This window comes from Phragmites australis, chromosome 20 (assembly GCF_958298935.1).
Source record: "Phragmites australis chromosome 20, lpPhrAust1.1, whole genome shotgun sequence".
Classification (NCBI taxonomy): Eukaryota; Viridiplantae; Streptophyta; class Magnoliopsida; order Poales; family Poaceae; genus Phragmites; species Phragmites australis.
In genome coordinates this window covers 24,383,662-24,444,823 of record NC_084940.1, presented here as the reverse complement: position 1 = coordinate 24,444,823, position 61,162 = coordinate 24,383,662, and the positions used below count along the sequence as shown (strand labels likewise).

The 61,162-nt window shown below is 43.6% G+C and overlaps 2 protein-coding genes and 1 pseudogene across 2 annotated transcripts; 1 reads left to right on the top strand and 2 right to left on the bottom strand.

Moving 5' to 3' along the window:
• Positions 1-9,427: 9,427 nt before the first annotated feature.
• LOC133901542 (peptidyl-prolyl cis-trans isomerase FKBP53-like) lies at positions 9,428-18,257 on the bottom strand. Its single transcript, XM_062342887.1, has 11 exons — positions 18,177-18,257; positions 12,004-12,365; positions 11,692-11,838; positions 11,250-11,594; positions 11,013-11,108; positions 10,730-10,849; positions 10,456-10,633; positions 10,201-10,276; positions 10,071-10,112; positions 9,942-9,990; positions 9,428-9,837 (listed from the first exon to the last, which is right to left on the bottom strand). Exons 1-11 carry the CDS (start codon positions 18,255-18,257, stop codon positions 9,759-9,761), a joined length of 1,575 nt encoding a protein of 524 aa, XP_062198871.1. The 3' UTR covers positions 9,428-9,758.
• A 1,002-nt stretch (positions 18,258-19,259) lies between these two features.
• On the top strand, positions 19,260-21,256 carry LOC133901541 (uncharacterized; annotated as a pseudogene).
• A 26,306-nt stretch (positions 21,257-47,562) lies between these two features.
• LOC133901540 (uncharacterized) lies at positions 47,563-48,271 on the bottom strand. The gene has a single exon (XM_062342886.1). The coding sequence runs from the start codon at positions 48,205-48,207 to the stop codon at positions 47,563-47,565; it is 645 nt and encodes a 214-aa protein (XP_062198870.1). The 5' UTR covers positions 48,208-48,271.
• Between the last annotated feature and the right edge of the window lie 12,891 nt (positions 48,272-61,162).

The window sequence follows — 61,162 nt, the reverse complement described above, 5'->3', positions numbered from 1 at the left end:
TCTAACAAAGTTCACATGTCACATCATTGAGCACAAACTAAGACATACTAACTGAGTTTTTACATCTCAAACAACTCAAAATAACTGAGTTTTCACATCTCAAACAACACAAATGTACCAAAATAATTGAGTTCATAGCTGATAAGTAGTTACCAAAAGACACATTTCAAGTCTTCTTGTTCTTCTTAGGAGTCAGCTTTTTGGCAGCCCTCTTGTCTAGAGAAGATGAAGGTGCTTGGGTCTTAGATGGAGATGTTAAAGTGGTTACCAATGTGGAACTATATGGCCCACCTCCAAGCAACATTGCAAGTTGTCTGCACATAACAAGATAAATTAGCTATAAAATAGACAGCTCCAAAACTTGACCAACATTGCAATGAATGCTAGTGGCTACCTTCTTGTAACAACTCCAGGACTATCATGCACTTGAGCAGGTGTGGTTGTTGTGGCCTTTTTTGGAGTTGAAGTGTTTGGTTCTCCATACTTACACTTGGTGTGCCTTGGCTTCATTTTCCTACAGGATGTAAACAAATATTACAATAGTAATATATGAATATAGTTGGGTGGATGATTACAGAAATAGTAAGCTTGCCTTTTCTTAGTCTTATTCAGTGGGCATTTAGGTGGATGATGCCCCAAATCTCCACACCTGCTGCATTTGTGTTGGCTTCTAATTTGTATTTTCTTCTTCTCCTTGCCCTTACCTCCCTTTTCAAGGCAGCCTTTGATCCTAAGTTTCCTTTGCCTTCCAATTGTTCTTTTTGCAAGTGGTGCACCCAACACATAACATAGGTCTACTTTAGGCTATTGTGACTTATCAGTCATTGGTTCTATGACCCCCTCATATGCTGACCTAAACCTTTCCAATGGGTAATACTTATGTGCATAGGGATCCAACTTGATATTTCTTTGTGTGCTAAGAAAGGCCAAAGTATGCTCACATGGCTTCCCTGTGTGCTGCCATTCCATACAAGAGCACTCATGGGTTTTAGTCTTCACCACATGTCTCACATGGTAATTGTTGTTGTCCCAAACTTCAGCACTCCAGTCAGCAACAAACATGTCAAATGTGTACCCAGACAAACCAACATCCCATTCCAGATCTTGATGCACAATTTCCAGAACACCATCAAGTTTTGCAATATATTGAGGGATTATAACAGCTACTTTAAAACAGCGTTTAGGTCCATTCCTACTCGACAAACAAAATGACCAAGAAGAAAAAAATAGTTAGGGTTTGGGTACAATGCGTTTCTACTCAGATCCCGGTCAAATGGAACTATTCTATACCCCTTGGGGACGTTGTCCATGGTCATGGCAGCTGCAACCAAACTCCTCAGCCGAAGCTCTCAGCCATACAAACTCTAGGGTTCCACAAACCTTACCGGCTTCTCAACAAAAATGGGGGAAACCTGTCAAGACTGGTCTAAGTAAAAGACCAATCTCATCTATGTGCCGAGCCCAAGAATCAATCCCAACACATATTGACTTCATAGATGAATATCATTACAATATCACACTTAGTGTGGTGGAGATGAATTGCATCATGAGATGTACACAGAAGTTGTACAATCTATGGTGTGGGTGATCAAAGTGTCATGTGGAGTATGGCACATAAAGATTATTCTATAGGCATGCATGCGTGTATGCTATGGAATAAAGAGTTGAATGCATGTGGTTGCATGCATATTGAATAGTACAGGAGTGTGCTGGTGGAGTTGGTTAGGTTGTACAGGTGACTAGTTGGCACATGCATGATGGCATGGTGCATAGAACAACGAAGGTTCATGCATGATGGACTACAATAGTGGTGATCGGTCAAATGGAGATATTTTTTTATTTTTTATATTTTCAAAATTCAAATTAGCAATTTTAGGCATCCATTTCAAAAATCTGCATTTATAGGCGTTTGTCACCCGTTGAAAGGGCCCATCCAATGGATGATAGGTTGAGGTGGCATGCCAACATGGCAATGGCCTAACGTGGCGCAACACCTATCGCCTATTGGTTGGGCAATAGGTGTTGTCGTTCGATTATGCATTACGCCACCTTCCTTGTGCCCTGTTGCGCCACCTTCCTTTGCCCAATCAGAGGGTGAGACCTTCCTTGTGCCCTGTTAGATGAGCAACATGCCATTGTCACCCAACCAACATGCGACAGGTTGGGCTATGGTTTGTGTCGTTCGATTATGCTTTGCGCCAGGGTTTGCATCGTCCATCACCATTCATTGTTTTCAAATTTGTTTAATTTAAGAATGTATTGTTTTTGAGATAATTTAATATGCGGAATTGTCGGACAAGAATGGTTGAATATGGCAATTTTAATCACACAACCAACATACATGATGGCATGTACGGTACACTTTCCTACTAACCTAGCCATATACCACTTGTAAACCTAACATGCCTTAGGGAATGTAAACAACCTGACTGCAACCACGACTCTACTGAGTGCAATGTGGGTGCTTTCCCTTCCACACAGCATCTGGTCTTGCCTCACACGCCCGATGTGCCCTCTCGCGCTTTCTCTCCCTCTCTACCTCACGGGGTTCCTCCTTCTTGCAGGTCTGCTTCTCCCTCAGCTTCTGTTGCTCCTCCTACATGCGTTTGCACTTAGACTCCCTCCTCTCATCCATTTCCTTTTGATGGAATAGTCTCCATGCTACCCGATGCGCCTCGTGTAGGAGGAACACATCTATTGGCAACTGTTCAGTATCGAGCCATTGTACGAAGTCACAGAGTGGTGGCGGTGACTACCAACGGAGACCAAAATGATTAGTGGTAAATGACAGATAGATGTGATGTAGTTTGGCTATAAGTGTTTACCTGACAGTAGCCACTATGGATGCTGCCCTCAGGTGGATCGTACTCGTAGTTTGGACATATGAAGAACCTCTTTTTGTAGGTGTCAGAGAAGTCATTGGACTTCTTCAGCCTACGAAGGTCTCCACATCAGCACATCGGCACTTCAACCCAGCATGCATAGTAGCCGACATGTATTTCTTGGGGAGAGGATCTGATGCCATTTTAGTAGGAGTTTAAGAGGTTAAGGCAATTGGTTTCGTTCTACTGGTGGCCATCAAATCTTCTATTTTACTGAAATTTCATGCCGGTTAATGGATAGGAAAAGCAATTAATTCCTCTGTATGGAGTGGTCATGTTAACTGAAAAGGCTAGGTCTAAAAAAAGCTACATCTAAAAAGGCTACATCTTAAAAGGTTACGTCTAAAAAGGCTACGCCTAAAAAGGCTATGTCTGAAACGGGTACAAGTGTATTAATAGGACAAGTATAGTACAAGCCAGTAATTTTATTAGCAAAGTTGGACGTCTAAGATTAAAACAAAGTTCACAATATTATTACAATGCTGGGGATTGAAAATGGATTCTACTGGGTGGACCGGGGATACTTCCCTCTTTTTTTTGATGTGCCACTTCATGCTCAGCTTCTACATGCTAACACAGAAGCGCTTCACGCTTTTGTGGTAGTTCCTCATGCATTTGAAGTTCGGCCTCCTACCTCTTTAAAATGTCCTCTCGAAGATGTTGTTCCTCTTCCCCCTTTGAAGTTCCTCGGCTCATTCTCAATCCACTCGATGAATGACTTGATAGATGACCCGATCCTCCTCATCATTTCTTCATGGTCCATTGGCAAGGCTCCAAGAGAAATAGTTAAATCCTCATGTCCCCACACTGACATCTATGCATACTCTTGTGTTTGCTTCTTGGTCAACTCATTTAGTGTCTTCCACAGGGCATCAAACTTTTGATGTTGGTTCTGACAATATAGCCTCTTAAACATGTTTATGAGGTTCTTGTTCTTGAATTATCGGAAGAAGTTAGCACCTAAATACCTCATGCACCATCTACTCTACAAATCTGGCCACACAGGATCCATTGAGCCATCCTCCATACCATTCTGTAGTTCTTGAATTGCCTTAAGCATTCTAGCATGCCGGTCATGTATAATGCACACATCCGCCCGAGCACCCACAAATATCATCCTCACATGGTACAGGAATCAATATAACTATTGGTGTTCTTACTCTCTATAAATACAAAGGCCAATGGTAACAATTGGTTGTTTCCATTAACCCCAATAGCAGTTAGTATCTAACCCTTATACAAGTCGGTAAGGAAGGTCCTGTTGATGCAAAGGATAGTGCGATATTAATAAAAAGTTTTAATACATGATCCGAAGGAAAAGAATGTGCGCTTCAAGACCAACTTGCCAAGTTTAGCCACCGATGGGTAGTGATCAATCTCATAATAAGTCTCAGGGTTCCCGTGAGCAATGGTCCGAAGCAACTGAGGGAGATTATCATAGGATGCTTTTTGTAGGTCCCGAACTTCATCACAATTGTCTTCTTCTTCTCTCTCCAAGCTTTATTGTAGCTGATAGTATACTGGTACTGCCCCTCAATTGCCCCGATTATGGATCTTGATTCATAGTTGAGGTTGTTCATAATATGTGCATACATGACATTGGCAACAATGCTTGATGAAAGGTTTTTTGGCTTGTCTCAAGTTCGTCAAGCATACAATTATGGTCCACCACAATCAACACTTACCAATAGTCAACCAGTTTCCATTGAAAGCGTGCACCTTTCAGCGGCAACCATCTTTCAAGCATTTCACATCATACTCCTTCTTGCTGGTAGAAGAGCAGCAAATGAGCACACCACACTGGGGGAAGGCTAGGCCGCGCTTATATAGGAAAAGGTGTCACCCTTCCAACGGGCGACACCTTTTCCAGTGGGCTTGGGCATGCGCAGATGCTCCTGTCACCATTGAAAGGGCGACAGTTAAGCTGTCGCCCTTCCAATGGGCGACATGTTGACATGGGAGCCACGATGTTGCGACTATTTAATATTTTGCCGTTGCACCATGGGGCCCACCACCTGTTGCCCTTCCAACAGGCGACAGACGCCTATTAATGTTTTTTTTTTCAAATGGGCACCTTGAGAGGAACCGTCCAAATAATATTCTAATTAATCACCAGGAGGATCATTATTTATAATCACAACCTCGATGATTAACCAGAATATCATCCCGGTAGTCCCGGCACGTGTTTTGTGCTCAAGATCAGAACACATGCCTTTTCAACATGTACATCACAACAAAGCTTAAGAAAGAGCGAGTAATTAAAATTATATTACAAGTTCTTAAGCATGCAACAAGTTATCACAATTTACAGCAAAAAAAGCTAGGAGGAGACTAAAACCTGCTCAACTCCTAACCAGTAAAAGAACTAAGCAGCGGAAGACTAAAAGCTATACAACAAAAGGGGGATGGAGCCATATGCCCTTAAGCTCCATTACAAAAGTACGACCACCCAGAGTAGGATGCACTACTCTTACCCACCACATGTATCGGCAGGCACGAAGTAGCCAAACACCGCCTCCTCCTCAGCGACAGGAGTACCTAAAAGCGCAGGCATGAGTACGAAGGTACTCGCAAGATTTAAACCATATAGAGCACATATACATAGCTCTACTCCAAGGATTATGCATTGGTTATTAGCAAGGATGAACCACAGGTTAAGTAAAACAATGCACTAAGCCTCCTTGACATATGTGTGAGCGACTGAACTTAACCAAAACATATGATAACTACCCTGCAACTAACAATTGAACAAGTGTAACTGTAAATAGCAAGTATATCAATAAGTAACAAGTGCCCACATCACCATCTCCCACATACCGAACCACAAACATACTCGAAACTCTACGATCAGGTGCAAATAAAACAATAGCATGCTCATGACCGAGAGCACAGGAGTTCGAACTGTTTATACACCCTGCAAGGGGATACTCCTGGACCCACACGACACGAGGACCATACGGCTTGTGCCACCCGCTAAAGTGCACACAAGGGGTACTCATGACAACCTTTCTCAACCAGCCCCAACTGTGTGGGGCATGCATTGCTCAGTGCGGTGATACTAGAACTACTCTTGGAGCAAACTAGTACCGCTTACAAGCCCACCCGCTCACACCGTCGTTGTCCACGCCCACAAAGCCACAACTGCGAAGGTATTCGGCTCGCCTTACCATTAGATCAGCATATGGTGCGTAAGGTAAGTGCTAAAGCCAACTACCCCGATGATCGGCCTTAAACGATACAAGCGGTCTACGGTGTCGCGGTTTTCCTCTACCGACCTACCCAGGGGAACTCCACATCCAGGCAAGACAAAACACCATCCTAGCACCGCCCACACCTCGTCTCATTCTCACCACTCATACAACCATCTCAACCTAAACAAGTGTATCTAATCATAAGAAAGTCCTATGCTCGCGAACAACAGGATGCGCCGTCGTTCGACTTCTACCGAATGACCCAAGCATGGCTAAGCATAAAAGTCAAACTCATACCTAGACATTGACAACACCTCAAGGCTACAAGGAATGTAAATACACAAGTATTCAAAGTAGAAAAATGCAATCGGCATAGGTTCTACCCATTGGTACCCGACACTGACTCACTAAACATGCATACATACATAAGCATATTTCATCAATTTTAGACTTATCCAATTATACAAGAGAGATCAATATGCTTAGTTGCTTGCCTTGATGCACTGGATCAGAAAGGTGGGGCGCGTCGGGATCGAACTCGGCCTCCAGGATCGTTAGATCGGCGTAAAAAGAAAAACGCGTGCAATACCATGAGTATGGATGAAATGCAACAATGCATGCCATAAGATGCGCAAAACATGTTAAAAGTGCAAACATGCGAGCTAGAACAAAATTGGAACTCAAATAAATTTGAAAAGTTGCCGAAGTGCAGAACCTCCGGACATATGCGGACTATCCGCAAAATTATGCGAAACATCCGGACATTACGCGACTCAGGCAAACCCCGGACTATCCGAAGAATTCTCTGGATACTCCGGACATGTGCGGACCCTCCAGACTTTTGTCTAGACACTCCGGACCTGGGCTCAAAATGTGTTTTTCGATGATTCGTCAATCGATTTAACTCTAAACTTAAATCTATACTACATACACCTGCGCATATACCATACCAAAGGTTCTAGACTAACTTTGTAGCTTAACTCTAAGAAAACCTTGAATACAATTCAAATTACCATTTTTGTAGAAAGTGTGGACCCTCCACACCTTGGTGCGGAACCTCCGTACTTTTGCGGACTATCCGCACTTTTATGCGGATACTCCGCACTGCCCAAAACTTCTCTGATTTTGGGGAAAAATTGCCAAATCGAATTGCGATCTTTTCCAAACTAAAGAGGAACATGTTTGAGATGGTTTATGGAGTCTATAATTCACTCATCAACCTAGCAACTCGATTCCTAGCTCAAATCTCATCTAAATCCTCATTTTGATCCAAAACCTCAAAAACTCATGAACTTTACTAAAACTCGAAATCGATCAACCAAATCACGAATTCTTGTCATGGGGAGTCTAAGAGACTTATTCAAGATGCTTGTGGAGTTGGGTGACCGTCAGGAAGTGGAGGAAATGGAGGAAAATCGAAGAACTCTAGTGTTCCTTGTGCTTCAACCAAGAACACCAAAAGACATCAAATCCGGCTCGAATCTTTCGAGAAAATGAAAATGAATTGGATGTATGAGTAGCTTATGAGCTCTAGAATGCAATGGTAACATGCATACCTCCAATCCTTCACTTGAGCTCGGATTTGGATGAAATGGAAGGAGGGAGTGAGAGCTTGAGTGGGAGGGGGAGCTGCAGCTGCTGCTGCACGGGTGGGAGTGAGGGAGAGTGAGGAGGAGAGAGAGAGAGAGAGCAGGTGGGCCGCCCTTTTGGAGTGGTTGGAGGGTGGGGTCACATGTGGGGCCCACAGGTAAGTGAAAAGGGTCCATTTTCACTACGAATTCAATCATTTTCTCTCCCGAATTTCTTCCTTTCATTCAATTGATTTCAAACAGATTGCTCTAGCGCGCCAAAATAATTTACCTTGAAAATAATTATAACGCTAATGATGCATGATTAAGCTCAATTACGCGATTATGGAATTTGGGACGTGACACACCTAAAATAGCTAAATGTGAATTTTAAAAATATAAAAATAAAAAGAATTCTATAAGACAGGAGGCCTAGCAAGCTGATGGAGCAGGTGTGCTAGGCCCATGAGTGGCAGGTGGCCCACGTGGACATTGGTGCGGCCAGGAGTGATGGCTCATGGGCCAATGATCTGCAGGTGGGCGGTGCGCGTTGGAGGTTGCTGTGTTGGACGAGAAGTAGAGTCGGACTTGAACAAGACTCTACTGTGCCGGCAAATAAATAGAGACGAGATCCGACAGATGGGAATAGAGAGAAAAATAAATGAAAAATAGGGTTCCGTAAGAAACTTTTTATGGATGCAATGAAAATCGAATTTTGTATGTGTTTCTCTGTGTTCTTCGTGCTCGTCGAAACCAGCAAGCAGCAAGCGTAGGCAGTGTTGCCTAGGGTGGGTAGGAGCAGGTCGAGTCCATATCACCGTGGAACAACTGCTGCGTTGGATCATTTGATCATTGCGATTTGTGTTGATTTGATCCATTTAAAATCATCGTATAGCATCAAGGTAATCTTTTGAAAATTTTGGATAATTAAATTTTTGTAATTCTTGAGATATTCAAGGTTGATATGTTTTCGTCACAGTCTACTTGCGAATTTTATATCATTAGATCTAGAGATCCGTTTGATTTTTGGTGGAATAGCTTCCATTGGGTCTAGTTTCTATAGTATAAATTTAAGGGCAATTCAATGATTGGATCTTTCTAGATATCGTTTTTAGTGACATGACAGTGAACTGTCCCGAACTGATTTTGCGATTAAATTGAATATTTAATCAGGATGATTTAAAATTTGAGTTTAGCTTCCACAATCATTCATCCCTTTAATTGGCTGTTTTGCACATAATGATCCTACGTGTATCTCCTAATCCAAGATCTCAGGATGCTGAGACGGAGATTCCTCATTTTGCTTATGGTGACCCTCGAAGTCATTCGACATGCAATTGGACACATAAAGTATTGATAACAAGTTTATATCAGAAATAATCTGCCTTAATAAGACATCAGTTTTCCTCTCCAACCAGGAATTCGTTTGATTATTTCATCAAGACATCAACTACAGGTTGAAGGTACACCCTTCTCAACTTTGTATAGCACAGCCGATTGTACTGCATGAAGGGACGGACTGAACACGTGAGCAAACATGATACTGAGTCTGAATCACGAACTAATGGAAAATTTAACATCATCACCCACTCAAGTTTCCAAAGTCAGGCTCATGAAAATTGCAATGCGCCGCTATGACAATACATCAAAACAAGCTACTCAGAGCATGCATACTTCCATAAAAAATAGACATCCTCGAGACCTCTTATATAAGTAGGCCAAGCAGTTTCGCACACGCAAATGGCTGATAAAACGAAGGGATCAACACAAGTTACAGATTGACCAGACAAGAACACAGTTTATATTTGCAAATAGCGGACTTGATACATGAAACAACAAAAGGCTGAAACGACATCGGCTAAAGTTCGAGCACTATGCTTAGTGGTGATGCTATGCACATGCAACCTAGTCACAGAGAACCACAGTCTCTCCACCTACATAAAACTATATATAAGGATGGTTGCCACTAAGTTAACCATCCACAGAGTACCAGCCATGACAGAGGACCACGTAATAGGCGCAAAAGATTGCTAATTTCTTGTCCAAAAGCGAAAAAATATGTCATAGGCTGCCTTCATCTAGGATGGGTGCACCGAAGCCTGCGAGGCATGTTTACATCACTCCACTTCCATTAACTCAACTTCATAGACGAGCCATGAGTGTGATGGTATATTTTCTTGTGCTTTGTTCCCATAGCTGAAAAAGAAGAGCAATTAAGTTCAATCCTCCAAGAAATGAGCACAAAAAGTGATCATGCATATGCTAATGAAAGATGCATGGAAAGGGAATCAGACACTCACCCGAGAGCAGGAGGAATAGTAAGTCTTCTTTTACCACCAACAGACATACCTACGATACAGAGGAAAGCTTCATTTCAACCAAATCATTTCAAAAGGATGAGAATTGAGCTTTAGAGTAAAGATGATAACCAGGAATACCGAGGTCCCATCCAAGAATTACATGTCCAGCACCTGGCACCAATCAACCAACAGATATATGGTGTAACCATCCAAGGATTTCAACATGAAACAAAAATGAGAGCTTTTGCCAATCATTTACCGAGCTTGAACTTGTAAACATCCATAGGGTCGATAATTTGCCCATCCAGCAACGTACCAACATATTTCACAGTAACCTGCAAAGTCCATATGGTAGCGCGTTAATTAAGATGGTCAGCAATTCTCCAGAACACACACGAGAGAGAGAGAGAGAGAGAGAGAGAGAGAGAGAGGTGGATGCATAAGATGTAATCATAGACAGAGCACAATAAAGATCCTATAAATTAATAAATTATACAGTAAAGTTGATGATGACCTCGCTGCCATTAGATGCAACTACTCCATTAGCGCTTCCCACATTCAGATCATCTATTATCAGCCCACTATCAAGTGTTATTTTGCGGATGGGACCCTTTCCAGTGTGTACACTTCCACAATGTTCAGCATCTTCATTTTGTAGCTCAGTAGCACCAGCAAAAAGGAAACCTTCAGCCCTAAAAAGATGAAATATTGAAACATATACTCCGTGAGACACATAATTAGGAACTGGGATAATTTAGACAGCTGATGAGACCAGTTTCATTCATTACATGATTGGAGAACCGGTTTGTCCGGTTCTTTGATTTGCAGCACCAGCACTGCATTGGACAACATTGCCTTTGTGATTCTTGTGGTCTTGAGTTGGCACAATATGCACTGCGTTGGAGACTCTATTGAACAAGAGATACATTTTAATTTTTCACGAAAAAAAGTGATACACTGCTCCATGCATCAAATGTATCATTGTATTTGGACAATAGGAAAATTTTGCTCCACCAAGAAGATCAAATGCAAGCGACTCGAATTTTAAATTTTTGTAGAGCATATACTTACATGACTTTTGAATATTTTTTATCATTCACCTGACCCATGGCACTATTTTGATCACTTAGCACATGCTCTTTCCTCGGCATCTTGCACTTCCTCCTGCTACACAAAAATAATGCTTCAGTAATCATACAAAACAAAGAGAACAACATGGATAGAGAGGTGTTCAAGCAACAAGCAAATGCTGGTTCAAATTAAAAAGGATAACTGTTAAATTAAAAAACTGAATTCAACTATATATACTTTTCGGCGGCCCTTCTCTTAAGGTAAGCAACACGGATAGGGAGGTGTTCATCGTCATCATCATCCCCATCTTCAATAAGTATAGGCTCATTCAAAGAATCATAATTCTTGCCATCTGTCTCATCGCCTTGATGCTTTCTCTTGAAGCATATCGGACTTGCATTGTTACTAGTGATCTTTTCACTGTAGTATCCATGATGATCACCACTGAGAGAACTGATAGGACCCTTTTCAGTGTGTACACTTCCACAATTTTTAGCTGGGCTTGGTAGATCCAGTTCATTTTGTTTTTCAACACCTTGTAGATCAGTAGCATCATTAAAAAGGTAGCCTTCATCAGAGATCCTACAAAGATGAAACATATACACGTGACACACACACAAACACACAATTAGGAATCAAGATAATTTAGCTAGGTTAAGCGATTAGTTTCATTGATTACATCATTTGCCCGATTATGTGCTTTTCTACATCATGTTTCCCTTCAGTCTGGAGAGCATTTTGCTCGTGAACAGCAGGCTGAAGAACATTCCCTTTCTGTGTCATCTCATCACCTAGAGTTGGCCCAATGTGCACTGCGTTGGACTCCCTGTTGAACAAGAAAAAGATACTCTACACTAAGCATCAAATGTACCACTATATTTGGGAAATAGGAAAATGTTGCTCCAAAACAAGAACGATCAACCATGTAATTGAAGCGATTTAAAGTATTTCCCTGATTTTAACTTCTAAGAACTTTAGAAAATATACTTACATGATTTTAAAATCTTCTCCTTCACCGGTATTAGGCTTCCTTAGAGAAGCATCATTCTTGCCATCAGCCTCATCGCCTTGATGCTTTCTCATCAAGTCTGTAGGACTTGCAGTTTTACTTGTGAGCTTCTCACTATAGTGGCCATGATCACCAATGTGGGAATGGATGTAGTATCCTGACAAGTGAACAGAGCTATTCCCAAAAACTGAGAAGACAACATTTTCGCTCTCCTCATATTCTAGCTTTAGGTGGCACATGAGAGCATCCATTGGATTCAATGTACAGAGCCTCACAGGCTCCTTATCGCCAACATTGCACTGTAGCATGCTACAGCCAACATCAACATGATTGCCTAACATAGCCTGGAAAAATAAAACATCAAAATGAAATCATTCTTTGATACTGAAGTTGTTTAAATGAGGGTGTCTTCAAATGGAAACACTGAGCTACTGCATCTCCATAAATAATAGAAGGGAGGGAATCGATACGACACAATGTGTGATTGGGTTTATAACAATCAATGGGAAAAGATAAGTAGCCATCCCTTTCGTAATCTTTTATTGGAACTCAAACACTGTTGTATAATGTTAGAACTGAACTACGAACAATAGAAGTGTGAATATCAAATCACCGGATATAGTAGCAGTTCTGCTGCATCAACTCCCAAACACTACAGTTACTTCACTCTATTAAAGATAAAATATGTATGCAACGATAGTGGTCTGCTATACGAGATAGCGGAAATAATGGCCACTGCACTCCATGTACTGTTTTGGCTAGATTCATAAATGGGCAATGCATAACTGAGCTTTTATACACAACAATTAACACATATAATTCATTATTGTTATTGTTATTCGCAAAAAAAATATAATTCATTATTGTTAACAATTATGCTTTTACACCGTTATCTTCTTTTCAATCCCTGGCTAAAAATTTCTAAGAAAAAGGATTGGCATATAGAACATGTCAACTGTCTTTATCGATAAACTACCATTTTTTTGCATTAGTTTGTGTACCAGTTCTAATTTACTGCAAAACTAATTTAGTTGGGATTTCCTTCAGTTCCCGTCTTTTACAAAAAGGTCACAATCATAGGGTGATAAATGTGCATTACTCTAAAAAGATATATCACATAAAAATTTGCCCTCCTTCCCTATATTTGTATATACTCATCAACTTGATTTATTCTTTCAGATTGGTGCAGATTTTCTGCACCTGTTATTAACTACTTTGCTTCAAGATTCATACACTTTTCTAAAAGAGGTAAATGGAAGCAAGGTAAAATTAATAAAGTAGACAAAATATGAAAAAAATAAGTCAATTGGAGACCATGAACATATATCCTTTTTAACTTCGAAGTTAATAATACAAATGTACGCGAATTCATTTCGCACAAAGAAAACGTGAAGTAGATGTTGGAATCATCATGATTTTTTTGCACAAACTTTAATTTTGAGAGCATGCAAGAGAAAGAAGCTGGTTCATGTATCAAGCCTATATAGGATGAAATTAAAAACCAGGATTGCATCCACAAACATAATCAGCTTCAAATTTGAGTTTTGGCCATAAGTACACAATTGAGAGGAGATTAAAAATAATTCTTGTGAAAAAATTGAACAATGGCAAGGGCCAGACTGTGGGTTGCTGTGCTGTATGGAATCCAGTTATATGTGAACCTTTGCTACCCGTAATAAGATTTTGGTATAAAATTATGGCTGAAAAAAATATGCTTTCAAGTTGAAAGTAATTATTTTTAATAAGAACTACTTGATATTTTTCAGTCTGGTTGCGACGTCTAAATAGTGAGTACATCCAAAGTGAATTGTTTCATGGAAATGCTACAGCTCTGATCAGTGAGGCGTGTGCATTCTTACACCCCTGAAGAGGAAATGATGCTGAGGATGCTACTGACTACTGAAGCGAGGGAAGTGTACTTAACGCTACAACAGGCCCTCAATGCATTACAATTTCTTGTCAAGCACAGGCAACATGTTCCTGAAAGAAACTTTGGAGAATTGGTGTGATCTACAGTGTGAGTCTAAGGGGCTACCTTGGATTGGGACCTCACTCTGTCAGTGTATCTGTACATACAATTAGTAGTCAATTACAATATCCGGGAAAGCCTTGGATTAAAGATGTGAGAACATTGTGAAAGAACAACAAGCACTAACTCCGTAGAAAACTGCTGAGACAGAAGATCTGCTCGAGGTGGCTGAGACTGGAGTGACTGGTTCTCCCAAGATGCAGAAATTGTCTGTGTGATGTTAAGAAGGGGAATATGGCTATAGGTGCCGCAAGTGCTTTTGTTCTGCGATGTTTTAATTTGTTCCTTAATGTTATATGGTGATATGTAGCTCTCAATTATCTAGTAGGGTGGTCTATTTCGATATTTTAGGGAAAGTTTTTGTTATGTGGTCACTGAATACTAAGCTGTAAGTAAACTGCAACTACTAACTTCGTAGAGATGGCTTCTTCTAATCCTTTGCTCCAGAGAGAAGGGGAGCTTTTTCTACTGAGTGCTAGTTATGATCAAGTTAATTTTTGGGCAAAATCACATCTATTCTCATGCATGTAGTCCTCTGATTGCTTGATTCCTTAAATAACAATACTAGGAAATGGTTACCTGTTTTCTTGCTTTGCAACAGGATAGACTATCACTGCTCAACCCGAATCTCACTGAAAAGCTATTATCCCTTTGCACTGAACTAACATGTTTTTAGAGAAGGGAAAAAGACACTCCACCTGAGTTAAATGCATGTACTCCATCAACTATGCCTATAACTTTAGTGATGATCAAGGTGCGAACAATGTGGACAGCAACCCAACAGGCACTCACTCTGTAAAAGACTGAGACTGAAGATGGATGTGCTAAAGCTTGGTGCTGAACCACTAAAGGCTTTCGAATTGCTTAAATGGGATTAGTGAAGATCCAGTGAAGGAAGTCTAAAAAGATCGATGGTTTACTAACCATACATGTGATTTGTGAAAGATGTCACTCTTTTTTCTCAAACCGGCAGGAGAGCTGCCCGTCATTATATTACGAAGGAATAAAGGGAGGTATACAAACCAAACGATAACAAAACCCCCGACCAACAAGGTCACGGAGACAGAAGAAAAACTACAGGAAAAAAAGGCACCACAGCACGCCACAGAAACGAGGAGTACGACTCGAACTAGTGCCTTAAACTGTGAGGTCAGACAACCCCTTTGCGCCGGCCACCCGCCAAAGCGCAGCCTCATCCCAAATGGCACACACCAGCCTGTTGTCATCCGGAGAAGCTCCATCAAACACACATTCATTCCGAAGTTTCCAAAGGAGCCAAGCCACAAGGATGAGCAACGAATTGAGACCTTGACACTGTTGTTGATTCACTCTGGATTCAGCCCATCTCCACCGCTCGCTAAAGCACTCATCAGAAGGTTGAGGGGATGTATAAGCGAGCCCGACCCTACTGGGAACGCTGAACCACACCTGCCGCGAGAACACACAAGAGGTGAGCAAGTGTTGCACTGTTTCATCAGCCTGATCACACAGCGGACAGCGAAAAGGATGTGGCAGTCCCCAATGAGCCAAGCGATCGGCCGTCCAACAGCAATTCCGGATGGCTAACCATAGAAAAAACTTGCATCTTGCTGGTGCCCAGGACTTACGCAGCCGTTGCCATGGATCAAAGCCAACACTGCCTAGCAAGAACCTCTGATAAGACGATTGTGCTGTGCACTGTCCTGATGCCGTGCGCACCCATGTGTGAACATCTTGCACACCTTCATGGAGCACTATCCCCTCCAACAAATTCCATGTCTGTAAGTACTCAACAATAGCTTGAACTGAGAGGGCCTCCTTGATGTCTCGAATCCACCTTTGGTCTACCAGAGCCTCAACCATCGTGCGCTGTTTGATGGCCCTCTTGCCGACTGCAGCTAACAAAGTGGGCACAAGATCAGCTATCGCCTGACCATGAAGCCATCGATCCGTCCAAAACAATGTGTGCTGCCCATCACTGACCATACAGGTGATTGAGATTGAGAACATGACCTTGACATTGTCATTCATTTGCAAGCTGAAGGAAGCCCACGGCTTGTCAGGTTGAGTCTTTTGAAACCATAGCCATCTCATTCGGAGAGACCATGACAACAATTCGAGGTTATGAATGCCAAGTCCGCCCAACTCCAAAGGCCAGCAGACCTTGCTCCAAGCCACGGCACAATGGCCGCCATTGACATTAGCCTTCCCTTTCCACAAGAAGGCGCGTCTAATTTTGTCGATGGCCTTGATAACCCATTTGGGTATGTCCAGGGCCATAAAGTGATAAATCGGAATGGCGGTCAAAACCGCGCGCACTAGCTGCAGCCTACTAGCGGGATGCATAAGTGCCGCCTTCCACCTGGGTAGTTTATCCATCAATTTATCCAAGAGAGGCATGAACTGGTCCTTTGTCAATATTTTCAAAGATAAAGGCAACCCCAAATAAGAACAGGGAAACCCCTTCAAAGGACATGGCAAAATCCCCCTCCTGACATTGGATAGGGGAGACAGAGGACTTGAGGATGTTAGTCCTCAAACCAGAGACGTTACCGAACAACCTCAACGAATCCTTAATCAAGACCAAATCAGTTGTCTCCGGTTTTAATAATAAAGCAACGTTATCGGCATAGAGGGAGACCCGGTGATTTATAGGCCGACGAGATAAAGGCTGTAGCAAGCCAGCCTCGATTGCCGGATTAACCAACACTTTAACACGTCCATCACAAGAATAAACAACATCGGGGATAGTGAGTCCCCTTGGCGCAACCCACGTAGATGTGAGATCACCGAACCCGGCTCCCCATTGAGTAACACATGTGTAGATGCAGTGGACAACAAGCCCCATAGGATGGTGTGCATAGGATGGTGTCACTCTCATCTACAGATTGAAATCATATATGTGCATCAGTATAACCCATGCACACAGATTAATATCGGTGGTAACTATCTACCAGTTGTAGGAAAATGAAAGGAAAGTCTGCTGCTCTTGAATGGTTAAGGTGTCACTCTCATCTACAGATGTGTTACAAGAACGACAATGTTTTCTTTCATGTGCCTAAAACTGATAGATGACTGCCATTCTAACAGCTCGTTGTAGAATACGAAATTCGAAGTCACAATCGTGTGACCACTGAATGCTTCTGCTGCCATTTAGAATGACCAAATGAAACTCTGACTGTCCAACAATCAAACACCTGAACAAGAGCAAATAAATCTTGTATGATGCAACCATTATGTACTGCACGCATTAAATGTTAACTAAAAATTATAAAATCACAACTGCTTTTTAGAATTTCCTTGAAGAAGAAAGAAATCCAAATATGCATCAACTATTTGCATCCTCTGTTGACTAGTTGCGTCATCCTGCCTTCTCTCTTTTTTTGTGAAAAAAAAAGAAAAGAAAAAATGACACTAACTAACTCAGTAAGCAGTTTTAATTGAAGGGATCAGCACTTCTTTCCACAACAAATAGACATTGTAGCAGATTTTACAATTAATTGAAACCAAAAGTTACTGAACAATCAAAATTAGTATGCCATCCATATGGCTGTATGTAATTGTGTGAAAATAGAAGTGAGCATTTTGATTAGTTTACTTGGGCAAAACAAAACAACCATGACGTAAAGAACAAATCGAAACTACGGTGAGCACAACTGTAATTGCTAACACACCAGAGATTACTTAATGTAAACTTGCTGCTTTCTCAGTTTATTCTTCTTCTAGTGAGTGTAAAAATATAAGTTTCTTCAGCTGTGAATACAATAGGCCAAGCCAACAATGTACTCTGTCCGGTCATAAATACTTATCATTTTAATCAAGATCCGATCAAATTTTTAAAACTTTGACCGTCAATAACTATTAAAATATTTAGTTTTGAAACGTAAAAATCACACATATAGATTTATCTTTAAAAATATTTTTATTAAATATTATAACTATATTCTAATAGAAAATAATGGTCAATATTGTAAGCGACAAATATTTATGACAAGAGGGAGTAATAATTAAAGTGCTTTTGTTAGCATCATCTAATATAAGGAATGCAAGTGGAGTGAAGAAGGGGCCTCTATATAACTATCACAGTAGCTAGTACACAAAGAAAACGCAAGAAGCAAGATCGGTGAGAGAGAGAGATATGTTGCACCTGGGTGATCTTGAGGCGGCGACCGCGGGAGGGCTGATGGATGTACGGCTCGCCGGGCTTCACTTCCACCCCTGCGACCATTGGACCATGGATGACGGCAGTTCAAATCCAAAGCAAAGATTAACAAGATTGGAAGCAACACAGAGCTAGCCGCAGAAAAAAGAAGGATCGAGAAAAGCTTGAGAGATGAACGAATGGAAGGCCTAATTGCGTACCCCAGAAGGCCATGACCACAGACGAGAAACGAGACGAGTGAGAGAATCGGAAGGAAGGATCGACGTGTTGTGAGCGGGAGTGGTGGGAGGGGAAGCTGCGGAGGAGGGGATCAAGAGTACTACTACTAGCTAGTAGTGGCCTGCTACTGTGTTACGCGGCAGGCAGGGGAGCGGCAGCCAGCAGTGCCAGAACCGGAGAAGACGAGGCGTCTCTCCCTGTTTCTGTTCCCTCCCTCTCTAGGTGAGCCCACGTGGCTTCCGATTCTCCACGCTGCTGGTGTTTCCATCTCCTACCCTTTTTCCGACAATATTACTCCCATGCCACTATTTTTGAACCGTTTTGCTAATGTGCTCCTCTTTATTTGGATCACGGTGCACAACTATTACTATAGAAAAATTATCACCATCGATTTAAAATTAGCACCCCTCTCAGTTTTTAAACTGATAATGATCGATTTGTCTCAAATTTAACTGATAATGATCGATTTGCCTCAAATTAGATTAAATTTGAGACAGAGACCTCATGCTGAAATGTTCAAAGTAGAATATTTTATATAGCAAAATATCTATTTTACATCTTGCGATATCTGAGTGATAATAATACATCAAAATGAATAACAATAATATAATCATCTTGAAGGAAATGTATTTTCTATCACTCATTTAGATATATCTATTACCACAATTTAGTTTGAATGAATGGCAATATCTAAATCTACATTTGCAACAACAATAGTAAATCTAAACGAATAGAAAAAAATACAAATGTGTTTTTACCATTCGTTTAGATCTACCTATTGCTACAATCTTTAACGCTCATACAATATTTGCTTCGAAGCCAGGGAGATGAGCTTGTTTAGATAGGGAGATGGTGACGGGCTCGGGGGAAATGAGGAAGGCCGCAAGGTAGCTCTGGAGATAGTGAGCTAGCTACAGGCTTGGAGACGGCAAGGTGGCTATGTGAAAGACAGGCACAAGAGGTAGAGGTAGCCATAGTGCCGATGGTGACTATCGCACCACTTCGATCGCTACTACCCTTCGGGAGCGACTTCAAGAGATTGGAAGCGAAAGTAGATGAGGGGTGGCTATGGATATTCGTGCTCTATTTATAGAATAATTATCACTACCGGTTTGGAATATAAACCGACATTGATAATAATTAACACCATCAGTTAGTTTTCATCAATTATTGCTCTGTCAGTTTAGAATATGAACCAGCAGTGTTAAACATTATCACTGCCGGTTTAGAATACAAATTGGCAAATATAATCTATTATCACTGCTAGTTATTAAAGACGCGTCTTTTTATGTATTTTTTAACCAGCATTGATGATTTAAATATCACTGCTGGTTTGTGTTAGTAACCGGCAGTGATAATAATTATCATTGTCGTTCTTGCTAGTTCGGTTTTTTATGTGCGCCTTATACTTACGAATTGGTAGTAAAAGAAGAGTATGAATGATCTTTTCTGTAGCGGTGAATATAGAGAGTTGGAAAAACCAAACAAAACAAGGACACTTATCCCACAGTTTGGAATGCAAAATTTCACAAAAAACGGCTCAATGCCTATTTAAATCTATAAGAATCATTGCGCTTTTAAAAGGGCCCACAATTATGTTGTAAAAATTTGTCGGTTTGCGTTCAGATGGCAATGCATTCATCATAATTTACTATTTTACATTCATGGTTACAATGATCTATTTTATCACTATTATATTGTGTGAAACTAAATCACCTAGTTTACCCCCTTGACGTGTGACGTGAATTATCATGAGTCATACTGGACATGCGCAGGTGGCATTCTGCTTGTGAGTGGGTTAGCGTGGTGGTGTGCAATGAGACAGGAGGGCACTTCTATTAACCTCATTTCAAAAGTCTAAAAGAAAGTTATACCTTTAAATTTTTCCTACAGATATTTTTGTGTATTATCATGATAATTCAAAGTATGTTTTTCTCCCTGATTTTCCGATTTCTTTTCTTGAATTTATTGGGGTTTCCTGAGCTTACTCCTCTGGGTAATCTCTATCTGGTGGACCCATGTTCGTAAGTTCTCAAAATGGATAGCCCGACTGGTTGCGCGGAATTGGAGGGTCGGGTAGGTGCGGTAGAGATACACCCCACGCCAGCTTCCCAGTGAAAGAGACGATTTCCCCCAAAACAAAACAAAAAGAACGGAGAGAGAGAGTGAAACAGCTGATAGGAGATGGTGGATCTCTCGACTGCTGAGAGAGGCAGGGGAGTGGCAGCTGCGCATTCTCGTCCTGAGCATCTTCATCTTGCAGTTCGTCCTCTTCGCCGCCTCCATGGTGCGCAACGTCCGCATGCCATGCATCCTTGTTCAGGTCATGCATATGGCTCGCGTACCTTGGAGCCGACGCTCTAGCGATGTATGCCCTGGCCAGTGGCCACCCTTTTCAACCGCCACAAGCTGCCGGGTGCCGATGCGAGCAGCCACGTCCTGGAGGTCATGTGGGCGCCTGTCCTCCTCATCCACCTCGGCGGCGGCCAGCAGCCCAGCACACGTTTTACTGCGTACAGTATCGAGGACAGCGAGCTGTGGAGACGGCACCTCGTGACCCTGGTGTCTCGATCAGGTCACGGTTGCCCTGTACGTGTTCTGCAAGTCGTGGTCGTGGCCCGGCGACGGTGATCAAAGGTTCCTGCAGGCAGCCATCTTGCTCTTCATCGTTGGGATTCTCAAGTTCATCCGGAAGCCATGGGCTCTCAAGAGTGCAAGCATGAACAGCGTAATGACCTCTTCATTGTACCTGCAAGGCGAAAAGGAAGACGGATCCTTATTCTTGCGCTTGATTTCTAACCCTGTAACGTTTGCATCTCTACAAGATGGAGCAGCAACGAAATTAGAGGAAGAACATGATATTTCGCTTAAAGAATACTAGTGGAGACGGCGCGCGAGGGCGCACTGCTAATAGAGAATGGCGCTGATAAAAAGCAGAGTTTATATGCTGTTCATGAGTAAAATGATCTTCTGTTTATCCAAAAATTAATATTCTTTTGTTTTCTAATATTTTTAAAAAAATTTATACGTGTTCCATAATCCATGTGCAACATATTTCAATTGGATTTACTCAAAAAGTCTATGTAGAATTTAAACTAAAATTCTCCAAAAAGACTACTTTTACATCTTCTAACAATTGTTAGTGCCACAAATAAAATCCTAAAAAATATAAAATAATCACTAATATTATTCTTATGTGATGGAATAATTTCTAAAATTATTTGCAGTCCTAATTTCTATGGTAAAAAGTGAGTTCCTTTGTAAAGCTCTATTTATACACAATGATAAAAATGCATGATTATGTGCATGATCAATATGTGTGAGTGATGAACAATTGGCTAGATGTTGCTTTGAACTAGGATATGTGATATAGTATTTGTGGGTGAAATGTCAGGTAATCTAGGAGCTACTCGGGAAGCTAGTGAAATGGTCTTAGAACATGTCTTGGTTAGTCAGAATTAGTCTACAAAGTAGTCTGGGCTGGTTGAAATTGGTATAGAAACTGCTCAGTGAGTGAAGATGTTGAAGACTATCAAGACGAGATTGTGACATTTTAGGCGTGTGTCTCCCGGTCGATTGTCTGCCGTGTTGTTGTGCACCAGTGCTTCTGTTTCGCTACAGATATCTTCATAAAAGATAATATATGTCAATTATTGTTAGAGTTAAACGTTTATTTCTTTAAAGTATTATTTTTACTATTTCACCTGTGACGTCCTTTTATGTGTTAAACATCATGGGCGCATATAAGCCATATCTAGTTTTGTTCGTTTAAACCAGGTATGACAGAGGTGGTATCAAAACCATACTGATCGTAAGGTGCGTGCCTACATAGAATGGTCGTACCATAAGGTCATATTTTTAAAAGGTTATTTTGAAAAACCCATCCCCATGTTTTTTTACCTCTCAGTTTTTCTCTCCACTTATCTACTTCGATCTATTGAGCAAAATAAATTTTCAGCACCCCTTTTTTCAAAACTTTTAGTTGTTGAACAATCCCGATTTTTCCGATTGAGAAGAATGCACTTGAATTATCTCAGTTAACGCTTCTACCTCATATAAAGATTCTGATGATGAAGTTTAAGACCCTTCGCTACACGAAAGTATTATCTACCACAACACTGAGACATGAAGATCCACATCCACGTTTCTATCAGTTTTGATTTTTCAAGTCCTAGGAGGATTTCCCCTAATCTTCAGAAGCGTTAGAACGATGTTAGTAGTGTGTATTTGTGTTGTGTGCCTTGTGTGATTTGGATTTTCTGTTTGAGTGCTGGAGTGCGTTGCAGGATGTTGTAGCATCTGGTAACAGCAACATTCCTTATATATCTCAATATCTAATAGTATATCTGGGTTTCTCCTTCTAGTCTTTTCTCTTCTTGCCCAACCTTCCTCCTCAATCCCGATCAGATAGTGAACTCGGAGGAAGGTTAGCTTGGTAAAGGTAGCAATGACGACGACGACAACTAGCCACTGCCTAAACACTGCCCATCCCAATTCAACATGGACCAACTCTTGGATATACATATCCTTCAAATTATGGCTCAGTCTTTGAAAAGCTTGCAACATGTTAACCAAGCTTCGGATGTGGAACACAAGCATTATAGGATGGAAGATAATAAGAAGATGGAGATGCCCTTCCCATATCAGCAATCAAAAATCAATTATCATCTTTAGACTATAACACCCCGCGATGTCAAGTTCAATCACAATACATTAATGATCAAGGACAAAATTCCAAGGACCAATAGAACACCCAGACGCAAGACAGTCCTTAGGATCTCAACAACAGTGATTGGGTGATTACATACAGGGAATTTCAATCGAACAGAGCCAAACAATTCAAGAAGAGCAAAAATCAAGTTGGATCAGCGCAACAAGGCAATCCTATCAGTCAAGAAAAGGATGATATGGCAGAAAAAGCTCCCCTCCCATGCCCCAATGTTCGGATTCCCCATCCTACAAATCTGAGCGGAAACAAACCCTAGGGTTCTACTAGAAAAAAAGGGAGTATGTTTTTACTATCGAGACCTAATGCAGCAAGTCAAATAATTCCCTAGGAAGTATCCTACTAAAATTCAGCGAGAGGGAGGATGTTACCATTGCGGAGAAGAAGTACATTTTGTGAGATATTGTGCTAAGAAGTATCCCAACTGGAACTGGATCAACCTCGAGCCCTAGACGAAGACCTCAGTTAAGAATCAAGGTTACCATACCTTTCAAGCTGTATCTCAAGATAGACAAGTTCAATAGGATAATGACAAGCCCAAAGAAGCTTAGTAGGGACCAAATTAAAAGTTGGGAGTGATATATCCATGACAAATGTAACCTAGAGATAATATGGATCTGATGTTGGAATCTCATTATGTCATCTCTTCATATCATCAAGTACAATATGTGTCAAGGCTTGAATGGAAGTTTGTTTTCCCTTGTTTTACCTGAGAAATGTTAATGTTTCTCCGCTCTATCTCTAGTATGTCTACATCTCAATAACTGGAAATACATATCAAAGAAGTTCGCTCCTTTAAGGGGGGTAGACTTTCTAACCAACCTCTTGGTTCTAGAATCCAAAGACCCAAATGTTGTTCTTAGAAGTGGCTAGTCAGCAAGGGTAATAGAGCAATAAGGTGTGATAAAGGAAGAACAGTACTCAGAAGCTATACTCCGATCCCCAAAGTGACTGTCAAGAACAAGTACCGTTTCCTCGGAATTAAGATAGGCCTCAGTAAATCTTCAGGGATAAGAAGGTTCTCCAAGGTCAATTAGCAGATAAGAAGATCGAGAAATAAAGGAAATTATCAGGAGCGTTAAAGCTACATGATTCTCAGGAAAAGTTCAAAAAGCACCAAGATGGATCGAGATCTCAAGGATTACTATCGGTGATATGGAAAGAAGAGAGATGTAGCAAAGTATGTGGCCCTATGTGATACATGTCAGAGAAGTTAAAGCAGTACATTAGAGATAACTACATCCGTTAAAGATACCAGGAATGGAATATTCATGAATTTTTTTTACATATTCAGGGTAATCAATCAAGGTTTCTTGAAGATAGATGAGGAGGCCATCAAAAGTAAAGTGATCAGAGTATGTCAGTGCAATGATGTCACCATCAAGAAGAAAAGGCGATATGGAAAAGTGAGAAGAAAATTTTAAGACCAAGTTCTCTTACATCTTTTTCGATTTGCCTGAATCTCGAGGGCGAGATTCCTTTAAGGGGGTAGATTTGTCACACCCTGATTTTCAATTTTCACAAATTTCTAAAATTTTTCAAGATTAGATTATAGGTTTAATAATTATAATAGGAAAAAGCCTATTTTCTAAATTCAAATTTGAATTTGAATTAGGTTATAATTGTTTGTATGCATTCATGCTGATTAATAAGCATCTAGGGTTTTATTTTGAGTTGTTGGGTCTCTTTGGATTTTCTTGGAATTTTATTTGGGCTCACTTGGATTTTATTTGAATTTATTTGAGTTAAATTTTATTTCCAAAATACCAAAATATTTTTGTAAGTTCAAAATATTTTATTTGGCTTCTAAATGTTTTCAAAAGCTTGTCGGAATTTTCTAGAATTTTTAGGCTTTATTTGGTATTTTATTTAGATTTAGATTTTATTTGCCATTCTTCTTTTTTAGAAATTCCTAAATAAAAAGAAAACCCAACCCAACTCCCTCCAGGTCGACCGAAGCCAGCCCAGCCCACCAGCCTGTTTCCTCCCAGCCTCCTCTTCCCTCCCCAGAATTCCTACTCAGAAGGAATACCTTCTCGAGGGCTTGCTTGAGTGCTCGAAGGTGTTTGAAATCCCGAATAGATGACCTGAGGATCCTGAGAACCCGATTAAAAGTGCCATCCTAGTCGAGAATCTGAGTTCTACTCGATGACTCAGTTAGTCAAAATGCTTATGTTTGCTGACCAAGCCTTTGATCTATCGGAGCTTCATTTCACATACTGGTGGGGGGCTTGATGGCGAGTAGTATATAACTACCGTATCCAGATACCCCAAGGTTTTACACTATTCTTGGGGCATATCTCTATTCCCGTAAAGGGAATCCCTAGACGCATGGAAACTACCTGCAGATACCTACGATATCTCATAAACTTGGAAGTTTATCTTCAAGAATAAGAATGGAGGACTCTAAAAGCCATACAATGACCCCCTTTACATACGGAGTTAGGAAACCCTATGGAGGACAAGTCAATACAAGCACATAGAAGTCCATACACGCCATTGAAACCTGCAGAAGCCCTGACCCTCCAAACCTTCTGCAGTTAGATATGTATTAGCATCTCTCCCTAACTATGCGTAAGGGAGTCGTCTGACTAGGTTTAGATCCATCTAGGCTTATCACACACCCCCTTGTAACATCTTAGAGAATAATATAAGACCAATATGATGTAGGATTATTATCTTAAGGGAGGCTTGAACCTGTATAAAAAATCCTCTGTGTGTTCTGTGATTCATCTACTCGAAGCATCCCCTACTATTTCTACAGGTTCGTAAGATCGGTAGTTCACCAATCGTAACACCCACGCATGGCTACCGACCTCATCTCGAAGTAGAATAGGCTCCGCATCGTGCGGGCACTGGCCCAGAAGTTGGGCACCGCCAACCTCCTTCCACTCGAAGTAGGTTGAGGCAACGCAATGATTGTTGCAAGGGTTGCTGCTGGAGTGTCGCTCATAACCACAGGAAAAGTCATCACCATAGAGGAAGCTGCATCACTTCATGTCAAACCATGTTACAATGTAGCTAGCTGATGTGCGGTGTCTAGTGACCACTTGTCAATGACCACTAGCTGCGAAGACATGAAGGTCATCTGGGAGTACATGGTGGCCACCTACTGCGCAAAAGCGCCAATCTATTGTTGCACGCTCTTCTGCAGATCGGCCACCACTTTAGCCAAGGTCTCAGTGGCCTTAGAGGTAGTGCCCTCGCTGGAATTAGAATTTGGCAAGGTTATCGTCGGTGAAGGGGCTGGTGTTGGTTGCATGTGCTAGATATCCAATTGGCAACAGCCATCAGAGATGCAGTGCCCACAGGGTGTTCCGTGAGCTTGACCTGCATCGTGTGCTAACAGGAACCAGACAAGCGCCTCCACATGTGTTTCCACCATAAACAACTGCACCTCCTCAGTGGCATATGGGTTGAAGACCCAGTGAAGCACCTCTTTGGTCACTAGGTATAGCAAGTAGCTCACTGTGATGCGAAGAACACCAGATTCAAAACTTGACATCTTTGATATGAAATGTTAGGGTAAACACCAATCAGGAAGATAGTCAGGTGGTGTCTGCTGCTAGGGGGTATTGGACTAAAGATTGGGAAGACTTAGAACATTGGAGGAGGCATATGATAAGTGGACTGGAAACTAGATTTATTTCTCTTGCTTGATTAATCACGACTGGCACCGGGTACATATAGCCGGTCTACAAAGACTCCATTCAAACCAAATCTATCTCTAATCTTATCTCTAGTTTAAATCCAACTCTATCTCTTAATCATATCTCTAATTCTCTCCTGATTTAAACTTACCAAGATCTATCTTATCTCCTAAACCAAACATGATTCAAACTAACAAACCAACTCCATGACCCAAAGCCCAAAACCGTTTTGGTAGCTTTGTTAAGTAAACCAATACTATGCGTGTGAATGTCTGACATCCACCCTATTTGGTTAAGATAAATGATAGCACCCTACCAAACAATGAGCAAAACCTATGTCAATGCAGCTATTCGAAGGGCATCGATTACTCTTAATTTTTCTGAGATAAGCTATTCTATCATGTAAACATATCCATCTCACAGAAAAACATGAATAAAATAGTATGTGATGGGGGAAAATAGACCAGCCTGAGGATAATGGTTGATGATCGCTATCAAAGGTCCCTTTGGAGCCCTCGGTCTCTGAACCCTCAGTAGGAGGCCTTATCCCTAGAGGCTGTGGACCCCTTTGGGCCATCTCTCCAACACGTACGTGGCCTTTCGAAGACTCGAAGCTACAGCAAGTCCCTCCAGAGCCCCAGGAGGCCTTATCCTTGCAGGCTGCGGACCCCTTCGGGCCACCTCTCCGACACGTACGTAGCCTTCTGAAGACTTGAAGCTACAGCAAGTCCCTCTAGAGCCTTTGGCCTCCGGACTCAGCAAGAGGCCTTATCCCCGGAGACTGCGGACCCCTTCGGGCCACCCCTCTGGTGCCCATGGGGCCTTTCAAAGCCTAAAGATGTAGCCGGCCTCTGGAGATAATACCAAGAAAGAAAGGACACCCCTCTGCAGCTGACTTGACGTGAGGTGACAGGCGATTAATGTCGGTGCAAGTGGTGCTTATCCTGACACCCCAGCGCGATGCAAGTCATCCTGACACCCCCGTCAAAGTGGCGTCAAGCCGCTATTGGCAACCGGCTCACCCTTCAGGGGGTAGGCACCACAATAGTTACCACGGTAGATATTTATCTTCTATGTAAGGTAAAAAGTAGTTATCCAGGATAAGGTCCAGTAATTCGGCCAGGTCCGAGATATTTGTACATCGTGATAACTTGTACACTAAGCTACGTATCACCATATAAATAGGAGGTCGTGGTCATATGGGAAGAGGAGGTCACAAGGAGAACGCTCAAGGTAACACACAGGACACAGAGGTGCCCAAGAGCTAAACCACACTGTGATACTCTCCCCAGACCGATCCATTTTTCTACTATCAATATATTTGTGGTGTTACTTCCTCTCAAACTTCGTCTCCAAGCTTGACTGTCCTCCTTAGAAGAGACTCTCACTGTACTTGTTGGGGCAAGATGAACTGTTGCTCCAACAGTGGCATCGTCCGTGGGGACTCGAACACAGAAGTGCTAAAGAGAGGTAGGAATCCACCAGAAAAAGCACCAACTCGCTAGCCGCCATATCCACCATTACAACCATGCAACCATATGTGTGGCTGCCTCAGCCATGCACACCGCATGCACCCTTCAGCCCCACTGCCGTATGGGATGGCGTTCCTCCAGCCTTGACCGACCCAGAACCTTGGGTTGGTACGGAAATTCCTAGCAGCACGGAGCCCTTCCAGCCTCTGCATGGCGAAGACCTCACTGTACCAGGAGAGGTCGCGATCGAGGTCGCAGCCAAGCAGGCCGCTTTACAGTGGTTTTGGGTGGTTGAACCCAGGGATTTTTCCGCCTGGGCTTGGTCCCAAAGTATCTCCTTTGACAATAACTGGGATGCCCCGGGCGAGCTAACATCTTCGGAGAATCTGTGCACCCAGCATCCTCCTCGGGCCCCTCCGGCGAAAGAGGGTTTCGAGGAGGCACAGGGCTCCGGAAGTGCGCAAACCCCGCTAGTGCCCCTGACACAGCTCTCATGATGCCAACTGCGCGCAGGGGACCTCAAATCCACCTCGTCTAGGGAGGCATAGTCGGAACCACTCCAGCACCAAAAGCCGGTTCACCGGACAACCACGACGATCTCCCCAAAGGAAAGGAGGCCCCTGGGAAAACCATGGGCTCCAGGGCATGTGGCCCCCAGCAATGACCTCAACATCAACCACAAGCTCCGGTACCCCTGTTGGCACACAGGTGCATCCTGCATGGACCAGGGCGCGACCATAACACCAACGACTGCCGAACCCTCACGATCTTCTAGGAGGAGTACCTCGGAAGATAAGCAGGATAACTGGCCACAGAGGGAACTGGTGAAGGATGGCACAAGGGTTGGAAGCTTAGGAAAAACTCCCGGGCAAATCCCTATCCCTCCAACCCCGCTCCGTCGCCACCATCTCCGCCACCGACGGTGCAATATCCCAGCGACGAGGACTGAGTCGGAGAACACCGTCTCCAGGCTCCAGACGGATTACCTTCAGAGCCGAGCAATGGTTAAGGGCTGAGGGGGTCACGAACCACCTCTCCCAACTAGCCTTCGGCTCCACCTCCGACACGCCATCGCCAGGCTCCGAGCGGATTACCTCCGGAGCCGAGCAATGGCTAAGGGCCGAGGGGGTCGAGGATCACCTCCTCTGGCCTAGCCATAGGCTTCGAGGCCTTTAAGCCTCATAATAGAGGCCTTATTCTGGCAAAGGTATGGCCACTATTACCTATCGATAGTTTACCTAGCTGGTCTATCTTTCGTACTACAAAAATATGTTGGAGGCCTCCAACCTTACTGCTAGAAGTTTTGCAACAGATAGCCACTTGATAGAAATGGTAAACATAGATTACATCATGTTTATCAGTAAGCAGTAGAACTTAAGTTGCATCTTCATTTGACTTGAGTTATTAATAGTCATCTGACTTAGCTATGTCTCATACTGCAATTAGCTGCTTATTGCCAGCAGTAGACTTCAAAACTTAACTAGTACATAACCATGCAAAAACCCACGTACCGCGGATGCAGCATGCCTAGGTCACCTAGAAGGTAAGACTACCTAGGTTTTCTAGAAGGTATTGTATAGTCTCGGTAGACAGTGAGGCCCACACACCTGCAACCGCACCGCATGCCTAGGTCACCCAAAGTGTTGATTTTGCCAGGGTGCCCTGGAAGGCATTGCATAGCCTCAGCAGTGTCGAAGCCACGCCCTGGGGGATGTCCTCGGGGGCGGTGATGCAGTGCTCTGAGGAATGCTGTTGCAAGGAATACTCGTTGCATGACATGACTACACATCGCGGGCACAACATGCCTAGGTGACCGTGAAGGCATCAAGCCTAGGTTTCCTGGAAGGCATTGCATAGCCTCGATAGTGTGTAGATGCCGGTTATCAAGGGACTTCCTTGGTAATGTAGTTGCAGTGCCCCCGATGGATTTCTTCAAGAGGCATGACATGCCCACGCATTTGTAAGCATTGCTTGCCTAAACCTAAAGTCACCTGAAAAGGTTTTCCGGATGGTAGGCTTTCCACTGGTAGGTAGTAGAGCCCACACACCTGTAGCAGCACAGCATGCCTAGGTCACCCAAAGGGCAGATTATACCAGGGTGTCCTGGAAGGCATTCATAGCCTCGGTAGTGTGGATGCCGCTTATCAAAGGATGACCTTGATGTGAGAGTGCGGTGCTCTAAGGAATACTGTCGCAAGGAATCCTCGTTGCACGACATGCTTATATACCGTGAGCACAGCATGCCTAGGTCGCCGCGAGGGCATAAAGCCTAGGTTTCCTAGATGGTATTGCATAGCTTAGGTCATATAAATGCCACGAGCCAAAGCACACCCTTGGCGAATAGTGTTGCGGTGCACCTGGGGCGTTTCCTCGGGAGCACGACAAGCCTACACACCACGGGCGTAGCATGGGTCACCTGGAAGGCAAGGCTACCTAGGTTTCTTGGAAGGTATTGCTTAGCTCCGATAGTGTGTAGAGCCTTCAGCATTAATACATGCCAAAGGGGCTACAAAACCTCCGACAAAAATGGAAAGTCTTACTAAACCTCTGGCAAAACGGAGAATCCTACAAAACCTCCGGCAAAAACGAAGAGTCCTACAAAACCTCCAACGAAAACGGAGAATCTTACCAAACCTTTGGCAAAAACGGAGAGTCCTACAAAACCTCTGACAAAAAAATGAAGAATCTTACCAAACCTCCTGCAAAAATGGAGAGTCCTACAAAACCTCCGACAAAAACGAAGAATCTTACCAAACCTTCAGCAAAAATGGAGGGTCCTACAAAATCTCCGGCAAAAACGGAGAGTCCTACAAAACCTCCGCCAGACAAAGAGGTTCTAAAAAGACCTATTGAACAAAACCCCATGGCATCTTGAAGGCAAACGCCTCCGTGCTGGAGAAGTACGAAACCCACTATCCTCCGAGAGGCACAGCCAACAAATCAAAGGGGCATAAATCCCCCTCCCCGCCGGAAGAGGTATGGCCCTCGTAACTCAAACACATATGGTAAAAGGTAAAGTCATTACCCTAGAGTCTCATTAAGACACGATTCATATATCGTTTATGAAGATTAGGCTAATATTAAGTAAAAGCCCACTCTGCGTGGCACAGTAAATAGTATGGAATCCACAACTATTCATTGCAGGAGCAGCAGCTTTCGACACACCGTCGCCAGGATCCGGACAGATTACCTCCAGAGCTGGGCAATGGCTAAGGGCCGAGGGGGTTGAGGACCACCTCTCCTATCTAGTCCTTAGCTTCGCCTCCGACGCGCCGTCGCCAGGCTCCAGACGGATTACCTCCGGAGCCGGGCAATGGCTAAGGGCCGAGGGGGTCGAGGACCACCTCTCCCATCTAGTCCTTGGCTTCGCCTCCGACACACCGTTGTTAGGCTCCGAACGGATTACCTTCGGAGCCGGCCAGCGGCTAAGGGCCGAGGGGGTCGAGGATCACCTCTTCCATTTAGCCTTCAGCTCCGCCTTCGATGCGCCGTCACCAGGCTCCAGATGGATTACCTCCAGAGCCGGGCAGCAGCTAAGGACCGAGGGGGTCTAGGACCACCTCTCGCATGTAGCCTTTGGCTTCGCCTCCGACATGCTGTTGCCAGGCTTTAGACGGATCGCCTCTGAAGCCAGGCAACGGCTAAGAACCCGAAGGGTCACGGACCACCTCCGGAGCTTGTCCCCAAAGGTTCCAGATGGACTTCGTTGGGTCAAAAATTTGGAACAAATTTGGAAGAAGGCCCTACCAATGCCGAACCCAAGGAGTACATGATGACCGGGAACAATGAGGTCGCCACTGCTTTGCCAGGCCCTCCTTAGTTACGCTACGTGTCTACCACTACCAGATTCTCTAGGCCACCTCTCCCCTGGAAGGAACGAAATCGGCTATGATCTATGCGAAGGCTTGGTACCTCGGTCATCTGGAAAACTAGTCATCGCCTACGAAGGGGACGAAGAAGCACGGCTCAAAGGCATGAAGGCACACAGATATGCGGTCACCTGCTCGAAGGATCACCTTACAGTTCGGCCCAAAAAGAGATACAATCGCTCCCAAATGTCCAAATTATATTATTAAATAAATCGTGCATCCGGAGGACGTGTACAAAGAAGCAAATGGTACAAAGGTTGCTACGGAGGAGACAGACCCCAAAAGAGCAAACTAGGGGGAGAAAGAGTACAAGGTGGCAAAAAGGCAACTATGGCCCGCGGCAGGGCCATAGTCGAACAGCAAGACAATGATGTCCACAAAGCACCCCCGAAGGCCACCTTCGCCTCCTACATATCCTGACAGGGGCCACGCATGGAGCGGTGTATGCACTTCATCCGCGGCCTGCCGCCATGGAAGCTGATGCAATAGCCGGCCCCAGAGCTGTCAGAAGACAAAGAAGAAACCAAAGGAGCCACCATCAGAGCCTCCTCCCACTTCTTCCCAGCCCCTCCCTCACCACCGAAGCCTGCTCCTCGTTGTCACTCTCCCTCCGCAGGAGATCCCAGTCGATCTCCTCATCATCGTCAGAAATATCGATGATCTCGACAGGTGTGGTCTCCCAAATCGGGGGTTGGGAAGGAGCGACAGGCAGCTGTCCACCCCGTAGGGATGGAAGCTGGACGGCCACTGGTGCCACCGTCGGTAATCGAGATGGCCCAGCCTCAGTAGAAGCAATCGAGATCATCGACATTTCCGAAGAGGATGGGGAGGAAGATGATGCCAAATTCAAAGTCAAGGTTGAGTGCCCACTCGTGGGGCAGTGGTAAATCCAGCCAGGTGACCCTAGCTTTATATCAGGGCCAAGCAGCCACGTACGCTCTATGGCGTCCCTCATTATTCTCTGGGGACCTGTGGCCATATCCTGGTCGCTCCACCAACACATGGCAACATCCCACGGTAACGCCCTGTTTTCTTGCACGAACGTCCTGTCACGTTAATGACCTAGACTCCTATCGGCGCATGCCAGGGGCGTGGACACAAGACCCTAAACAAAACCACGCATTATCTAGTCAGAACACACCAGTGACACATCCCATCCTACCGCCCTCAAACTAGCAAACGTGGGGATTCTTCGATCCCACACGTAATCCCCCACTCTGACAAACTCAAATGGCGAGAAGACCCATCACCAAAAAATTCCGAAGAATCTAAATCGGTCTTGGCATGGACCCTAGAGCGCATCACCTCCACCGACGCCCCTCCGGCCTCGGGTCCCGATACCGCATACACCAACTCCAACAGGCTCCAGAGCGTGCCTCCTCTGCTAGTACGTCTTCGATCTTCGACTTCGACTTTGACGCCGGCTGCACCTCCGACCTCAGCATAACCCCAGGGTGTGCCGCCACCACCAATGCACCATCAGCCTTGAGCTTCGCTATCAACGCCGGCAGTTCCCGCTGAAAAACTCCTCAGGGACAGGGAATGGCCTTCGGGCATTCTTGTTTCAAGCCCAGACTAGAGTTGGTTTTCCTCTACATCCTCTCACCCCTCCAAATGTCGAGGCCAGAGAATGAGGGGGCCATGTTGGGGGAAATAGAACAGCCTGAGGATAATAGTTGACGATCGCTATCAAAGGTCCCTCCGGAGCCTTCGGTCTCTGGACCCTCAGCAGGAGGCCTTACCCCGTTGGCTGCAGACCCCTTCGGGCCACCTCTCCGGCATGTATGTGGCCTTCTGAAGACTCGAAGCTACAGCAAGTCCCTCCAGAGCCTTCAGCCTCTGGACTCAGCAGGAGGCCTTATCCCCAGAGGCTGTGGACCCCTTCGGGCTACCTCTCCGGCATGTACGTGGCCTTCCGAAGACTCGAAGCTACAGCAAGTCCCTCTAGATCCTTTGGCCTCTGGACTCAGTAGGAGGCCTTATCTCGGAGGCTACGGACCCCTTCGGGCCACCCCTCCGGCGCCCATGTGGCCTTTCGAAGCCTAAAGATGCAGCTGGCCTCCGGAGATAATATCAAGGAAGAAATGACAGCCCCCTGTAGCCAACCTGATGCGAGGTGATGGGCGATTAATGCCGGTGCAAGTGGTGGTTATCCTGACACGCTAGCGTGATGCAAGTCATCTTGGCACCCCCGGCAGAGCGACCTCGAGCCGCTATTGGCAACTGGCTCACCCCTTAGGGGGCAGGCAGCATAATAGTTACCACGGTACCACGGTAGATATTTATCTTCTATGTAGGGTAAAAAGTAGTTATCCAGGATAAGGCCCAGTAATTCAGCCAGGTCCTAGATATTTGTACGTTGTGATTACTTGTACATTAAGCTATGTACCACCCTATAAATAGGGGGTCGTGGTCATCTCGAAAGGGGAGTCACAAGGAGAATGCTCAAGGCAACACACAGGACACAGAAGTGCCCAAGCGCTAAACCACACTGTGATACTCCCTCCAGACTGATCCATGTTTCTACTATCAATATATTTGTGGTGTTACTTCCTCTCAAACTTCGTCTTTAAGCTTGAGTCTCCTCCTTAGAAGAGACTCTCGCTGTACTTACTGGGGCAAGATGAACTCTTACTCCAACAGTATGATAGGAATTTAGATAAACATCATAGACAATCATAGTAACTGTCATATAGTATGACCCCTTTTTATGTTGATCTCCATCGCCATACTCCCTATCCTCCAGGTCATCACTCTTCAAGTCTCCGTGATCATGTACTAAGCTACTACACCTAATAGCTAGTAAGGAATTATATGAGAATATGAAGCATCAAATGTCAGCACGCAGGCTGTTATACAAAAACATGACAACCTTTACCTACAATTAACCATTACTCGCAAGCCATGAGAATTACACACATGCATCTCATACATATAAAGGTCATACTAATCATATCATACCCTGTAAAAACAAGTTAAGCATATAATTGAATTCCAACAGCCTGATGTAAACACATTATCCTTAAAAGCTTTATACCTGACAGCACAAGGTATAGATCGCATCCATAAAACGCTATGAAAATTCCATCAAATTGATCATATCAAGCCAATTCTGAGTTATTTAGAACATCTCTATTTTCACTAGATCAATCATATTGATCATCGCGCGAAGTCCCCTTGAAAGGTCAACAATGCATAACCTCGATTTGCTAGTATCCGACTTATGTCAACGCACTTTGTTAGCCTCGATGATGATTCCAGCCGGTAGGGCAAGTCGTGGTGCATCCTAGTCGGAGCACGAGCTAATCTTGTGATAGTGTGGCATTGTCTATCCGTGCCTCATACAACATCTAAAACCGATTGAACCCATCTACCCGTGCATCAATCGATCCATTAGTTTGAACTTGATGAGGATATCATTCATTTAGATACGTGCAACATGGATACTCCTCAATACATACAAGGCCAATTACAAGAGCACGTGCATGACATTTAAACCATAATGTGAATTCATTCCTCGTTGTTCATGTTTTCTTGGTAAATGATTGGATGCTAATAACTTCTTGTGATGTTTTGTTGCTTAGGAATATGTGAGAAGCGCCACAACCTCACTTAGACATCATCCCTTGAAGGCCAAGTCAAATCGGGCTCCAAGTCTTTCTAAAGTTGGACTCCAAATTGTTCTCAAGTTGTACTCCAAATTCAGTTTGGAGTGTGTGGACAACATGTTAATAAAATGGTCATAACTTTTTTATACGAACTCCAATTAAGATGTTCTTATACTTGTTGGAAAGCTTATGATGAGCCCTTTCTAACGGATCTGGTCCCACCCAAAGATTCCTTGGAAAGTAATTAGAGTCAATAAAATAAGGTGATGTGTCACCATTTTAGGCTATGCCAGGCCTTGTAAGCGTGTCGAGGTCCAAATCCAGGCAGTGTGCGTCCCTCCCTATGGACACACAATCCTAGGTCGACCTACTCATGCCTTCCTTATATATATTCAGTGGTCGTCATAGTTTAGACTCAAGTTTTGCTTGGATTATTCTATTTTAGAAAATTTCACCATATATCAGTTTGTGCAACCCCAACTCGAGTTCATCATTAGTAATTAGCAATATTCAAATTGCATATATCGTGTTCTTGCTTGTGTTCTCGATTCGCATGCAGGAAAGCCTTCTTGGCAAGGTCAACATCATTTGGCATAGTTGATAACCACGGAGTAGTGGTGTAGTGGTTGCGAGGGTTGTTGATCTGTTCTGGTCGGAGCATCTGGATCATCAACATCGAAACTCTACCAATCGATATATCTCAAACCTTTTGGAAGATCGGATCATACTTCCATTAGAACCAATTACAAAAATAGCAATAGATCCAATCTACTATTTCTGCATATCAACTATATGTGACTAATTGTGAGGAACCGTTCAAACAATATTCTAATTAATCACCAGGAGGATCATTATTCATAATCATAACCTCGATGATTAACCAGAATATCATCCCGGTAGTCCCGGCATGTGTTTTGTGCCCAAGGATCAGAACACATACCTTCCAACATGTACATCACAACATAGCTTAATAAAGAGCAAGTAATAAACATTTATATTACAAGTATTAAGCATGCAACTAATTTCAATAATTTACAACAAAAGCGAGCTAGGAGGAGACAGAACCCCTCAACTCCTAACCACAAAAGAATTACGCAGTGGAAAGTTAAACTTATAAAAAACAAAAGAGAAAGGCACCGCATGCCCTTAGGCACCGTCTCAAAAATGCCACTTTCAGAGTAGGATGCACTACTCTTGCCCGCCACCCTGATCGGTAGGCACGAAGTAGCCAAAAACAGCCTCTTTCTCAACAGCAGGAGTACCTGAAAGCGCAGGCATGAGTACGAAGGTACTCGCAAGACTTAAACCATATAGAGCACATATACATAGCTCAACTCCAAGGATTATGCATTGATCATTAGCAAGAATGAGCCACAGGTTAGGTAAAACAAATGCACTAAGCATCCTAGACATATGTGTGAGTGACTGAAACTTAACTAAAACATATGAAAACTACCCTACAACTAACAACTGAACAAGTGTAACTATAACCAACATGTGTATCAATAAGTAACAAGAACCAACATCACTATCTTTCACATACCGAACCACAAACCATACTCGAAACTCTACGACCGATGCAGATGGACAGAAGCGTGCTCATGATCGAGAGCGCGGCAGTTCAAACTGTTTATACACCATGCTGGGGATACTCCTGGACCCACATGACACGAGGACCATATGGCTTGTGCCACCCGCTAAAGTGCACACAAGGGGGTACTCGTGACAACCTTTCCCAACTGCCCCAATCGTGTGGATCATGCATCGCTCGGCGTGGCGGTACTAGAACTACTCCCGGAGCAAACTAGTACAACTTACAAGCTCGCCCGCTCACACCATAAATGTTCAGGCCCACAAAGCCACAGCTGCGAAGGTATTCGGCTCGCCTTACTATTAGATCGGTATGTGGTGAGTAAGGTAAGTGCTAAAGCCAACAACACCGACGATCTGTGCTTAATCAGCGCAAAGTGGTCTACGGTGTCCGGCTTTCCTTTACCGACCTACCCAGGGGAACTCCACATCCAGGCAGGATAAAACACCGTCCTAGCACCACCCACACCTCATCTCATACTCACCACTCATACAACCATCTCAACCTCAACAAGTGTATGTAATCATAAAAAGGGTCCTATGCTCACGAACAATGGGATGTGCCATCGTTCGACTTCTACCGAATGACCTAAGCATGGCTAAACATATAAGTCGAACTCATACCTAGATGTTGAAAACATCTCAAGGCTATAAGGAATGTAAATACACAAGTATTCAAAGTAAAAGAATGCAATCGGCATAGGTTCTACCCATTGGTACCCGACATTGACTCACTAAACATGCATACATACATAAGCATATTTCATCAATTTTAGATTTATTCAATTACACAAGAGGGATCAATATTCTTAGTTGCTTGTCTTGATGCACTGGCTCAAATAGGTGGGGCGCGTCGGATTGCCCTCGGCCTCCGGGGTCGACGGATCGGCGTTCTCTAAAAAGGACCAACGCGTGCAATGCAATGAGTATGAATGAACTACAAATATAGACCAAAATATTCATATAATGGCTGAAAACATTTTTTTCTAGATAGAACAATTCATAAGGAAACTAGAAAAATTGGATTCACTCATTTTGGACTTGTAAAGAATTAGTGGCGAATTAAAGAAGCCTTAACCTAATTAATTCATCTCAGAAATTTAATTAACTATTTCATGGCTAGATATATTTTTAATGGGTATAGTATGTTATTATGAAACCAACAAAATTTGTTTCATAATTTTTGGAGCTACAGAGAATTTACTACGGATTTTACAAGTTTCAGTCAATAGAAAACTATGCTGGAACAGCTGACAGCGGTCAGACCGCAGGCATATGGGTGGTCAGACTGCCAGAAACGCGGTCAGACCGCCCGCGTACAGGGAGTTTTGGCCCTGGTGGTCTGATCGACCTGAGCTGGTTGTCAAACTGTTGTATACAGCCGGGGAAACTTGGCAAGCTCGCCGGCAATGATTCTGGTGACCTTTGGGGTGGGGATTTCGACCTATAGCTTCATCTTGACCTCCTCTACCGTATAGGATCACACGCATACACCGAAATCAACCAAAACTCGACTATTGCTACCAAAACTTCAAGAACTCATGAACTTCAACCCTAACTCCAAATTTTTAGATTTCAACCAACCAATTCGTCCATCCATGCCATGGGAGCCTAGGAGACTCACCCAAGATATTTTTCCAAGCTTGAGGACCGTTGGTTGAAGAAGGAAATGGAGGAAATCACTCGGGAGACGAAGAAATCCGGTGTTCTTCAACTTTCGACTCTAAACACCAAAAGACATCAAATTCGGCCCAAATCCTTCGGGAATGAACAAACAAATTGGAGGGATAGGAAGCTTATGAGCTAAGGATCGCGTGAGTAACATATGCATATCTCAAATTCTTCTCTTAAACTCGGATTTTGGAAGAAATGGAGGGCTTGAGAGGGAGTGAGAGAGCTGGAGGAGTAGCAGCTCTTGCTGCATAGGTGAGAGTGAGGGCACGGGAGAGAGGGAGTGGGAGCAGGTGGCTGCACGTGAGGGAGAGGGAGGGGTGGTTGGCCCACATGTGGGGCCCATGTTTTAGAGAAAAGGGTCCGTTTTAACTGCGAATTTCATTCTTTTTCCTCCCAAATTTCTTTTCTCTCATCTAATTGACTTTTAACGAAGTGCATTAGTATTCCAAATTATAATTACGCAAAATTAAATATAATACTTAAAAAGCATGATTATGCTTGATTAAGGATTTGTGACGTAACACTAATCTAGATAAAAAATATGAAGGATGGCTCTGATACCACTGTAAGGAAACGGGTAAGCTACTCTAGCGCAAAATAAATTTTTCTACCATATTCAACCAAAAAACCATGTAAGTAGGGGATCATAGATCGTTACCACTAGATGTGTAGTGCAACAAAAGAAGAGTTGAAGCAAACTGATTAGGGATGACAATCGAGTACAATAGGTATGGTTAGTTCTCACCCATTCCTATACCCGCCAGTTTTTACCCACCCGCGGGTATACCCACAAACACCTGCTGACGAAGAGTGGGCACCAAACCTATCACATGTGGATATACCCGTTTAACCGCCAGCCATATGCATACTCATTTGAATACTAACATTGTATTTGATCCAGTCAGAAGCTTTCTAAATCCTACTGTAATGAAACAAATATTGCCCAGTACAATCTATCGGGATCACACAACAAGATACAACTTCTGATGGAAGCAATTCGCACCAACCCTAACCCAAGAGCATTGATGATCAGTGCACGGCAGGAAAACAATACCTTTGTTCTAAAAAGTCGAAGCTTTTAAAATACATGGGATCCTTCTTGGTCCGTCCTGGAACTTGTAGAACCACTTGTCATGGATGTCCGTGGGCACCACTAGCTTGCTGCTGTTAGTCCAGAATGTCCATGGGCAGCATGGCCGCATCCTTTACTGAAACACCCAGCTTCTAGGGTGGGGGCATGGGAGGCTTCGGCTTGTCTCTGGTGTAACACCCTAATTTTTATTTTTGGTAATTCATAAAAATTTGCTAGATTTTACTTTGAGTTAAACCATTTTTCAAAAAAAGTTAAACTTATTTTCTAAAAAGAAACTCTAATTTGACATAGGAAATATTTGAATAATGTGCATCCATGCTGTCCTTAGGCATGTAGGGTTTTTCTTTCTGGGGTGTAGTCCTTGTTTGAGTTGAATTTTCTTCAAATTCAAATTTCAAATGAATTTAGAAAGTTAAAACAAAAGGAAAAAGATTAAACCTTACCTCGGGCCGCCTCCACCTATTTCCGGCCCATCTCCTGCGCCAGCCGGCTCGTCCCCGCTTTCCTGGGCCGCGCTGCGCACCTGAGCCGGCCCAGCCGCGTGCCCGCGCTCCGCCGAAGACGCCCGCCCTGTCTCCACCTTTGCCATCTGCCACTGATCAGTGGGGCCCGCTTGTCAGTACCTTCGTCTTCGAGTCGAAGAAGCCGCTGCCGCCGCGTCCAAGTCCGAGTTCGCCGCCAATCTCGAGTCCCAGGCCTTCCCGTGTCCTCCCGAGCCCCTATAAATATAGGTCGCCTCTCCCTGAGCAAATCCAATCCAAGAAGTCACCGAGATCGAGCCCAATTCGCTGGATTCGAGCTTGCCGTCGCCGACGCCAAACTCGCCTCAATCGTGCTCGCCGTTCCGCTGCTCCAGAGCCGCCGAGCCTCACCCGAAGCCGTCAACAGAAGCACGCGCGTCCGTTGAAGCTTCCCCGCTGCTTGCCATTGCCGAAAGACCATCGGACCTTCGCCGCTGACGAGATCCCGTGAGGTCCGCCGCCCCTCTTCATCGCCGACCGCCTTCTGGTGTCTTTCCACCCTCAGTAAGACTTCCATCGCGTTCCCCGTGTGCGTCTAGCCGTGTTCCGCCGCTCGCCGGAGCGCTTAGGTTGCCGGAGCATCGTTCCGGCGAGATTTCGGTGAGTCCGCCATTGTGTGTCCCTCGGCGTCGCCGTTCCCCGCTCCTCCCAGGCTGCTGTATGCCTTACACCATTGGATCCGAAGCCAACATCCCAGATTAGATCTACTTCATACCGGTTCGGCAACCAATCAGATGATGCCGCGTGTCGCTCTTTAACCCAGTCAGCCGCCATGCCCAGTCAGCCCTGCCACGTGTGCGCCACCTCAGCACCTTTGCTGATGTGTCAGCCACGTGTAGCCTAGTCAGCTACCACGCATTAAATAAGATTTTATAATATAAAGATAATTCCAAAAATTCCTAGAAATTGGTAATTTTGTAAATAAGACCCTGTAATTTTGTAAATAAGACCCTGTAATTTTGTAAATAAGAGCCTTGTCTTTTTACACTTAGGTCTCTAACTTTTCTAAAATTACATTTAGGTCCTCTATTTTTACAAAAAAGTCCCTAAAACTTTCTATTAATTACAATTAAATCTTTTTCTTAATTAAAATAAGCCATAATCTTGTTTTTAGCATATCTTTTTCGTCGTAGCTCTGTTTGAAGCGATTATTGCGCCGTTAGATTCGTTTTTCAGTTCTCTTTCTTTCTAGATAGGTTTTGTCTTATTGTTCTTTTGTTTTATGTTTTGTTCTTAGTGTATTTTGTTTGTGTACTTTACCGGTAATTGTGCGATTAGTCGACAACGCCCCGGATCAATTTGAGGAACATCAAGACCAAGAGCAAGAATACACTGAGCAACAGTAAGGAAAAGGCAAGTGTCCTTGATCATCTTAAACCTATGTTTTAAATATTTTGTTTTGCAAAATTGCATGCAGTGTTTGTCAATATGATGGTAGTCATCTATGTTAGGATTTTCTCTTATCATCCCTTGGAATCTAGTTGATTTATGGTTAGGTGTCTTTGTGAAGTAGATTGTTTAGCCATGCTTTTGGGATACTGGGAAGTGTCATAATCTTGACCAATGAACATATGCATCAATAGTGGTTAACTTGTTAATAGTGTAGCAACATGGAACCTTAGGCCTTGAGCAAAGTGGTTTTAATGGTTGTCATGGTTATGATATTGGTTTAGTGTTTGCTCAAGTAACCTAAGTAAGGACCTATTCGTGGAGCGACAACCCAAGAAGTAACGTACCAACCACAAGGCTAATATGGGTAAGGCGTGATATACTAGTTAGAGTCTATCCAGTGTGTGTTGTGTTAGCACAAAAGGGGGCTTCTGGGTAGGAGTTTAACTCGCGTAAATCCTAACGGTGAAACCTAGTGAGCAGACGCATACTGGATTAGTCTCTGGTTAGTGGAAAATGTCATTCATTGATTTCTTAATGGCACACCACTGGTGTTTGTTAAGTGTTTCATGAACACGGCAACATGGAGTTCACTGACTCGTGGAAAAAGCTGGACAACCTTTGCAGAGTGTAAAACTGTTATAACAGCCGTGCTCACGGTTATGAGAGACTTGGATCCTCACATGATTAGTGGGTTTTGGTTACGGGTTTGGTCATGATTTTGGTTATAGTATAGGGAGTACTAGAAGGTTGTGGTATGCAAGGTGGGGTGCCTTGTATGCTGGGTGATGGACTATTTGGGTTACATTTACTTAATAATTGTTTAATGCCTTTTGAGTTCAAATATGTTTTCATTACTTGCATTTACGCATATAAAACATGAGTTAGCCTATTCTTGATATAATCCTGCATATCATTACTTTCCCACACTTGCTGAGTACTCTATGTGCTCACCCTTGCTATCTCCTATAAAACATATGCTGCTCACTAGAAGACTTTGGAGATTTCCAAGACGACGACCTGGCATTCTAGGAGCGTGTCTTCCGGTCGGTGCCTGTGGAGTGCTTGGTCGCCGATGCTTTCATCCCGCTGCCGTCGTTTAGATACTGTCGTTTAGCTTTTGAAGTTGTTTAGGTGATGTCTTTATTGTAAGAAGTGAACGATTATAAGTTAAAGTATTACTTTTGTTACTTCACCTATGACGTACTTATGTGTGTTGAACTTCCTGGGCACACATAAGCCGCATTTGGTTTTGTCTGTTAAAACCGGGTATGACATCTGGCCTCCTGGAGCGCGAAGCTGGACGAGGGGCTCGCAGGCTTGAATGCCCCTAGAATTGTGAAGCAGCGGTTGGTGGCAGCTTGGAAGTAGATGGCAACAGCCTTGCCGCAGGGAAGCACGACTGCGACCACTGGGAGGAAGAAGATGACAGTGGAGCGTGGTGCGGTAGCGAGCGATTTGGCGATGCTGGGCCTAGGCGTCGGCATGGAGGGGCTGGGCATCGCATGGCAGGGTGGGGCTATGTAGCGACGGCATGGGGCAAGGATCAGGCGATGGTGCGGTGCTGGGACTAGGAGGCGGTGGCATGGTAAATGTTTGAGTAATCACGGGTTTGCTAGATTGGGAATTGAGAATCTAAGAAGGGACGACTAGGTAAGGAGATTAGTGTTTGGAGGATTGGGCCTATGTGTCAGACTTATTTTATGGGTAAATGGGTTTCACGAGTATGGGTATATCTTACCCATACCCGTACCCGTTTACCTATCGGGTAGTATTTTCTACCCAAGAATGTATCTGTGGGTACCAAATGCTACCCATACTCTATCCTATTCGGGTATTTGCTTGAGAGTAAACGGGTAATCGGGATAAATTGCCATCTCTAAAATCGATCTAGCATCATGCGTGTCGATGTAGAGGAAACAGTTGAACTCAACAGGGTTGTTGTAGAAGGTCGACATCCTAGCCGGGATCAACCTTCGGGTTCATCTTCCTTGTTGAGAGCGTTCCAACTACCTAGGAGGGAGTTTTTCAACTAGTCGTGATCGCCTTGTCGGGAGCGACATCGAGCCGATCAGTGCCTCTATAGTATCCACACATACTGGGTTAGAACGTTAAACACCGGTGTGCTAGCACCGTATGTACAACAAGGGTTTCGAGAGGTTTGTTACAGAAGGCGCAGCTAGGGTTTTGGAGTGGCTCCACCATGTGCCCCCCCTATGTAGATCCTAGTATGGGCTCCCACATTGGAATCCCATTAGGACTCTAGTCCCTCATGAATCACAATCCATTTAAACCCTCTTACAGATTCAATCCGCATGTCCTGTTCTAACCCATTAAGCGTGTGACCCGTTAGCTTCACGTACAAATGACTACGACTCGGAAACCACTTTTCCAACCAAAATTAATAGTGGTCCCTAGCAGGGTATATTGACTCCTGAGTATACATAAAGATCATATCGGCTGAACCTTTATATACACATGAACTAATCCCTTTGCTTTACGATACCAGTCAAGCTCAAGGCGAGACATGTGCTATCCTTATAATAGCTTGACCATTCAGTCAATCTTGTAGTGGATTACTAAACCCGTTATTAACTCTTTAATTACATTGGCATGGATATGCACTTTCTAATCCAACCACATTGAGGGGTCTAGAAATATCTCTACTGTTATATAGGAGGGGTAAATTCCATCTTGCTTGCTCACACCCCATGATATGTTTCATGGTAAGTCTAAAAGCTACATTTATGACTACCCAATTACGGAGTAGCGTTTGGTAGCCCCTAAGTATGTCATTAAATATTCTGTGAATCAATGATGATCTTAAGTATCAGGATCATGCAGTTAGATCATTTGAGAAAACAATTGATGTCACATCACATAATCCCAGCAGTATCTCAAGGTGGGTCTATTCAACATCATATTCTCTAACATATGTTCATATTATTAATTTTGATATCTCTATATCTATGATCTGTTAAACATGATCATCAAGCAATATATGTGTTAGTCTGCGAATCATTATTATCCCACATAAGGATCATCATTTAGAATAACATCACAATAGAACAAAGAGTTTCACAAACAAGTCACATACTTGCTAATCAACGTAAATGATAATTATCCAAGGAACCGAATAACATATTATTCAAAACTACATAAATATAGATATGATATAATCATCTCTATGATTACCTCTAGAGCATATTACCAACATCAGTCTCAACCTCACTGATAGTGACTGTATCGGTGCCGGTTCTAGACATGAACCAGCGCTGATACTTCAGTGCCGGTTCTAGCCACGAACTGGCACTGATAATCAGTATCAGTGCCGGTTCTAGTTATGAACCGGTACTGATAATTAGTATCAGTGTCGTTTCTAATTACGAACCGTCACTTATGATTGCTACTGTCACAGCTCATTTTAAAAAATTCATAACTTTTTCACACGAATGGGAAAAAACTTTATATGGAAATTATAGCTCTCAATGAGATCTACAACTTTATAGTTGAATATTTTTTTTAATTTGATGTCATTTAAATGCCCAAATAATTATAATAAAGTTGCAGTAGTGGTCGATGACAGCTCACATTAAAAAATTCATAACTTTTTCACACGAAGTCGGATAGGGAAAAGCTTTATATGAAAATTGTAGCACTCGATGAGATCTACAACTCTGTAGTTTATCACTTTTTATTTGAGATCATTTAGATATCCAAATAGCTATTCAAATGTTCCATCAGAAGATATCAAAAGGATTTATTTTGCTTCTATACTAACGAACGGACGATAGCTGAGATGGTTAGAGCGGTCATGCGTGTGCATAGGCTGTGAGGTCTTGAGTTTGAGTCTTAGTTGCATCATGTGAGCGAATATCACATGACTTTGTGAATATTAGGCGTGTTTGGGTGGGCAGCCTCTGGTCGTGAAAAAAAATTGAAACTTTTTTTGTTCGAAAAACGTTGAATCGAGACCGACTATCAGTGCCAGTTGATAGCTCTAACAGGCACTGATAGTGATTTTCAGTGCCGACACTGATAGTAATAGCGAATATCAGTGCTGAGTAATCAGTGTCGGTTCAAAACCCACCACTGATAATGATTTTGAACCGACACTGATGAGGTATTTTGATGTAGTGTTTTCTTGTGTTTTAAGAGCTTTGAATTGATTCTAAACTTTATTTCCAACATACTCTATTAGTGAAAGCAGGAATATCCCGCATGAAAAAAAAGTAGCATCGCCATTGATTATTACAGTGCTAGTATTATACATTTGACCGCAAATGCATCAAAATAGAAGGTTTTAGGCATCAATTACTGAACCCATTTTGTTATATCTTACTGCCCAGTTTATAACAGAAAATGGGGACTTGATCTCAAAGTAAAATAAAACGGACAAAATAGAGGACTTGTTGCTATAGATGAACCTGAGGCAATTCTATTTTGCAGATCATTTGCTCTAAAATGTTTTTGGATGGTGTAAAACCTTTTTATATGAAGTTTCAGAAGCTTGAATTTAATATTTCTGATTGCTGCAAACACAAAAGGTAAACTCATTGCAATTTTGAAATGTCCTACCGGCCAGGGGAGATCTAGTCATTTCACCACCACAAATCCCTTCAACTAACAACATGCACAAATCAATTTGTTTACGCTCTTGTGCGGATCTGTCAAGCTTTATTGCGAATTTTAAACTCCATTATTTCGCTTTTGCAATTGCAGCATAGCAACAAAAGCAACCTCAGTTAGCACTTAGACATATTATGCATGATTTTGAAGGCACAACATAATATGCGAGGATACTGTGGAGTAACGGGATAAAGTTACCTAGCTGTTTCATTATAGATTAGGCGCCAGATATGCGAATGTTTTACCTCCCTATCGATCACTGTATTGCATCATTTGTAGTTGTCGCTGCAGGTATTGCATATTTACGTATGGATTCCCTGAATGAACTTGAATGCTCCGACAAGATGGCTTGAAATAGGCATCTCAATTCTCCGCAAGGAAGCCAAAATAAGAGAATAAGAGAGCAGGTCCCTAAAACAATTACAGATTGATCTCTCAAGCGTCATCATTGCCAAATTGAACTTACCTTGGAGAGCGCTACTAAATTGAATTCCCTTAGGAGAGGGATTTTGAATTGGAGACACAGGAATCAACACAATAAGTTCACTGAACAGCAAAGAAGAAGATAAACAAGAGAGTGGACAAGATTGTTGATAGCCAAGATACTAGTTCATAACTTCATATAACTTGATATATACATAGTTACATACATGCCAGATACTTGACACATCAGAGAGACTAGATCGCTAGGGTACTAGACTATATAACAGAAGAGCACAAAACAGACTACAACATTAGCAGTAACTAATAACTGGCAAGCTAGCTGTTTTGACAATTTGTCGATTAAGCTCTGCTGCTGCATATGTATATTAGTTGGGTCACACCACACCTAGTGATATACATATATATGAACTGGGCAAGGATCGAGATTTTGGCGGCAGCGCAGCACCTCACAAGACATGATGCGCGTGAACGAACATGGTGATGCCCATCAGAAGCGGACCCTGGCACGGCTGCGTGATGCTCGTTTGCGGCGGCGGGCGGCATTGGCCTTGTGGGGTGCGGCGATGTTGGCGTCCAGCAGCAGGTCCGGCCACACCTCCTTGGATATCTCGTAGATCGCCCTGTTGCGGTGCTTGCGCAGGCGCCTGACGCCGCCGTTGGCTGCGACCTTCGCGATGGCCTTCTGGAATTTCAACTTGAGTTGGTACACCTTCTGGGAGAGTTCCATGACACCCACACCGCGGCGGCGGAGCAAGCGTCCGTCGCCGAGCGCCTCGAAGAGCCACGAGGCCTGGGGGAATGCGCCCAAGTTGTCCTTGCGGAGGTCGGCGATGGTGGCGAGGACCTTGAGCTCATCGTCGAGGTCCCAGCACTGGTACCGCGCCTTCCTCTTCGGCCGGCTCGTGGCTTCGTCGCCGCCGCCGCCGCCGGATGAGGCTGGGGCGACGACGACGGATCGGACGGACTTGGCGGACGAAGACGACGAGGAGGACAGGATGACGATGACTTCGTGCACGGACTCAGCGCAGGAGCAGGAGGAGGACGATGAGGACGAGGACGAGGAGATGGTGATGACCGCGGTGGTGGGGCGCCGGCGGGAGGAAGGCAAGAATCGTGGGATCGTGGGAGCCATGGATGGATCGATTTGAGCCGATGGCTACTGCGCCGGCGCCGATGCTGGCTTCTTTGGAACGGGGAGAGACGGTGAGAATGGGGTGGGGAGGAGATTTGCTTGCTCGGTTTGCTTATTTATAGAGAGATTGCGAGCTCATGTCGTGTACCGGTGGAGTGGACTGGAATGTGGAGCGGCGGCACCGAGGAAAGCTCACCGCGCGCCATTTCTCCCGCCAAAGACGCCCGCCGTTTTGACGCTTCCTTCCGGGATGCTGATTCCTCTTCCTCGGTCGCATCGGCTGGCTAATCTACGTTGGATTACAAAGCCAAGTTAATCTCATCCGTCCACGTCACGCCCCAGGATCAGTAGAATCAGCAAGTCCATACCCTCCAAAGTCCTTTTCTGCGTGCACAAGCAAAAATAAATAAATTTATATACCTGTATATTTTACATAGGGATGAAAACGGATCGAATACGTATAAAATCGAATTCGGATAGTACGATTTACCATATTTTAATCCGAATGCGAATACGGATCCGGATATCCTCGAATACGAATACGAATCTGATAGTTCGAATACGAATCCGCATTCGGATATCTACTCGATCTTCGAAATTCAGGTCGAAAATTTAAATTTTTGAAAAAAATTGATTGAAATTTGATAAAATTCGACTGAAATTTGTTCTAATTTGATCGGGCCGGAATTTTAGAAATTTTGTTCAAAATTCATGTTGGAAATTTAAATTTTTGATCAAATTTAACTGAAATTTGATGAAATTTGTTCCAATTTGATTGGGTTGGAATTTCGTTCATATCTGAAATTTCTAAAACTTTAGCAAAATTTAGTTCCCTAGTTGGCGGATACGGATACGAATCAGATATATCTCGAATTCGGATATCCATATTTGAATCACGAGATTCAGATATATCCATTTTAGTATCCATTTCAGAAACGAATACGGATACGGATATCCATATTCATATTTTAACGGATACGGATATCAGATAATTCGGATTTTCTGCCATCCATTTCTACCCCTAATTTTACCTATTATAACAGATGTAGACGATCTCTATCGTACATCTGCATTGATCGAACCGTTATAGTACAAAATTAAATCTTAATTTTCTTTTAAAAATACTATTATTTATTTTTCATATTAAAGTCTTCTTTTATTTAATAATTCATCTCCATTCATTTCAATAGATGCATGGTTCACTCGCGGCGATCGGTTTTGAGGTGCTGCACGGCACCTCCAAACTCGACAAGCGACTAGGCAGCCACGGCCGGGAGATCGACGCCCCTACCGCCGCTGAGATGGAGGGCTACCATCCTTGCCAACCGCACCAGCTCCTGCACGTCTCCAGCCGCCATGGGCAACCCATCGCTCCACTTCATCCTCTGATCCGCCACCTTCTACCAAGTCCCGCCCCCCTGGGCCTCCTCCACTCCTCCGCGCGCTCCCTTCTCGCCATGGCCCGACGCTCCCCGGTCACGACCCTCGTCGCTGGCTTCTTCCTCCTCGCCCTCTTCATGTACAACAAGGACGTCCGCACCATCACCGAGCTCTACATCGTCTACTATGTCTACCGTGACGCCGACGTCTACAACGTCTCCGGGTTGCCTCCCCTGGGTCTTCGACACCTCATTCCTCCCCGCCTACAGGGAGAAAGAGTGCACCTTCCTCATCGCGCAGGTCACCTGCCTCGCCAACGGCCGCCCCGACGATACATGGCAGTACTGGAAATGGCGTCATTAGTTCGCGTCCTCCTCGCTGCTGTTCTCGACTCCGTCACCACCAGATCCACTCGCCATCGTCCTAAGATGCGCTCACCAATGACCAACCGCCAGGCCTGGGACTTTTTTTTATTTTAGCCTTTTTAAAATTAATATTTTAATAATAGCCCGTCGAAACCTAAATTTTCAGAAACTAGCCCCTTTTGTCACGCCAAAGTGTCTGGCGTGACTCCCCAACTTAGTCACGCCATATTCATTGGCGTGACCAAAGTGGCCACGTTGGTGGAAATCTCGGTGCCTTTACACGTGGGTTCGATGTGGCAGCCTAGTCACGCCAAATTGGTTGGTGTGACTATGGTGAACAGTATTCTTGTTGATGAACAGTGTTTTCTGCGGTTTCAATGGTTCTCTTTTCGCTTTCTCTATTTGAGCAGTAGAGTTGTCGTACTCTAAAATTTATAAAACTTTTTCTGTATATCCTATAATTCATGATGAATCCGTTTTAAAAGAATTCACCTCAATACCCCCCCCATCTAGGTTTTAAAATAAAAAAACTCCAAAAATGGTTACTTTTAGAAATTCTAGTATTTTTTAAGGCCTCAAATAAATTCCCAAAAATCTGAGAAAATTCACTAATATTCTTATCATGTGGCTTAATAATTTGTAAAATTATTTCTAACCCTAGGTTACTTGGTGAAAAAGTGAGTTCCTTTGCAATGCTCCATTTATATGCATTTTTATCATTTCATACTATTTAGCCTTGTAAACGCCCTCTAAATAATTAGCAATTATATTCGATTTTTCTCAAAAATTTTCCAGTGCTTTATGCAACATGTACAGGTCCTATTTGCAAACATGCACAATAGATTCGTAGAATTTGAATTATTCAATTTCGAATGTTGGTATATGTTACAATTTGTTCTATAACAATAATATTTAGGTGACTTGTGGAGCCAAAAAGAATTGCCATTTGTGGTCTAAACCATACCAAATTTATTGTATGGCTAGTTCAGAATATGTTTTAGCCAAACCACACATATGATTTTTTAGGAAGATTAATAAACTTTAAATAATTAGACTAAAGAGAAAGAATAAATGAAAAAGAGTAAAGATTGGTATATAAATTACAATAAGTTATTTTATGTAGTTATACCTGCCATCCGAAATGTAGAGGTGTCGTATTGTCTTCTTAATACCTTTGACATAAGTTGTTGTAGCAGGTTCAATAGAGACCTCTTGTCCTATTGTGTCTGTATAATGTTAGATTATATGTTATTTTATTAAAGTTATATGATGGTATTACAATAGATAAAATGTATATTAGGAATAGTAGATGTAATATATAAATGAATATATAGTTACCTGACATGTCTCTAGTGTAATCAATTCTGGTCCTTAATGTATCAAAGGATGCTAGAGTATATGCATACTTGGGGAACGTTGGAGAAGCACCAGGGAATTCAATTACCTTAGTGTGACCTGTGAATTTTATCATATATATGTGGTCAACTGCTCGATAATTATTCTTACCTGGGAACACTTGGAAAAACTTTATAAAATATACAACTCCTTCTCTAAGGTGTGGCTTGAATTGATCTACATGGTGTTGTGGCACTTGAGCATCCATTGTATTTCCCTATGCATTTGCATAGAAAATTATTGTAAATGATGTATACTCTTTTATTTTTTCTAAAGTACCTAATGTTTGTGGATACCTCTTGGTCCAATAGTACAAAATCAAGTCTATGGACCTTTTCTGGTTTGTCATCAAGAATATATTCGGATAATCTTGTCACGACAGATGTGTTGCCATTTCATGCTAAAAGCTCTGTCGTGTAATCACCATCGGAAGGCTCATTCCAATCCACAATTAAACTACTCATGGATAATGGTTACCACTGTTTCATTCAATATAACCTAAATTGTGTATAGATTCTTAATGAACATATCTCATGGCTTAAACCTAAGAACATTAATGTTATCAATTGCCTACTTTCAACAAAATTAGAAATTATTTCCTAATTTAAATGTACGTTTTAAAATGCTTAATTTACCATGTAGTCTCAAAGGCTGTGGGTAGCCATAGCACTTAGCTATGTTTGAACATGCGCAATTTAAAGTTAATTAGTCTTCCTAAAAATCATGTGTGTGTTTTGACTAAAACATATTCTGAACTATCCATACAATAAATTTGGTATGGTTTAGACCGTAAATGGTAATTCTTTTTGGCTCTACAAGTCACCTAAGTATTATTGTTATAGAACAAATTGTAACATATACCAACATTCGAAATTGAATAATTCAAATTCTACGACTCTATTGGATGTGCATGTTTGCAAATAGGACCTGTACATGTTGCATTAAGCGCTGGCAAAATTTTGAGAAAAATCGAACATAATTGCTAATTATTTAGAGAGCATTGCAAAGGAACTCACTTTTTCACCAAGTAACTTAGGGTTGGAAATAATTTTAGAAATTATTACGCCACATGATAGGAATATTAGTGAATTTTCTAAGATTTTTGGGAATTTATTTGAGGCCTTAAAAATACTAGAATTTCTAAAAGTAACCATTTTTGGAGTTTTTATTTTAAAACCTAGATGTGGTATCGAGGTGAATCCTTTTAAAATAGATTCATCATGAATTATAGGACATACAGAAAAAGTTTCATGAATGTTAGAGTATGATAACCCCACTGCTCAAATAGAGAAAGCGAAAAGAGAATAATTGAAACCGCAGAAAACACTGTTCATCCGCGAAAATACTGTTCACCCAGTCAGCCAACCAATTTGGCATGACTCATGCTGTCACGTCGAACCTACGTGTAAAAGCACTGGGGTTTTCATCAATATAGTCACTTTGGTCACACCAATGAATATGGCGCGACTAAGTTGGGGAGTCACGTCAGACACTTTGGCATAATAAAAAGGGCTAGTTTTTGAAAATTTAGGTTTTGATGAATTATTATTAAAATATTAATTTTAAAAAAGATAAAATAAAAAAAAAGTCCAGGCCTGGACCTCTTCACCGACGCCGGATTGGAAGAGCTCAGCGCAGTTTTTCATTTCACACAAGTCCATTGGGCGGAATGGGGTCCCTGCAGCCGAGGTTAGTCTATTTGCCCCATCCAGTGCTCGCTATGTGAAAGAACAAAAAAGAATGATGTTGGAGTAAAAAAAGTTGATGTGCCGGTTATTCTTTTATGCCATTTTCCAGTGCTCACTGAATGCTGCAGTGCAGAAGAATTTCCTAAAGATGGGAAAGTTGATGGTAATTTGATGTTGGTTGATACTTGACAAAATTGCTAGGGTCAGCTAGGAGAACATTATACCTTCATTCTGAAAGAAGATGCATTTTGAGAATTGAAATTTCTGTTCTGGGGTGTATCTATAAACATTAAGTTTATATTTGCTACTCTTATATTTCCTTACATTGCAGGTTTTCATTTATATTGCAATTAATTTATTTTCTATGTACATATGATTTTAGTCTCCATAATGTTGCTTTTTCCCAATGATGGATGGAAATCGCAAAAAATATTGTGGTGGAGTTTTTTTCTTTTGAAAAGGGAGGTTTATTAATTCTTATCATGACATCAAGCTGATTAACCGTACAAGAATTTATCCCTAGCCTCTGCATCACCGAGATGCATATAACCACTCACTAAGGCACCAAAACTTACATAGGACCCATATTAGGGAGAGATTAATAAGAAAAATGCATCTCCTCTACTAAAGTTATTATGTTTAATCTTAAGTGCAGAGTCTAGACTGTCATCCAAATTAGGTAAGTAGCTCATTGGCCGCCCGCTCCAGCCTCGTACATGCCATAGTAACCACCATAAACGAACCCAGTGTGTACAAATAAAAATAACCTACAAAAGAGAAATATATTTCTTCTTGTTAAAGACTATACCATTCCTGATTAGCCATAGCACCCAACAAAGTATGGTTGTCACTTCCATTATATAGCCTTTCATATTTTTACTAAGACCCTAAAGCCAGTTTTCAAGCATATTTTGAACACTTCACGGTTGGTAAATATTTGATGGTACCTGGACTATTAGCCATGCAGAACATGCAAAACGGCAATCAATGAAGAGGTGCTTAATTGTCTCAGATTTTTAACAAAAAACAACACTTCTCGTCTCCAAACCATTACCTTTTTCTTAGGTTATCTTTTTTTAAAAGAACCTATTTGTGTAAATACCAAAAGAATATTTTAATTTTTAACGGTAGCTTTAATTTCCATATTTTACTCTTATGGATTGGTTCATCACCTTGCACCAGGGCCCTATACAAAGAGCTAACCGTAAATTTTCCATTTTGGTTTAAGCTCTATTTAAATTCATCTCGATCCCTTGACAAAATGATGTTGGTAAGACGAGCTGTCAATTCATTTCATGCAATTAATTTTTGGCTAGTTAGGTCCCTCTTGAATAAAATATTTGTGGAGAATGACTCCATGGCCTTAGCTACCGAGTACAACCACTTACATAGGAGAGATGTGTTTTGGATGTCAAGGTCTTTGATCCTTGATCTACTCAAATCATTGGGATTACACAGGACTTTCCATTTCACCAGATGATATTTCTTTTTTTTTTTGCCATCGCTTTTCCAATAGAATCTTGATAAAAAATAATCAATCTTTTTTAAAACCCCACATGAGATTTGGAATAGAGACATCATATATGTGGGTAGGCTACTAAGAACCAAGTTTAGAAGTAAAAATCTGCCCCCAGTAGATAGGTACTTGGCCTTCCAAGTACTCAATCTTTTTTTGATTTGTTCCTCTACTCCTTTCTAGGCTTAAGTTTCTAAGTTTTTGATAATAAATTGTTATGTCAGTTATTGGTCAGCCTTGTCCCGAGCCATCCCAAGGTAAAACAATTTATTTTTATGGAAGTTTATTTTTAACCTAGAAAGCTACTTGAAAGTACAAAGCAAAAACTTCATATTCTTAGCCTTTTTCAAGTTATCCTCCATGAATAAGATCCTATCGTCTGCATACCAAAGGATTGATAGCACTGTCCACCAAATGGTGTACAACTCCTCCAATTTGTCCTGCATTTTTTGCTCTCTCAATGAGTATTGCTAACATATCAGCGACAATGTTAAATAGAACAGGAGAGAGCGGGTCGCTTTGATGTAGACCTTTCTTCGTTTCAAAGTAATGGCCAATTTCTTTATTGACTTTTACTGCTATACTACCCCTAGAAATGAGGCTTTCTACCCATGTGCACCATTTAGGCGAGAAACCTTTTGTACGAAGGGACTGTAGCAGGAAAGGTCATTTAACTTCGTCATATGTCTTCTCAAAGTCAATTTTGAGGATAATATTGCTCATCCTTCTTCTTTGAAGTTCATGTAATGTCTCATGTAAAATGACCACCCCTTCAAGGATATTTCTTCCACTTATGAATGCCATATGTGTGGGACGTATTATATGGTCTGCAACACTATTTAAATGGTTGGTGAGCACCTTAGTAAAAAGTTTGAAGCTTATATTTAGCAGGCAAATAGGTTTGTACTGGTAGTGAAAGGATCGAATGGCCCAAGGGGGGGTGAATTGGGCGCTAATTAAAACTTCTACCGCTTTCTAAAACAAATAACAACCTTAGCCTATATAAAAGGAAATACAACTACATGATTTAAACTTGTACAAGGCAACTAAACAAGCAAGATAACTAAGAGAGAGAGCGGTAAAGAAAGACTTGCAAGAACAAAGATATTCAAAGTAAATTGCGGGAATATAAATAGTTGGACAAGGCAACTAAACAAGCAAGATAACTAAGAGAGAGAGCAGTAAAGAAAGACTTGCAAGAACAAAGATACTCAAAGTAAATTGCGGGAATGTAAATAGTTGGAGAAGAGAACACCAATTTTTTTCCCGAGGTTTCGAGAAGTTGGCACTTCCCCCTAGTCCTCGTTGGAGCATCCACCAAGGATGTAGCTCCCCCTTGAGTCACCAAGACTCAAGTGCTCCCTCTTGATTGTCCCTTCTCCATCTCCGGATTGGTGGGCATCAAACCAAGTACATCATCTCTTCCCTGGGCTCCCACAAGTCCTCCAAGAGCTCACCGAGAACACCTCCAATCACCAAAACCGTCTAGGTGTTGCCAACCACCAAGAGTAACAAGCTTCAAGCTTCACTTTACAAAGACCAAGCCTAGACAACAGCTAGATGCACACTTGTTATTCTCCAAGCACTAAAGATGTCCTTAATCTTCAAATAAGAACTTGGAATTAACACAAGTGCTCTCTCTTGCTTCTAAATGACACACCAAGTGTATAAGCTGCTACAGGGTCGCAAGAGCACCATATGAGACCAAATGAGTAGGTATTTATAGGCTAAGGATCAAGAATTTACCGTTGCCTAACAACCCATAATTTTTCTTAACGCCGGAAGGTCTGGTGTGAATAACTCTCTCCACACCGGAATATCTGGTGCTAATACCCCTGACAGAATAGCCGTTAACTATTCCATTAGCTGTTAAAGCTCCGGCGTTTCATCCGAACTAACGCCGGATCATCCGGCGTATTGAAATCGGCCAGATGATCGTTTGCAACCTTTCTGTATAAAATCATCCGGCGTTTATCCGACCATACGCCGGACCATCCGGTGCATATACGCCGACTCTCTCTGTGTAAAAAAAACTCCGGCGAATACTCTTCAGTACACCGAACCATCCGGCGTGTAGAATCACGCTGAGACTGCACTGCAAAGATTGCTCCGGCGATCTCACCACTCGAACGCCGGACGATCCGGCGTGGACTTCAACAATTTTTCAACTCAGAACTCTTAGGAAATTGCTCCGGTGCTGACAACAATTTTGGCGCCGGACCAACCTGACCAAGCTAAAGATCTTTGCTGTCCTCGACCAAAATAAACTCCGGTGAGTACACTCTTCATACAGAGGATCATCCGGTGTGTTGAATTTTCGCTGAATTCATCCAATTCAAACAATCTTGAGTTCTAACTTCTTGGACACTCAACCAAAAGCTTGAAAGAGCTACCTAGCTCTAGAACTTCACAAGTGTGCATCAACTATGTCTAGACTCACCTAGGTCAAGCTACAACTCTTAACCCCCCTTTATAGTACGGTCAAAAGACTAAAAAGAAATAGAACCTATACTACTCTAAGTGTCCTTCATCTCCTTGTGACACTTAGAACTAGAAGATCCTTAATCTTCATGCACATGTCCTTCGATCGTCCATACAAGCGCTTAAAGGACCAAGAGTATCAAAGCATCATTGTGAACTAATTTTTTTTTTCTTTGATACCGTTCAAAACACATATGTTAGTCACAATGATACGGTTGTCATTAATCACCGAAACTCTTACCACTTACCTAGGGGCCTAGATGCTACAATCTCCCCCTTTTTGGTGATTGATGACAACACATACGAGAAGTAGAGATATGAAATTGAAGAGCACCCTACCATACTATGCAATTATCGGCATTTATCAATTAAGCAAGAGAAAGTTTAGCGCTACAACGATTTGTCATGCTAGTATAAATAAGAATTATGCACGCATGAAAATAAACACAATGTAATGACAAGCGAAACACATCCATATACAGAACCAAATAGCCTGTCATTACATCAAAAACCATAAGATCCAACAATCCGAACCTAACTACCCAAAAACCTAAGCTCCCTCTGAATCAAAAACTCACTAGACTCTCCAGCTACTCTCTCTCTACCAACTCCCCCTATCACTAGATTCTCCCCCTTTAGCATCTAAGCACCAAAAAGAGAAAACTAGGACACGACTAAGCATCCAGAGCTAGAGGAGACTGAGGACCCGACGCTGCCGAAGAAGGTGCCACGACGAACTGAGAACCGTCGACCTCGAAGTCTGAGCTGGACGGACTGTGACCCGCAGCTGCTGTCACCTCGTCAATCTGATGCTGCACTGACTGAAGAGTAGCATCTGGCTCATCAAGTGCAGGCTCAACGACTGGAGGAGGCACGACTGGCTGCTGCTGCTCGGTAACTATCGGCTGTGGAGTATCCTCGAAGCGCAGAGGACCAGTGGGCAGAGGTGAAGTCAATGACTGTAACACTGGCCTCTGAGATGTCCCGACAGGCTCTGAGAGAACTCTGGTGGCCAAAAGAGCTGAGAGTGGAAAGCTGGACTCCGGAGTACTGAGCAGACTAGTGCTGCTGCCAGGGAGGGGACTGGGTGCTGGAGCTGGTGCTGGCAACTGCTGCCCTGGCTGCTGGAGCAAGAATGAGAATAACTGAGTGTTGTTCTCCCTGTCGGCCAACACTGCTGCTGCTACTGAAGGGCTGCAAATATGGCCTGCTGCTGCTGCTGGAGAGACTGGATAATCAGTGTCTGCTGCTCCTGCTGGCGAACGGAATCAGCCTGATACTTCAACTGCCTCTCCTCCTGGGCTGCCTGCTGCTGTATGATCATCTGCTGCTGCTGCACCAACATCTGCTGCTGCATCATCTGCTGCTGCTGTTGCATCTGCTGCAAAAACTGAGAAAACTCTAAAGACTGTGCAGCAGGTGGTGGCACTGGGGGGGTCATCTCAGGTGCTGAAGGAAGAGACACTGAAGGCTGTGCACCCTGAGTAGACCCACCTGCCTCGCGGTCGTGACGATGTGGGAGAGGCGGCAAGAACTCCTAGTCCTCGGAGTCTGAGTCACTGTCAGAGGCTATGTCGAAGAACGCCTGTGGTAACTGAGCCTCGGCCTCTGCAAGGGCCTCATCCTCAGCAGCCACTCTCTCTCTCTCCTCAGGTGGGATCTGCTCCTGAGCGTGAGCCATCACTCGCTGACCACGACGCCTGTCAGTAGGAGGAGCTGGAGCATACACCTTGAAGGACCGAGAAGACTCGTAAGCCTCAAAGAACTCTGGGGGTCTGGTGGTTTGAGCAAGCAAGAAAGATATGATATGAGAATATGGTTGCTGTCTGACTATCGTCATCCCATCGGCGATCACATCCTCGATCTCACACAGAATGAAGTCCACAATATCAAATGGCTGGTGAGTGAAGATGGATAGGATCAGCCACTGCTGAAGACTGGTGATCGACTCTGCATTCCCGATCCTCGGTAGCAAGCTATGCCTCATAGCATTGTGAATGACTCGCACCTCCGGTATCAGCATATCTGGCAGTCTCCGAGAACCGGGAGGGAACAACGACCTGAACAGAGGTCGGATCAGGTCATCCGTCGGGAAGATCCCTCCAGTCAGACCACGGTGAGGGGCGCTGGCGCCTGGATAGACAATCTCGTGCAAACTCCTGTCAGACTCCTGCAGCCTCAAAGCCTCGAGAATGTCGCTCCTGTACAGCCTCTGAAACTCACCCTGGAACATGAACTGCATAAAGGATCTGTCCTCTGCGATCCAAGCTGTAGCATAGAAGACTCTCACCCAATCCTCAACATAGTGGTCTACATCTGTCAGCAAATCTGTAAGGCCTAGAATAGAGTCAAAGTGGCGCCTTGTCGGTGTATTCAGAACCAGGGGTCCCTAAGTCTCGAGGCCAGGCCGGCCATCCACCACATGTCACCACCCTGCAAGGTAAGAAGAGGCTAAGCCCCGGGAGAAGGTGCTCGGGGCCACCGCCTCTGGTTCCCGAGCACCCTAGTTCCCCGATGATCCGCCGAGCCCAAATACCAAGAAGGAAGTGCTCGGGAGAGAGTGCTCGGGGCTGCACGTGGCAGCCCCTGAGGACTCGGTGCCCCGAAGGTCCCACCGAAGTGCTCGGGAGACAGTGCTCGGGGCTGCACGTGGCAGCCCCCGAGGACTCGGTGCCCCGAAGGTCCCGCCGAAGTGCTCGGGAGAGAGTGCTCGGGGCTGCACGTGGCAGCCCCCGAGGACTCGGTGCCCCGAAGGTCCCGCCGAAGTGCTCGGGAGAGAGTGCTCGGGGCTGCACGTGGCAGCCCCCGAGGACTCGGTGCCCCGAAGGTCCCACCGAAGTGCTCGGGAGAGAGTGCTCGGGGCTGCACGTGGCAGCCCCCGAGGACTCGGTGCCCCGAAGGTCCCGCCGAAGTGCTCGGGAGAGAGTGCTCGGGGCTGCACGTGGCAGCCCCCGAGGACTCGGTGCCCCGAAGGCCCCGCCGAAGTGCTCGGGAGAGAATGCTCGGGGCTGCACGTGGCAGCCCCCGAGGACTCGGTGCCCCGAAGGCCCCACCGCAGTGCTCGGGAGAGAGTGCTCGGGGCTGCACGTGGCAGCCCCCGAGGACTCGGTTCCCCGAAGGTTCGCGCAAGATCATTCAAAGACCCGAAGGGTCCCGTCGTCAGGGTGTCATCCAGTCAAAGGCCCAATGCCGCATTTAATAGGCACGCGCGGTCTGACATTCTGACATCCTGACATTCTCGGCTGCCCACGCCCCAGTGTCAGACCCTGCCATGCACTGGCAGGGGGGCGTGGGTCCATTAAATGCACGGGTCCCGTCCCGTTTCATCCAGGTGCCTCGGGATAACGTTGCCAGAATCGAAGCGCTCGGCCTGCCACCCTGCCCTGGCAGAAGAACAAGACAGGGTGGGCGCACCGGGCACCTCTGAGGCTGCCCGGTGGGCCCCTTTCATGGCGCCCCGAGGCTTCCGCAGCGGCTGGAGGTCGAATGCGCGCCGCATTTCTCCACCGCCCCTGTCACTTCACCAAGATGAGATGATTGCGCCTTTCTCCGTGGGACTTTGGCATTCGCGTCCCCCCTTTCCCATTCAGGATATGTTGAGGTCGGCACACCTATAAAAGAAAAGGATGGAGAACATGAAGGGGGTGGAAAAAGAGGAAGAACGACAGCCCCCGACCACCAGACAACCAACAATCTCCGACGAACCAGGCCAAAGATAGATCGACGGACACTCGAACCAGCCCAAGTTAAGCTAGAACATAAGAGCCTCAAGCTCTTTGTAAACAGTTCTCCCCTTAGAACCAGATACCTCCTTGAAGAATCCCCTTCAAGGATAAATATAGCACTCATACAGGAGTAGGGTGTTACGCCTCCGTGCGGCCCGAACCTGTCTAACACCCGGCGTACCCCCTTTTTTCTTGCATTAGGGTGATCGTCTCCCACTAGCCATCGCATTTATTTCCGTTCCTGCTTATTTCCCAAACAAGCTTTCCCAGGATCATCCCCCCGGCCGAATCTCTAAAAAGGGGTCTCTCGGGATCCCTGCGATAGGAGTTCACTCTCCGACACGCCTCACATCTGCTCCCCCTGCGGCTACCCCCATATAGCTCCAGTTGAGCGTCTTGTGAACT

Bases quoted from the DNA above. Each gene is read 5' to 3' on its own strand.
- LOC133901542 (XM_062342887.1), bottom strand. From the start codon at position 18,257: ATGGTCGCAGGGGTGGAAGTGAAGCCCGGCGAGCCGTACATCCATCAG. The intron at 12,366-18,176 runs GTGCAACATATC...TTATTTTTCCAG, and splicing joins GCCGCCTCAAGATCACCCAG to GCTATGTTAGGCAATCATGT. The intron at 11,839-12,003 runs GTAAGTATATTT...CTTGTTCAACAG, and splicing joins GGAGAAGATTTTAAAATCAT to GGAGTCCAACGCAGTGCACA.
- LOC133901540 (XM_062342886.1), bottom strand. From the start codon at position 48,207: ATGGCTCCCACGATCCCACGATTCTTGCCTTCCTCCCGCCGGCGCCCC.